At 29.5% G+C, this 72,089-nt stretch overlaps 1 protein-coding gene across 2 annotated transcripts; it reads left to right on the top strand.

Moving 5' to 3' along the window:
• The first annotated feature begins 14,267 nt into the window (after nt 1–14,267).
• On the top strand, nt 14,268–58,761 carry LOC107436259 (vascular endothelial growth factor receptor 1). 2 transcript variants are annotated; one of them, XM_043049795.3, is made up of 22 exons: nt 14,268–14,502; nt 16,057–16,181; nt 20,210–20,381; nt 22,313–22,594; nt 26,244–26,392; nt 27,127–27,301; nt 27,607–27,912; nt 31,059–31,388; nt 33,246–33,410; nt 33,511–33,654; nt 35,472–35,765; nt 37,906–38,045; nt 39,610–39,760; nt 39,958–40,062; nt 42,405–42,524; nt 44,532–44,763; nt 45,864–46,065; nt 49,919–50,041; nt 50,135–50,205; nt 50,893–51,033; nt 54,814–54,919; nt 58,323–58,761. In XM_043049795.3, exons 1-22 carry the CDS (start codon nt 14,415–14,417, stop codon nt 58,644–58,646), a joined length of 3,945 nt encoding a protein of 1,314 aa, XP_042905729.2. In that variant the 5' UTR covers nt 14,268–14,414; the 3' UTR covers nt 58,647–58,761. The 2 variants fall into 2 exon arrangements, 1 of the variants encoding a protein (XP_042905729.2); XR_006226014.3 differs by lacking the exons at nt 50,893–51,033; nt 54,814–54,919; nt 58,323–58,761 and having other exon boundaries at nt 14,275–14,502; nt 49,930–50,041.
• Nucleotides 58,762–72,089: the final 13,328 nt, after the last annotated feature.

Genomic DNA, 72,089 nt, shown 5'->3' with positions numbered 1-72,089 from the left:
AAAAAAAAATATGCAAGAAAATTTTAGCATATATTTTGAAAAGAGGGGAGGAGTGGGGGAAGGAGGGAAGGGCCCCGAAAACGGCTGTGCCTAGGGCCTACGAAAGGTATAATCCGGCTCTGGGTATTGTTTAAGTATTCGAATTCTGACGATCTCTATTGTAAACAAAAGTTCCAGTTTCACTTTCAATTCCTATCCCTTTTAGATCTCAAATTTATTTATTTATTTTCAAGAACGGTCAGATCCCGGAAGAGATGCCAGTAATTATTAAAAAAAAATTCTTTCTTGATTTAAATCCAATAACGTATTATTTAGGTAAAAGCTTACCTCTTCCTTAATTCCGCTACTTCTTCACTAAGGGTCTGGCCGTATTTTCCTGAAAGTAAATACCATCTTCTCGTTGAGACTCTAAGGATATAATAGGAAAATTTATTAAGTAATTAAGGAAATAAGGAAATAATAGGAAAATTTATTAAGTTATTTACAAATGTACAATTAAAGGGTAGAGGTATCCATTTTAAACAGAGCGGTTGATCCCTTCGTTCGAAAAACAATAACAATAATAATAAAACTCAACAGTTTAGGTTACAGCTATTCGGTTCGGTTACAGAGTTTTGGTTTTTGTCCGCCAGATGGAGGTAGCAGATTCGCAACACAGCAAGAACGTTGAACATGGAATCTAACCAAATAGTAGATATAATCCTTCAGCAGATGCAAACTTTATGTGTGAACTAAAACAGCGGTTCTTTACCTATGGGTCGCGACCCAAAATTGGGTCGCGAAGCATATTTCTTGGGTCGCGCTGAGTGGAACCAAAAAAGTTAGTAATACACCAAATAATAAGTAATACCAACACTTCCTAGAAGAAGTCATTGTGGCTTACTCAGCCTAGGCTTAATGAAGTACCTGGGTAACTCTATACCCTTAATCCTCGTTCATAACAATTAAAAAAGACACATGACTCAAAATTAGTTTAGCATATCAAAGTGCAAAATTAATATAAGAATAAAAGATGCTTAGTAGTTAATGTTTAAAAGAAAAAAGAAAAGAAAAAAGTAAAAAAGAATTAACATAAGGGCCCTCTCTAAGAGGTAGAAAAATAGTTCCACAGAAGTGGCGCTGTTTAAGTCAAGGAATAAGTTAAAATGTCAATTATTTTCAAAAAGTTATAAATATATTTTAATTTGGTCAATAAAAATTATTAAAAACACTTGATTATTAATTAAATTTTCCTTGGATCGAAAAGTACTTTTGTTTATCTTTATTATTAAAAAAATAAATAAAAAATTTGTAAGTTAAAAAAAATCATCATCGTAGAATTGAAGATTTTTTAAAAATACGATCTAAAATAAAGCAATGAAAAAATTTTGACTTTTTTTGGGGTCGCGACATGAATATATTTCTCAAATTTGGGTCGCGGCTTACAAAGGTTAAGGACCACAGAACTAAAAGACCCTCAGAAATTATTTGCCGTTAAAACTGATTTTATAGGTAAGTAATTATAAAAAAAAATTTAACCTTAAAATATAGTTTATAGGAAACTATAAAAAACAAAAGAAATCAGGTGAATTGAATATCAGTGAGTTAAATTTAATTTCCTTAATTCAAAAGGAAAGTTGGGTTCGGTGAGATTTTTGCTCTCTCATGTGCAACTCTGCTGCATTTTGCAAGATATTCTCCATTTCAGGCTTCATTTTCCACCCTCTGAAATTGAGCAGAAAAATCTTATCTTTTTATGGTGGCTAATATAATTATGAAAATAATTTTTTTTATCATGATCGTGAAAAGTCTTTAAAAATTATTTTGCTTTTTGCTAATGTATATAGAATATTTTTAATGCTTAAAACGTACTTAAAAGGTGCTTATATTTTGTTTAAAGATTTGGCTACGCACCCTGTCAATTTTTTTAACAAAATTTTTTTTCTCAATCCAATTTACTTTAGTTTTTTTATGTCTCTTGATCCTTTGTACCATACTAAAACTCACTTATTTGTCTAAATCTCATTGTCGCTGTATAAGATGGTTCTCTTATTTTTTATTCTTTTTTTTCCTATATATTAATTTTTTGATTTTCGGATAATTTATTTAAATCCCTTTTTTTATATTATTATATTCCTTAGCTTTTATTTGTAATTAAATCTCGTTCTTAATAGTAGAAAAATTAATATATAAATAGAGTTAGAAATTTGTGATACTAAATTTTATATGAATTGTTTATATTTTCTATATTAAATTTTCTACTAAAACCCTCTTTATTGTCTGCATTTTTTTCCACCTCATCTCTTAAGGTAGAGGCTAGGGAAAACTTGTAGGGTGGTGTAAGATAGTGTCCCATCTCCTTTTTTTAAGGAGATATTGAAGCCCTATGTGGAGCAGGTATGAAAGAATTTTCTTTTTTATCCTTTTTTTTCCTATTTTGTTTATATTTCCTATATTAAATTTTCTACTTAAGCCTTCTTTGTTGTTTGCATTTTCCCCACCTCATCTCTTACGGCAGAGGCTAGGGAAAACTCACAGGGTGGTGTAAGATGAAGCTGCAGGCATCCTAACAATTATACTCTCTATCATGGCGCGTAGTGTTTTAAAAATTGCTTAATGGTGCTTTTTTTTCGTTTTTTAAAAAGCCCTTAAATTAGCTTTATTTACTGGGTGTTTTTAAAAAGTGCTTAATTTTCCTTTTCGAAAATGAGATTATTTTTTCTTAGGCTATTTTCGTCACGTATTATGCAACAGCGTAGTTGTCATATTGTTGTATTCATTGTTTTATTGCTCATTCAAACACAATGCATTTCGGCTTGCCGTCGGTCCATAGCATATGAAAGGGCAAATCATTTTATATGGGGATTTATGACTTCTATGTTCAACTCCGCTCGCTTGTAATTTCGAATAGATCAAGCATTAGGAGAAATTAGGCCGTAGTAGAGGGCTTTTTGACGGAATTAACACGCATTTGCGTTTAATTCAGAGGAAAATCACGAAAGCCTATCACAGTTATTCTGTTGGAAGGGGAACCTAACCCATGGTTCGTCTGAAACTGAGGATATTTTAGGTCAGAACTGGTGGGTGCAAGTCGGATGCGGAATTTGCATCGAACAGCCATAGCTGGGATTCCAACCCGGTTTACCTCTACAGAAGGCGAATGCTCTCTTCCTTGAACCATCACGGCTCTTAATAAACCAATTAAAGAACTCATTTTTAATTTGCTTGCGTCGGTGGCTGCACAAATACTTCAGAATGTATGGCGTGAATTGCACTATCGCCTAGGTCAGTGATTCTCAACCTTTTTTTTTGTGTGCCGGCACACTTTTAACGATTTCGAAATTTGACGGCACACAATGAAAAAAACTAGTTTAAAAGTTGTTTATTTACCTATAATACACTGTGTTAAATAGTTTGTGATAATAATTTTTAATGTGAAATAAAATAATATGTACTACAAAAGCACGTTTATTAAGGGATTAATTATTTCTTTCGACTAATTTTTTATTAGTTAGTAACAGTTATTTACTTTTTTTGCTAGTTATTAATTGTTAGCTTGTTTTCTATGGTTATTAACTGTTAGTTTTTTTGCATTAATTAGTTTTTGTGATTTCTTGTTAATTAGTTTTTTTGCTGATTATTAATTGTTGGCTTGTTTTTTTTTGTTAGTTATCCTTTGTTAATTTGTTTTTATAACTATTAATTGCATAGCTTACTTTAATGGTTAGCTTTTATTTCCGTTTGAAAGTTAGTATTTAGCCCTTGTTAATTAATAATTTTAATAGTCATTAAAGTTCCTACTTATTTCAAAATATTTTAAAATTGTGTGTCAAGGAAAATTTAAACATTTCCTTCGTATTTTAACTTATTTTAAGATTGTCAGAGACAGGACAATCGGCCACAAAGATATTCATGCTGTTAAAGCGTGGAAAAATTATAAAAAGTATATATATAATGCATTAAGTACAAAATTTTAAGTTCCTTCTACATTCTATCTAAATTTTATCAATAAATTCTTTTTCATTAAATAGTTATAGCTTTTTGCAATCGCTGTATTCATTTTGAATTGCCCAGTACAACTATCCGAAAAATATGTAAGTTACTTTGATAACTTTGAACTAATTGAATGAAATATCAGCTAAGAATGAATTATAAAGTAACTTCTTTAAAAAAAAGAACATGTAGGTAGAAAAGTTTTAACTTCCATTGCAGATAACGTAAAGCAGGGGTCTGTTTGGAAGAAATTTGGGTCCGTTAACCCTTTAACGGGCCGTTTATTTCTAGTAAAAGTAAATTAAAGTATTTTTGGAATTGAAATTGTTTTAAGAACAGTAATTGATATATTAAAAAGAACTCATTTAGTTTATAAAAATGCCATTTTTTTTGGTGGTAAATATATTTAACATGACCTATTAGGAACTTACTGACTTTTATTTTTCTTTATTTATAAAATAAATTCCTTAAATGCTACAAACTTCAGTCGGAATTATGTATTTTATAAATTTTATACGTTTTTTAAAAGTGACAAATGGTTACCAATTTTATTCAAACTCACTTCAAGAAAGCTGAAGTTATTGAAAAATGGAAACCTAAATTAAAAGTGGTAAAACGTGGTGGTAAGTATACTTACCACGGCCTTCAAAAGGGTTAACGGACTCTTCACAAAATATCTTTTCATAAAAACGGACCCTTCACAAATTATTTTAACTTAAAAACGGACCCTTCACAAAATAATTTATCTTTTAATCGGAACTTTCATAAATTTGCTTATCTTCATTATTGTTAATCGAGTAAACCCTTCCCAGGAAGGGGGAGAAAGTCAAATGTAAACGAACTAAGCTTTGTCTTCCGCAGACGCTTCTTCCTTTATTCGTCCGAAATGAATATTCTGCTTTCAGCAGTATAGGTTAAATACCAAATATTTGTATGTTGCATCTCTAATTTAATAGCAGTAATTGCTGTTTATTTTTTAAGATAATTTTTTTTTTAAATTATAATTTTACAGTGTTGAGCATAATCCTGTATCTCTTTACAATTTAAAAACTCCTTGAAAAAGTTTTTTGCAATAACAGGGCCATATTTGCACAAATTCACAAAAGCCGGACCCTGGTTGAAAGAATTTGACTTAATGTTTATTTTATATTCCCAAATTACGAGTAATTTTTTCACAATTTTACAAACACGGACCTTTCGCAAAATGTCTAGACAGATCCCTGTATAGGCAAATCGCGAAAACTGAACTATTTCGAAGAATAAACATGCAAAATCACTGAATTGATATCAAAGCAAAACTGAAAAAAAAAGTATTTTCTTAAAGAAACATAGTGGATGTATTCCCGCATTCAAGAAACGAACCTTTGTGGCATTGAAATAAAACTTAATTAGGTTATGCAATATTAAACATTGAATAAAATCCATCAAAATGAATAAAAGAAAGTTTTATACATCAGCTTTTCGTTTCGATCAAGCTATTTTTAACTTAAAGGGCTTAAAACAGGAAAAATCACAGTTGCTTCAGTGAGAGCATTTATTTCTATATGATAGATTACTACACAGAATGCATTGCATGGAAAACTTATTTCTGATTGGTTCAAAATACATGTCACTGATATTCTTTTCTGGATTGATGTTTGATGATGATGATCATAGCGCCTCTACCGGTATACTCGGAAAATGGAATGTAGAGCTCCTCCAGAGTGGAAAAAGCAAATCAACGTGATGCAGGATAGATCTTGTTTATCTTGTTAATCATGATGAATCACTAAGAAAAGTTTGTGGATAACGAGAAATATCATGCTTTACCTTGCATAACTGAGGTCAATGACCTCTGCATAGGTAATTTGTTGAAAAGAATTACATTTCTAATTTAAAAATAACTTAATGTCTAAAATGAATGATCTAATATAAATAATTAAAAAAAAAAAAAAAAAACTAAAGTGCACACAAAGAATCGAAATGGAAAAAAAAACAAAATTCTAAGCCCCCAAAAGCAGAAAAATAAACTTTTTTTTTTCAAAATAGATAAAATTTCAAAATCTGATAACACCTGCTCTTATAGTTGATAAATTCTGAGTAGTTCTGCCAAGGCGTGGGGCAGAAGCCACCTTGGTGTCTGCTACCCTTATTTGGGTGTCTCAGGCGTTAATTTTTGAGGGTGACAAAATATAAGCTAAATTATACTATAGCTTTCAAAAATTTTCGTATGGAAAAAAAATCGTTCTTTAATGTTTGCAAAATAATATTTTTAATTTCCAAGCTTTTTTTCAACATAGTAATTTTAAACCGAGGATCACTATTTTTTTACTTAATTTTAAACCAATGATTCATTATTTTTTTTACTTAATTTTAAATTAATGATTTATGATTTTTTTAAAGTTAATTTTAAACATTGATTTGATGATTCATTAATTTCTTCTGAAATATCAGAGAGGATTTAAAATTTAAAATTATTGAGGATAAAATATCTTCACAACAACGATTCCATTATTTGACCACCAGACACAGGAAAGTACTGATTATTCGGATTCGGATGGTCCAGTTACCAAAAAATTCGGTTTATTGGACATTTTTGAAAAACGAATGTAATTATCTATTTTTTTTTCTTTTGTTACCTTTTATACTTTTTTTCAGGTTTAAACCTGGTAATTGTAGTACTTAATTGTTGTAGCAAATTATTTATGTATTGTAGTATAGGAAATGTATATAATTAATGTATATAGCTAATGTATATAGTAGTACGAAATGGTTATTGAGTATGTGATTTGTTAATTTTTTTATTATATATTAATAAAATATTTTAATAGATTTTTATGACCACCAGAGTTTATGAATAGGTTTGATCACCTGATACAAAAAAGTACCGATTATTCGGATTACTAGTGACGATCCAGTTACCAAATAATTTGGTTCATTGAACATTTTCAAAAAAAACGAAAAAAAAACGAATGTAATTATCTTTTCTTTTTCTTTTGTTCCCTTTTACAATTTTTTCTAGTTAGAACCTGGTAGTTGTAGTAATTCATTGTCGTATCAAATTATTTATGTCTTGTAGTTATAATAGTAGTATAAGTAATGTATATAATTAATGTACATAGCTAATGCATATAATACGAAATGGTTATTGTAGTAGTGTATAGTTTGTGATCTGTTAGTTTTTTTAATTACGTATAAATTAAATTTTATTTGAATATTTTAATAGGTTTTTATGACCACCAGGTTTTATGAATAGGTTTGATCACCTGATACAAAAAAGTACCGATTATTCGGATTACTAGTGACGGTCCAGTTACAAAGAAATTTGGTTTATTGGGCATTTTTAAAAAACTAATGTATATTTTTTTTCTTCTTTTTGTCCCCATTTGCATTTTTTTCTGGTTGGAGCCTTGTAGTACTTAATATTGTCGTATCAAATGATTTATTTATTGTAGTTATAATTGTAGTATCCTGTATTTTTGACATCGAATTTCTCCCGCATACAGTTGTAACACCAATGCCATGTTTCAGTTCTGTGTTATTTGAAATTTCGCATTTTTTTAAAACTTTTTAATAATTTCAATTTTTTGATGTAACAATAATAGAACACTTAAAATCTTTCCAACTACGTTTCAAAACATTTCCTATTATTACAAAACTTGTTAGCTGGATTTTCATTTTGTCTGAAAAAAAATCTATTACTTTCAGGACACTGGAAAAAAAAATGAAATAACTCGATGAAAGGGAAGAAACTCAAGATGAGTTAACAACAATTTTGAAGAATAGTTTTTTAAACAAATTAAATTCAAATATAGTACCCAAAATGTTACTACTGTAAAAAAAAATTATTTTCCTTGTTTTAAAGTTTTATGCAGAAGTTAAAATCTGTGGGAATCTTTAGTGGATATGCAATTTTGTGCTTTTTTTATATATTGTGATGATTAGTACTCGATGTATATAACTGTATATAGTAGTCTTATGTATAGTAGTATTATTAATGTATATAGTAGTATCATGTACGAAATGGTTATTCTTTATGTTGTATGTGATTTGCAGAATGATGTATATGTTTATGCAGAAGTTTAAATCTAGTGGAAATCTTTAGCGGATATGCAATTTTCTGCTTTCTTATATTTTGTGATGATTAGTACTCGATGTATATAACTGTATATAGTAGTCTTATGTATAGTAGTAGTATTAATGTATATAGTAGTATCATGTACGAAATGGTTATTCTTTATGTTGTATGTGATATGCAGAATGATGTATGTGTTTATGCAGAAGTTTAAATCTAGTGGAAATCTTTAGCGGATATGCAATTTTCTGCTTTCTTATATTTTGTGATGATTAGTACTCGATGTATATAACTGTATATAGTAGTCTTATGTATAGTAGTATTATTAATGTATATAGTAGTATCATGTACGAAATGGTTATTCTTTATGTTGTATGTGATTTGCAGAATGATGTATGTGTTTATGCAGAAGTTTAAATCTAGTGGAAATCTTCAGCGGATATGCAATTTTCTGCTTTCTTATATTTTGTGATGATTAGTGCTTGATGTATATAACTGTATATAGTAGTCTTATGTATAGTAGTCTTATGTATTGTAGTATTATTAATGTATATAGTAGTATCATGTACGAAATGGTTATTCTTTATGTTGTATGTAATTTTCAGAATGATGTATGTGTTTATGCGGAAGTTTAAATCTAGTGGAAATCTTTAGCGGATATGCAATTTTCTGCTTTCTTATATTTTGTGATGATTAGTGCTTGATGTATATAACTGTATTTAGTAGTCTTATGTATAGTAGTATTATTAATGTATATAGTAGTATCATGTATATAGTACGAAATGGTCTTGAGTGTGTGATTTGTTGGTTGCTTTATTACAAGTTATTGCTTGTTATAGTTTATTATTTGTTTTCTATTTTCCTTATATTAATAAAATTTTATTAGAATATTGTAATAGGTTTTTATGCTCTTTTAAATTAAGTTTGCTATATCTACACCTCAAATATGCTAATTTGTGCTGCCGATATTTTTAGTATGCGAAATTAGCCACAAAACGTAATTTCTCCTTTTATGGTCTTGATAGTGCGGTCAAGAGAGCGGTCCAAAGTCTGGACCCCCTAATTTTAATTTCTACGTATTTCGCCCCATCTCGTGAACTTTTCAAGCGAATTGAAAAAAATTTTGCATTAAGTTCAGAAATTCATTTATCTGAAGATAGTTTCATGTAAAAATTAACTTATAGCAAATATTTATTTTAATTAATAATATTCGAAAGAATTTTCAATTTTAAGGCTATAATTTTTACATCATTTTTAAGAATGTATGTTTTAACATATGTTGTGCCTAGAGAAGTTTTATTATTGTGTTTAAATTTTCACATTACTTTATACCATTCATAAATGTTCTGTTAAATATACATTATTACAGCCTAAAACATTTAAGAAAGGTACCGCAAAATGATTTTGAAAAATAATTCATATTTAATTCAATACATTTTATTAGCTTTCATATGGGATGAAGGTTTAACTAAACTATGCAATTTGAATAAAAAATGCATCTAGGGAATTCCTCAAAGATAGATTTGAAGAAAACGGGCCTAAGAAAGCAAGCTGAGGCGTTTAAATTTTTTTTAATTAAGATGAAGATTTTATGAAAATTACCGCAAAAGTTTGCAATTTCAGATGTAAAGAATAAAAGCATTTTTATTGCAATACATTTCAAAAATTGCTTTTATCGTTAAATATAAGAATTTCTGATGCGTAATTATGAAAAATATATTTATTTTTGGATTCGAACTACATATAGGAAATTCTCCACAAAGAAATCCATATTGTTACTTTTATAATGAACTGAAATAGATTCGAGGAAATGGTTCTAAGTACGCACTTGTTCATTTTTAATAAGGTTTAAAATGTTAAGAAAAATGACACTTGTTTTCCCTTTTAGATGTAAGAAATTTTATTAAATCTTCTTTTTTTGCTAAGTTAAACATTTTATACATTTAATCAGAAAAAAGTGATGATTTAGAATTTGAAATACATATACAAAATTATTCACAAAGGAATCTATACGCAAATAATTAATTAAAATCTGAAAAAAATAGACCTGAGAAAGCAATTAATACATTTTAAGTGCTTTACTTAAACCTTATTATTTTATTCATTTTCAATTAAAATGTAAATTTTAATGAAACTATTCCAATAGTTAGCAGTTTCAAAAAATAATAAAAATTAAAAGAAAAGTTTTATTTCATTATCATACGAGGCAATTTACTTAAACCTCATTATTATCCTATCCAATTTATTCATTTTCATTAAAAATTAAGATTTTAATTAATCCGATCCAATTTATTTTAGCGTTATTATTTTATTCATTTTTTATTAGAGTGAAGATTTTATTGTAACTACTTTAATAGTTTGCAATTTCAAATATGATAAGTACAAGAAACTTATTTTATAATTATACTACTTATTTTACTATATTATTTATACTATATATATTATTTATACTATTTATTTTATAATTATACAAACTCAAAACGAGAGTGCAATTTTTTTATAGCTTTACTATATTAGATATTATATAGAAGTAAAAGAAAATAATAATAGGATTCAAAATAAATAATTAGTAATTCTTCAGAAAATTCGACATTTTTTCACAAATAATAATTAATTTGGGAATATCTTAGGAAATGGGTCTAACAAAACAAAAAGTTTAAAATAATTTATCCTTGAAAGACAACAGAGAACTAATTCGTTAAAACGAAATATATTTTTAGATGTTTTTGTAGGTAGTTTTAAACATTTATATAAACATCAGTTATAAAATTAGTTACGGTGCCTTTACATAAGTAACTTAAAAACTATTGTTTTTTTTACATAAATACCAAAAATCATTACTATCTCTGATACAATTTTTTCTTTTTTTCTGAAACGCTATTATGGGTATCCTCCTCGCATATTTGTAATAAGATCATGTGTGAAAGGCAACGAGTGTTATACGTTACACCACGTCTGATAAAAACAAATGAACTTTTTTTCATTAATATAAAAAGTCATTTTTGAAGCATCTTGTTTCATTAAAAATATTTTAACAAAATAAATTAGTCTCTCACTTTTGTTCGACATATTTCAGTGATCAAAAACTTCAAAGAATAACATTTAAAAGAAATTCTAACCTTTTCTTAGAGAGACTGGTTTCTAAAACATTTCATTCACTTTTCTTACTTTTTAAAACTCTTTCTGACATAAAATTTTTTTAAAGAAAATGTTGAGATTTTTTTTTCTTTAAATAAAACATCTTTATGATCAGTTGCTATTGCATAATATGGAGGAGGAGCATTTTTCTCATTATTAAACAATGATATGGGGGAGAGAAGAAGGTAAGTTTATTTATTTTTAGAGAAATTTGTTTATTATGATTGGAGTTTACGGCGACCCATATTCAGGACCGTAGCCTTGTAATTTTTAACCCAATTCCGAAGACAAGAAAACTTCAGGATTTAGTATGGGGAGAAATTTTGCCTTCGTGGAAATTTTGCCTAACGGAACTAACCCGCGTTTGCGTTACACGGAGAGGTAAACCTCCCACGATTAGCCTGACAGCAAGGGGACTCTAACCCATGATGTGGTGGACTGCTCGTTAAGACACAGTTCCCTGCAGATCACCGATGGCAAGCATCACTGGCTGCGGTCAGTGTGCGGGTGGGTGACCACTCGGATCAGTCTGCGTAGGGACCGAGGGTGTGCGTTATTGGTCCTCGTTAAACTGTTCTACCGTAAAGTGCTCGACTTCGCGTGCTGGTCGTCGGGTATCCGAAGCGGGGGTGCCATCCCCTCTGCAGAGGATCAAATTTGTGATGGCATGTCTTCGGATCATCCTCAGGGATGTCTCCCAGACCGTTGCCAATAGCCCATTGTGCAGCTCTACTGCGACGTAAATGAATTACTACTACTACCGTCTACCCCAGTAGATATTTTACGCCAGCAATGTGGTCGGTGCGAGCCGGGTGCGGAATTAGCATCAACCAGCCTTAGCATGGATTTGAACCCGGTTCACCTGAGCGATCCCCTGAGCGACAACGGCTCGATAATTGATATTAATAATTTTTATGCTCAATGTGTTTATTCTCTCAGCATGCTCTCCAGCGAATGATATATGCATCAAGTGCTGCTGCTAAAAATAAAAATTATTAATAATTTAATTCTCGACAATGTAGTGAATGACGTTTTCGATATCCTTTTATTGTACTTTTTTTAATCTGCTTTTTCACATTTTTCGAAAAAATAAACTTTAACTAGACGGTTCTAAACGTAAGCTTATAAAAATTCATAATTAATAACACCCTAACTTGTAGATATTTTGATTATTTATACTATCGTAGAGGAAAAATGGAAATTGGTTGAATAGTTTCTGATGTATCGAAGGATCGAGGATATATAAAAATATTTTTTCCCGGCACATGCGAATTAGTCTGACATTTCGTATCCGTAACGTGTTATATAACTCCATAACTAAGCATTATTCACTGTAGCGTGTAATTTAAAAACATCCAATGTCAAAAATCAATATAATTCATTACTTTACGCATAAGCTTTCCAAATAAAGGGGATAAAAAATCTGAGAAAACTGTGTTGTACTTTCCTAAAAATCAGACAAATTTTAATTCACAAAGAGACGTCCGATTATATTCGTAAACCAAGAAATTCATACAAGAATGAGTCTTTTTAATATTTATGGCTTAATAACTTCAATAACACTGCTAGCGTTAAATGTTTTGTAATTCGTCTCAAACCACTAAGTCAAAAATCTGAAGGAATGTTTATTAAGAAAAAGAGAATGTTTTTGCGTTTGAAATCGTGTATTAAATTATGATTTGCACCTGCACGAATTAAATTTAATATCTTAACTGTGCCCTTCAACTCTGGACATTATGGTATCAATGTCAGTGATTTTAGATTCTTAGGAACACGCTTGAAAAAAATGATGTGAGAAAAACATTTAAAGTATAAAATTCGTTTTAATTTAAATATTTTGAATTAATTTATTTGAGCCCCCTGTCGGGGGAGACTTGACCCTTTGTCGGGCAAAATCTGGCGCCATCCTTGCCTCCTAAATAAATTTACAATATTTCAATTATAAAATATTTATATCTTCTTATAAGCAGAAATGTCAAGAAGATTTTCAACTTTAATGGAACATTCACGGAAAGTTTTTTTTTTCGTTTTCCTTTTCTCTCCTTTATTTTTATCCCGTTTCACTAGATCGAACTCTAGAATTCCCTAACTGGATATACATCACAGACACTTTTGTTGAAATTAAACAATTGTTCACTAGATCGAAGTACCTAAACAGCAAATCTCCAGACAACTTTAAAATCCACCACTAGAGGACAGCACGACTCAGCTCACTTTTTCTAACAAAAGAATACTTTTGATGATTTATAAAACTTTTTTTGAGCTCTCTAGAGAGAAATATTTATTAATGTTTAATAATATTTATAAATCTATCTCTTTTAACAAGATGATATAAAGTTTAATTGTCTAATCGCAAAGTTTTTTATCATGTAAATAATCCCCTGTAAAAAATGACCCTCATTTATATCATCATGTAAATATGCGCAATTCATCTGTTTCTGTTATCATTTCATGTAAATACCTATATCATCCCTGTATATATTTTCCTTCAATTGTAAATAAACTTGTGCGTAAGTCAGGAACTGACCTCCAAAGCCATGAAACAAATTTTATCGACAACTTTATGACTTAACGAAAGTCAGACATCGCAACTAGGATCTTGGATCTCACCCCCCCCCCCTTTTTTTTTCTCTTCTTCTTCTTTTTAATTTTTTTTTTCTTTCCTTTTTTTCTCCTTTTTTTATCGTATACTTAAGAGAATATATTTAACTTATTAAAAATTTATTTTTCGCCAAAATAATGTAAATAGATTATTTTAAGAAATTTATCCCTTTGTCAATAACAACTTTCATACAAGGGATAAACACTTCGGTGTATAGGTTTCCTGCTAAATTATTGTAGTTCCAGTTCCAGATTTGAAATCAGCGACACGCAAATATCTCAGCTCGATTAAAAAATAAATTATGAAACAGAAAAAAGGAATGAATTGTTCCCCAGTGAAATTAATTGATAAGTTTTTATATTTTCCTTTCATTTAATGATCAGCATTTTTTTTTCTTTTTTTTTTACTCCGGAACAAAATTATCTATTTTACCCGTTTAACTATTTGCAGGATGTATTTCCGTTGAAAAGGTACATCCTGAGTCAAAATTTCGTGAAACGCAGAAGGTGAAAAGCTACAAGAAGATATGTGTTTAAAGCAAATAATATGCTTATGGAATTATGAAAATACATTATTTATTTATGTTCAAATTCAAAGATTAATTCTTTGTTAAAAAAAACTTCGAAATTACTAAAACAATATGACATTATGATATCTTTATCCATAAAAAAAGCTGGAGTGAAGTTATTTTTATTCATTTGCATAAGCAACGTGAATGAAATTGTAATTTCATCAGGTAAGTTTTTATAGCTTATGCTTTGTAATTTGTCACAGAGAACAACTATGTTAGAAAATTACTAATTTTATTTATTTTTCTGAATTACTTAACATAGCCATTATCAAATTTTGATAAACAAAGAAAACGTCTACTAGCTATATGTAGAAAGTGAATAATAATAAAGCAAATTCTATGCAAACTATTTAGAAACGGCAAGCAAATTTAATGCAAACTATATGCAAACTGCAAGTAAATTTAATGCAAACTATATGCAGACTGCAAGAAAATTTAATAATACAAACTATTTTTAAATTTAATAATGCAAACTATATAAAACTATAATTAAAAATAATGCAAACAATTAGATTCACTTTTTAGTTTTTTAAATAACATAAAATGGTCATTATGCATAAAGTTTTGATAATAAAAAAAATCGTCTTGATACATTTCGAAAGATAAAAGTTCAAACTTAAAATTTTTCAAACAAAATGTAAACTTAATGCAAAGTATGTGCTAAATGAATATAGCAAACTATTTGAAAGCTTAATAATGCGAATAATAATTAAAATAACACAAACAATATGATTTAGTTTTTTAAATTACTATAAATGGTTATTGCTAAGTTTTGATGAACAAAAAAATAAATAAATAAAAACGTCTTGCTACATTCCGAAAATTAATAACTCATCCTAATAATTCAAACTTAATAATGCAAACATATTTTAAACTTAATGCAAACCATGTGTAAACTTATTAATGCCAACTGTAAGCAAATTGAACATTAACTATTTTCAAACTTAATAATGCAAACTATAATGAAAAATTACGTAGAAAATCAGATTTATTTTTTAAATTGTTAAAATGATCATTACGAAGTTTTGATGAATAAAGACTGTCTTGCTACATTTCGAAAGTTAATAATACAAATTTAATAATGTAAACTGTAAGCAAACTTGATATTATGAACTATTTGTAAACTTAATAATGCAAACTGTAATTAAAAGTAATACAAACAATGAGATTTTAGAAAGCATTTGTTATCGCAGGGACAGTTAATTTTAATGTGCACATCATACTTCGCCATTTATTAATTTTAATGCACTTTTTAATTCAATATTCAATACAATATTCATGCAGCTGCCGCTTTCAAAATTGCTTCTATTTATTCGGTTAACAGTTGGGGTCAATGTTTCGAATAAAGGCCTTCTTCCATAGTGATTCCTCCGAATTCGGTGGCGTTTTTAGTTTTGTCCTAGCTTAAACATTATATTGCAATCCAGATTAGAACTCTTTTGGTTCCATTTTTGATAAAGATTTTAAAATATATAGATTAAAGATGGTCACAAAATACCCTCTATAATCCTTCACTCATATTGTTTAATTTCTCATTTTTACATTAAAAACTGCACATTTTAAAATGCTCGGAGAGAAAATTTTATTACTTTTAGAGTAACCACTTTTCCTCTGTGAATTTGAATTTTTTTCTATTAAAAAACCAAATAAATTTTGAATTTCCAACTGATTTCTAATCTGGAAAAATCTATGATTAATTCCAATTTTTTTAAATTTCAGCTGATCCGAAAATGGAAATTAAACTTAATGTTACAGAGCCTTTTATTGACATTAAAGTAAACTCAACGATCGTTATAAAGTGTGAAGGACCGCAATATCTGTCATGGGGTTATATTGATCCAATGGTGAGTTATGTTCCATAAAAAGAAGCAAAGTTATATTATTTGCCTGCTTCTGATATGCATGTTTTTAATCTTTATTAGTTCTGATATTTTTGCATATTACTCTTGCCTAAAATATCAAACGAATAGTATTTTTATTAAAAAATATACACCGAAGAGCCATTACATTATGACCACCCTCCATCTATAACAATGGGCTCGTCCAGGTTTTCATGGTTTCTCGCCCAGGAACTATGTTTTCATGGGGCACATTAGGACCCATAATCCTCATAGAACAATCCCTGACTTCTGTAAGCTACTTGAACATAGTTACAGACCAGGTTCACCCATTCATGGCAACAGTTTTTCCTGCTGGGGATGGTGTTTACCAACAGGATAGTGCACCATGTCATAAGGGTCGAATTGTCGAAGAACATTCCAGTGACTTTCAAGTCATGTCTTGGCCCCCAAATTCACCTGACCTTAATCCAATAGAGCATTTGTGGTCCTACTTGGAAAACCAAATTCGCGCTGCCACGCTACCCCCTCGCAATGTGAGGGAATTGCAGGACCAGTTGGTGAGAGCTTGGTACCAGATACCTCAGAATATCTATCAGCACCTTGTGGAGTCAATGCCATGGCGGGTGCTAGCAGTTTTGAGGACTAAAGGTGGTTCTACATGTTATTAGCAGTGTGGTCATAATGTAATGGCTCTTCGGTGTATGTATCGTAAATTAGGCTAAGGAAAAAAAAACATGATCTGCATGCGTTTCGATCTAATATAGTAAAATACAAATCTAAATCTTGAAATGGGTTGACCTTGAATTTTTTAATTAATTGACCTACTTTCGGCCAAAGATGCGTAAACGAATCATTTCTATTAATATTCTATGATATTCTGATCATAATAGATTTGTAATGCGTTTTTGGAGTCCGATTTTAATAACGCAGGGTATGTGTAATCAAAGTTGTTCAAATAATGCTAATTTCGCTTGTTGTATTTCGAGTTACATCTAAAACTATTTAGTTAAAAAAAAAAAAAGAAAAAAAAAAAAAGGGAGGGGATTTTTTATATTTTTTTTTATTTGCAAATAATTATAAAACTATCTCCCAAAGATATGACTATGAAAATTAATATCTTATAATTATTTATTATTTGATTGAAAAAAATTGTAAGAGCTGTAGAGTTTTACTCACTTTTAAGTATATAAGTAAAAAACAAATGGTATTTTTAAATTTCCGTTTCCCCAAAATCAATTTTAGAGAGATGGCGAAATAATATGCGAAATTTATTATTAAAATTAGCTTTTGATTGCTGCATTAGTAGTCATAAACCGTAAAAATCCGGTCAGCTGTTCAATGACGGTAATAAAATCATAAAATAATATCCCATACATTGTGCTGTGGTGGCTTAGGGGATAGAGCGTTCGTCTTCGAATGATTCAAACCGGGTTTGAATCCCAGCTATGACTGATCGATACGAATTCCGCACCCGGCTCGTACCGACCGTAGTGTTGACATAAAATATCCACAGTGGTAGAAGGATCATGGGTTATACTCCGCTTTTCATCAGGCTAACCATAGGAGATTTTTGTGGTTTTCCTCTCCATGTTCCTTCAAAAAGTCCTCCACGAAGACAAATTTCTCCCAATACTTGATCCAGAAGTTCCCTTGTTTTCTGGATTGGGTTCAAAATTACAAGGCTACGGAGCTGAATATTAGTAGTCGTAAACTCAAAATTATGTCGGCTGTTCAACAACTGTTATAAAATATGAAATACCATATATTGATTGTAAGAAATTCAAAATCAGTGAAAAGGTACGCATATTTAGAAAAAATGAGTTGTCTGATTTAGATACTCAAAATATCGTTTTCATTAGGTACACGTGTGTTGTTGAATTTATACAAATACTTAATCTTGTTTAATTTTCGGGTGTAAGGATTTCAAATCTGAAATTAATTTTGTTCCTAAATCTGCAGATTTTTTTTTTCAACAAAAGAAATTTTTTATCTATATTTTGTCGAATTGTACAAGTTTAAAACATTATACATAGCAGAGGGCTGAGTAAATATTGCGAAAAACTTCTAGGAGAGTAAAGTTACATAATCAGGATTAAAATTGTAAAGGAACCCATGCCCAGAAATGCCATCCTACGCGGCTAAAGGTTATTTCCTATTAAGAACTGTTCAGAAGCATGCGAAGAAAAAGTTCATTATAGGAAAGCGCTCCTAGCGGCGTACGATGACATTTCAGGGCATGAGTTCCAATTCAGTTTTAATTCTGATGATAAATCCTAGGTCCTCTAGAAGTTTGTCGCAATATTTATACGGCCTCCTGTTGTTTATAATGTTTTTAAGCTTGCGCATTTCAACACAAAATAGACAAAAAATGTCATTTAGAAAGAAATTGCAACTTGCAAAGAGAAACTGATGGCAGATTTGAAATCTGCCATTCGAAGCTTTCTAAAACCTATTAAAAATCTATTGCAATAGAAAAGAAAATCCTCAGTTTAATTTAACATATTCAAGGTTTATTATTGGATCCATAGCTTTTCCTCCTTACTTACTTATCCTCTTTGTGCCGAACTGACACATAAGGCCTCGAGTCTTTTTCTCCACGCACTCCTGTCTTTGGCCAAGCAACGCTCTTCTTCCATCCAAATAATCCAGCTCTACTAAGATCTCCCTCAATGCATCATTGCCACATTAGTCTCGGTCTCCCTCTTTTTCTCTTTCCGTCAAGTGCCCATGAGCTTGCAACATTTACAGGATTGTTTCGATCTGTTCTTTGTATATGACCTAGCCATCTTCGTTTTAAAATTTTTTCATTAGCAGATGGGATTTTGTTAAAAGTTCTTCTACTTTGAAAGATCGATTTTGAAAAGTGTCAAGTTTTTCTTTTTCGGAATTCCGGGGACTCCAGCATCCGGCACCATACAGAAGAATGGAACGCACGATTGCCTTGTAGGCATTTATTTTTGTTTTTAATTTTATATTTGAGGCTCTCCAAAAATTGTACAGAACTCTAAAACCAGATCAAGCTTTTCTGAGGATGATTCCAGAGGTTGATTTTCTTCTTACAAAGTGAAAATTTAGACTTGAATTCAAAAGCAAATCAGATTGTTAATTCTTTTCCCTTTTTCTGTACACTATGCAATAATTTTTATAATCTATATAGTAATTTTTTTATTGTATGCATATTGTACGAAATACGATCAACAATCCACAAGAAAAGGATTTATATATTTTTTTCGTATTCTTGTTTTAATAAATGTTTATAGCATTTTCCTATTAGTTCAGGGGGAAACTCAAGGGCAATTTCATGACGCATATGAGGAAATCTGATACTATAATTTTTTTATACAGTTGAAATGATGAAAAAAGAATCGAAATATAAATAAATCATTTTTATGCATTAACTTTTTTTCTTAGATATTTCAGACAAAGATAGACGTTTCGACAAAAAGTAATAATCTTCAAGAATCTCGTGCGTGACTGTTAGGAATGACTTGACTTAGGAATGACTAAATGATAAAAATTCAGCTTAACGGATGTTACAAACTTAATCAACGATTTAAAATTTATTTGAAGAAAAACGAAAGGCGATGTAAATAGGTCACCTGCATTCTGTTTTGGAAACCAGAGATCTCCCCCCCCCCGGTTTTCAAAGTTAATCAAAGTTAATTTCAAAGTTGTTATCATAAGTATTTTTCTTTTCATAATGTAGAATTAAACAATGCAAGGATAATAAAAAGAGTTGGGCAATTACAAAAAAAGACTTAAATCCACTTGATGTGCGATTTAATTATCAAGATAATTAAACCACTGTAAGAAATAAAATTAAATTACATTACGCAGCAAAATTAATTAAAATCGCATAAAAACGTTTCACAAACTTCCGATAGCAATGTATTGAAATTAACACTTTATAATTAGAGTAGAAATTGGCCAAAGTGACGTTATTGACGTCAATTGGTCATTTAATAACTAATTTTTGTGATAGTTTTTTCTCTCCATAATTTCAAAGTATGATTTTCAATCTTTTTTATTAGTCTGATGATAAAGAGTATGAAAATATTAGTGCTCCAGCCACATGGAACAGCAATGCAGTTGAAGATGGCTACGAGAGCATTATTAGTTTACATTTTACTTCTTTTTATGATACTGGGAGATATGTATGTTACCATGAAAATGACAGAGCTTCCATTTACATTTTTGTTGATGGTAAGTAAATATTTAGTAAAACTATGACTTAAGGACAAACTGCGGACGACACAATCTCAACGCACAGAGTAGCAAATAAGATAAAACCGCATATGCCGAAATTATGTTACGCTTTGCTGTTAGATTGTGAATAATGACGGATTATTGTAATAAATTCTCGCAAATTTAACTGACTTTTTCCGTTTTCTCAGGGTTTTGACGATAATAATCAAATTACTACACTTAGGTTACTACACTGTTAATGTTCTTTTGAGAAAGTTCTACATCCCGTGCTTAGGCATCGAAATTCTTAAAAACAAATCAATATAGGGAACACTTATTAATGCCCCTAAAAAGCATATTAATAAGAATAATATAGGACAATTGGCTAACAACTGAATCTGCATTCATTGTGATCAATCAGTTACTAATGCCATGGGTACACAGGGATCTGGATAAAATTTCTTTGTCCTTCTTATCTATGTCTAAAATGAAGAAGTAATCTCATGAATGAGTGGTGCTGCCATCTATTCGTGAGGTTCTGAATTAAGATGGATTTTCACCTTGCAATTCTTGCAAACGAAAGGCGCATATTAGTGACGGCCAGTATCTGACGTGCTTGACTATGATTTTAGTGATTAGAACAATGATTTTAATGATTTTGTTTCATGATTATAAATACATATTCAATTGAAAATGTAGACCTATATGAAATAATTGCGTGATTTATGTTAAACGAGATTCATATATTTAGGATTTTTATAACAATTATTGTAAATTCCATAAAATGATTATTAAGTATCATAGTAGGCTATAATGAATTAAAAAGCTTATTGGAAAAACATGAGGAGTGGTATTTTGAAAACATTCAAATTTGAGGCTTTAGTAAACTTTAAATATGCAATATTAATGTATTTTTCAAGTCCAAGTATTTACGCGTATTAGCCTATAAAATAATTTCGTGATTTATTTATAACCAGACTCATATATTTAGGAATTTTACTGCAATTTCAGTAAATTCAATAAAATGAATGGATAATATTATAAAATCTATAATAAACTGAAAAAACGTGCTAGAAAAATGTGTTGAGTGACGTAAAATTTCGATGCACAAATATGATTTCCATAGCAATTTCTTGATATTACAATAAATTTGAAATGATTTTTCGAACATTTAAAACTGCCACCTAATATTTCTTCTATTCCTACCTAATATTTAATGAGCTTTTCAATGCAAAATATTAAATTTTGAATAGGAATTTGTTTATTATCTTTGAAATTCAAAAGCACACTTTCTTGGTTTTTATATGCCTTGAAATATGGACTTAACAGTAAAAAACAATCAAATTCTATAGCTGTTTTATGTTGATAAACTAATCTCATGTTGACAAAAATATATATAGTGTTTTTTTTTCCATTTTTGAATCTTATTTAAATGTGTGAATTTTAAAAGCCCACATATGTTTTGCAAATAAAATTCTTGATATTTTAACACGATTTAAATAATTTTCTAAAATTTAAAGTTACCACCTAATATTTCCTTTGACTGCCAAATTGTGAATGGGAATTAATTTAATTTAATTTGTTTTCTAGCTTTGAAACTTAGATTATTTATTAATTTTTATGGGCATTGAAATATGGTTTTAACAGTAAAAATTAATTTACTTCTAGTAATTTAATCACATTTTTTAAGAGTTTAGAGTGAGTTGCAAAAAAAAAAAATTAAATTAATTTTTTAATAAATAAATAAATAAAAATAAATAAATTTGCTGAAAATTGAATTTAAATTGCTAAAATTTATAAATATCGATGGAAGATTGTTGTTTTCAAATACTTTTTTCAGTATTTATCAGTAGTATTTAAACTATTCATAAATTTCGCATCAAGGCTCTTTTGAAATTGTATTTTCTAATTAAAAAAATGTTGTTTATAATAAAATGTGATTTTTGTAGATAATTCTCATCTTTTGATACCACTGTATGAGGAATATTTTCACATTATGACACTTCATCAAGGTGTATCAGCGACAATACCATGTCTTCCCACAGTTTCAAACACCAAAGTCAGTCTTTGGAAGCTAAAAGATCTTGTTCCAACCAATAAAAATTTAAAGTACGATCCGACGGTCGGATTTGTTTTAAAGAATCCTAGCAACTATTTCCAAGGAAGTTTTCATTGCAGTGCAGAATATGAAGACCGTTCTGCTATGTTTAGCTTAGAAATAGATATATTGCGTAAGTTGAATTTAGATATAATTCAATTTTTGTTTAAAATACATATATAGATGCATTTTCTTAAAAAAGAACAGCCTTACTTTTGCGAAAGAGCTCATATATAATTTTAATATTCTTCAATTAAAATAATAAATTGAGCTTATAGAGCTGTAGCATTGAAATATTTTTAAAGTAAGAAACTTTCTTATGATTTTTTAATTATTAAAAATTTATAATAGATAATAGTATTTTTGTGTCCAAGTCTACTTACGTTTGAGACTTGCATCGAAATAAGTTGGGATGACAAATGATGTTTTTAATAAACGCCTTTCAACTTTTTTTCTATTTTTATTACGAAATTAAATAGCTTTCAATGTTTTAAAGACTGCCTCATTTGTGATTGGACAGATTTTGAGAGCGTTTTTGTTTTTTCGCTTAATGTGTGTACTTTTCTGTCTGTATTTTTTACGAGGATTCCAAAAACATTTATCAAGGATAATGATTACAAAACATCCTGCATTACAAACATAGACAAGTAAATAAAAGAAGGATACAAGTAGAATTTACTAGAAGTTTAACATTATTTAAGTATTTATATATGTCTGTTAATTTTGTGAACATATTTGGAAACAACCTAGACTAAAATTTGTTTTTACTAACTCTGTGAACAAATATGTTAACATAAAAGATCAGGTTAAACTTTAAATCAGAGAAAAGCTGAAGAAAATATACCAATTGATGTGAGGACATCAATTGGTAATAGATTGATAATTTCATATGCTAAGTGGCGCGAAAGCCCATAGAGGGCCAAGGCCTACTGTATCCATCTCAGTTTTCTTGACCTTGGGCTCTGGGGTGCAGAAGCAGATGTTCCGGTCAGGTGGTCAGCCGAACGCGAAACTCCCAGTGTTTAGTTCCCAAGCATGCTTGGTACTCATTTATCGACCCACTTAAGGGATGAAAGGCTAAGTCAACCTTGCTCGACCCGAGGATCGAACTCAGGACCTGTGGCACGGGAACGCGAAGAGCTACCACTCAGCCAACTTCCTAATCATTTATTTGAAATCTATTATTAAATCTATGATCGTTTCATCAATTTGTAAAGAATTTTGTAACTTCTTTTAAAACTTTGTAACTTTTGTAAAAGAGAAAGAAAAACTATTTTTTCCCCAACTTTTTGACGTGGAATTTTTATTAAAAATATTTTTTAACCTTTTTTCATAATTTAGGCTAAAATAAGTGAAAAATATTATATATTAGGCATTTAAATAATTTACGGTGATGAAATACAGCTTGAAACACCGGTGTCTTTTGCTGCGTTATTGGTAAAGTCTTCCAAACTCGGCTCACTGCTGTGCAATAACTTTTCATATTGGCACTTAATTGTAGTTATTTATGTAAGTTATTATTATGAAGTTATTATTATGAAGTTATTATGAATGTAGTTATTATGAATTGTAGTTATTTATGTAGTTATTAATGAAAAAGAATCAGACAACTTTTTAGGATTTTATATTTTAGTAGGGGAGAGTGGGGTCAATTGTAACATTTTTTACTTAACTATATTTAACTAACAAAAAATCCAATATATTATTAGTATTAATTGACAGACGAGTAAAGCAGACTATCCTCTACTAGAAAAAATAAATAAATACCTTATTTTAAATGTTATTATATTAGTTATTAACAATTTTTGACAGTCGTGCACTTGTTACAATTGTCCCCACTTACGGGGTCAATTGTAACAGTTCATAAATTCAACTAAAACATAGTTAATTATACATATTATCATAGTTGTGATATATTTTTTTATTAATCAAAATAGTAGTGATATTTTGGCAGTAAAAATAATAATGAGCAGAGACCTAAAGGGTTAAACTTTTAACTTTAAGGGGTTAAAAATTTTAATTTATGCTGCGAAAGGTGACAAATAAAATAATGCTATAGGAAACTGATAAAATAATAAATGATATAGGAAACTATTGGTGGTTCTTAAAGAGTTAAGTAATAGTTTGTAAACATAAGATTATTTATTTTCAGCTGTTACAATCGTCCCTTTATTTATTGTTACAATCGTCCCCAAGACGCCATTTCAGCTTCATTTGTTAAAAACAATGCTAGTCAATTAGCAAAACTAATCTTTTTTTCTTTAAATGTTAATTAAGGTGTCCACTTACATATTCGGTTAATAATCTTTATTTGTTTAAACAAAATTACTTTGTTACAATATAATATTCTAATACCAAAAAAAGTACTTACGTAGCGTGAAAATATCTTTTGTAATGTAACTCCTTCAAAAGTATATAAAAATGGTTGCCATCAGGGGTGTACATGTAGATTTATTAAATACACCTTGTGTGCCACCTAGGAACCAAATCTAGAACCAGACTCTCGAAATTTTTGCTCTGTTACAATCGTACCCTGTTACAATTGACCCCACTCTCCCCTACAAATATAATAACAATAATCTATTAGATTTTTTTAGTTAAAAAATTCCAAAATATATATTTGTTTTTAATATAAGCATCAAAACAATATATATAAAAGGGCCACCCGTGTTTCATCTGCGTCAAAGGGTGAATAAATTTTTAATATTAGTTTCAGATCAATAATTTGCAAGCACGAACTAGTTATTAGCGTAAACAATAATTCGTAACTAACGTAAACATTAACTAGACTTACAGTCCGTGACCAAATTATTGGACGCACTGTAAGATTCTATGTAAAATGTAAAATCTCAGTTATCAGGAGATATTACACAGCTTTATTTTTTAATGCGACTGGAACAGGTTTGCACTTGTTTACTTTCGTGTATTAATTGGTTAAATTAGGCGATATATAATATAAATTTGACGATTGGATAAATTAGACGATATAGTATTATATAAATATAGAATATTTCAGGTATTATATTAGTATATGTAGCGTATCTACCACTACAAAATTACAACTACAATTCACTAGTATATAAGACATGTTAACTCGACTCTATGTCGGGGTACCTTTTCATAGATGAAGGTTGACATGGTCTGTAACTACTCTCCCCACATTGGTGACCTTCGGACGTGATGTGAACACGCCTACCTTGGCAAAACGCCCACTTTGATCTGGATACGCCTACATCGGCAGTAACGCCTACTTCGTTGGATGGTCCACATTGAACAGTTGACTTGCTACTTGTGATTGCATCATTATCCACCTCCTCACGCTGTTGCTACTCAGTCTCATCTCGATCACACACAACGTTGGCTTGCATACACTCGACTGCTAACGGCAACACAGGAGCGACTACAACCGTGAAGTTAATACACCTCTCACATTCAGCACTAAAAAAAAATACGGTGATCTTAATACAGCTCTCCCGGCTTCGCACAAAACAGCAATGAATCAACTAGTGGCATTCATTCATCGAATTCTATCATAGCTATAATTCTGGTGGGTGAATACTGTAGTGTATCTACCACTACAAAAATATAATTCAAGAAAACAAATTTCTAAGATTTACGAAAGTAAAATCAGTTAAGAGAAATATCATGTCATGAAGAAACAATAAAGCTATATAGTCTCACCTGATAATTAAGATTTTACATAGAGTCTTTAGTGCGTCTAATAATTAGGCCAGGTACTGTAGACTTATTCGTAATCATTAACTAGACTTATTTCTTTTTAGCTGAAACTCATTCTGTTCCTGAAATTGAAATTGATGATAGTAATGCAAAATATGTATTAGTAAATTCAAATTTTAGCCTGAAATGTAATGTAAAAGTCGACTTGGGTACTACTTTGGTTGAAATGAAGTGGATTTATCCAGTAAAAGATGTAAGTTGTCTTTCAGTGGCTTATAATTTTCTTAAATTTGCTGATATTAAAACATACAACAAGAATCTGTTGGTTCAAAACTTTAAACATTATCAAACAAATTTCTCTGCTTAAATACGTGTCAAAATTTTTTATTTTTACAAAGGTTTTAAACTGTGTTTTCAAATTAGAGCATTTAAATAAAATAAAAATATCTCCGGTGGTATTTTTTTACCAATCAGGCTAAGGCATACAATCTAAAATTATTTTTCAGTTATTTTATTATTTTTTTCCTAGACTGAGCGAATTATTCTCAGAAATATAACTTATGGAAATAACTTGAGAGACAAATTTACAACTGAAGCTTTAAAATCAATGCAGAAAAAGCAAGTGAAGGAACTTATGTAATGTAACAGATCATTCGGGAAAAACAAAATATCAGAAAGTTAAAATGTCTTTTCATAACATAAATCTCATATGGTATACACCTATTTTTTATTTACGTATTAATAATTTTCCTAAATTAGATGAATTATCTCAGTAATATTACCCATACGAAAAATATGCCAGACGGATTTACAACTGAGAATTTAATAGTAATTAATATAAAGAAAGCGGATGAACTAACTTATCATAGTAATGTAACAGATTATTCAGGGAAAACAAACTCTCAGCAAGCTAATATCTCTATTTATGGTATGTATCCATATTGTATGAAAATATTTTTTCATCTATATTATAAATAATTTTCCTAGCCTGAACGAATAATTCTCAGCAATATTACCCATTCAAGAAATATGAGAGACAGATTTACAACTGAGACTTTAACAGTAATCAATGTAGAAAAAGCAGATGAAGGAACTTATCAATGTAATGTAACGGATCATTCGGGAAAAACAAACTATCATGAAGTTAATATCTCTGTTTTTGGTATGTATATGGTTTGTCTTTGTTTTTTATTTCTTTAAGAAGTAGTAAATTAAGTTAAAATTAGTAAACTCTAGTAAACACGTTAAGCCAATTATATTATATTATATTATATTCAGCTATAGTGCCCGAAACTATAGCATACTATATTGTAGTTATTCTTATTGCAATTTTAACATTAAAAATGTGTATTTGTTTTTAACAACAAGCTCTTTATAGCTATAATTCCATCTGATATTGTGAATTGTGATTATAACCGATATTTACTGTGTATTTAAATGATTTTTAGTGTTTTTAATGATTTTCAGAACTTCCAAAACAATCCACTGTCAATTTTAGCGTTGGAGTAAATACCGTAATTAAGAGAGTTGGAGAAAATGTGCAATTGAGAGCAAATTACAATGTTTTTCCATACACAAAAGACATTCGAATTTTGTGGACAAAAAAAGGTCAACAGCTACCTTTAGTTATTGGAAAATACATAACCAAGTCTACGGATTTTGAATTTGTTCTAGAAGTATTCAACCTCACTAAACATGATTCAGATGATTATATGGTAACAGCATATGCTCCAGGAGGTTCTAGCAACAAAATATTTCATTTATTAGTTAAAGGTTAGTACATTTTTAAATACATTTGCCAGATAATAGTAAAGACTTATTTGTTGAAATGTTTAAATGGCTTTTTAAATTTGTTTAAATGGCTTTTTATCATTCGAATAAATATCTTAACGTAAAATAATTTATCAGAAATGAATGCCGCAGTTTAATTTGAGTCCAAGTTTCATTTGACTTTTTTTTTATATATTTATTTTTTTTAGTAACTCATGTATTATATAAATATAATTCTTTTGCTTAGTTTCATAGCCATTTGACGCAGAATTTTTATAAAAGATATTTTTCAAACTTTTTTGATTATTTTGTATTAATTAAAGCCAAAATAAGTGAAAAATATTTTATTTAGTATTTCAATAATGTATGGTTATGAAATATTGCCTAAAGCACCCATGTCTTTTTCTGCGTTATCGGTAAAATCTTCCAAACACAGCTCACTTCCATGGATTAATTTTTCAAATTTTTATTTATTTGTAGCTATTTAGATCTAAGAGAAAAAGTTATTTATTATTAAATATTTTTTTTTAATTTACAGAGTCAATTATTGATAAATTTTTGAACATGAATATGAATGAAATTTTTTTTTTCAAGCTACTTTTTTGGGATTTTATATTTTTGGACAAACATAATTACGATAATTTAACAGATGTAACTATTTGACTATTTTTTATTATTAAAAAATACGAAACATACTTTTGCTTCTAACTAGAGCATCAGAACATATAAGAAGGACACCCTTGTCTCATCTACGTCAAAGGGTTAACTATGTTAAATATGATTTTAAGAACAATTTGCATCTTAATTAAAAATCAAACACTAACGTTTTAGTTTCTAATACACAACTTGATATAGTTAGAATAATGTTGTGTGAATTTCGCTAACATCAAATAATAGATTTTGCACCTTTTTACGATATTGTGTTCAATCTTTAACATTGTGATTGATTTTGGATTAATGAACAGTAGAGAACCAGCAAATCTGTAAGTTCATTCTATTTCCTTTATTTACTTATTTTTTCTTTCATTACTCATATTGTCTGTTTTGTTTTCTAATAAATTTTTGTAGTAAAGATTTAAATCATCCGGGTATTGTCCGGTACGAGTTCTTGGCTGTCTTACATAATTATTGTCTTTTCTCATATAATTAATAAATTAGTCTCTCACGTTAATTTCTATTATTATAATTATTCTTAAAAGTTCCGAAAGCTCTCTGTAATTCAATATCACTCTTGTTTATTATTGTCTATGTATAAATTTCCCTATGTATAGTTGTATGATAAACTTCCATACGTTTGTGAAGAAATGTTAACATAGCCTATGGAAAAATTTAATTACAGACTATAGCTCACCATAATTCTATGCAAAAATTTGCTATATAAACAATACCATAGGATATACCAGTGTAGTTTTACCGATGATAAATTTTCCTCATATACTTCTTCATATACCGACCTATAGCAAAAGCGTACCATACGTGTATGGTAAAGATTTGCCATACGCTTATGGCAAAATTTTGACATACGTTTATGGCAAAAGTGTATAACAAAATTTTGCCATAGGCAAAACTCTCTAGGAATAACCTATGGCACTTTTTATGGCAAACTTATGGCAAATTTTCCTAAGGGAAAGTTTTATTAATTTCTAAGCTTTTATCTGTTACAACATTTGTGGTAGTTTAAGACAAAACATTTATTTACCCAGTTAATTTGTCTTTTGAGTTGAATTTAAAATTAAAAATTCACTGAGACTAAGAATAAGAGTCATAAATCTGCTTGGTTGACCAATTTGTCTATGCATATGATAAAAGAAGATAAATAAAAGATTCTATTTAATTACCTATAAAGATGCATGCAGTTTTCGGTTTGCATTTTTCATATCATTAACAAAACACTATTAACACAAAACACTATAATAGAAAGATTATGATTCGAGATCATGGTTTCATGAAAAGTATTTGTTGATTTCTTTGCCAAGTAACGCTAATAGTGAATTCTGCAAACAGCATAGCAAATTCTGCAAACAGCATAGCAAATTCTGCAAACAGCATAGCAAATTCTGCAAAACTTGCTAAAAAGTTGAGACATCGACGCCTTTGAAGGCTTTCTGAAAGGTAGTTATGCGTTTTTTCTTCGTGAACTACAGTGTAAAAATTTCCGAATCAAATCACGATATAAAATTACATTATCCGTAAAATCCATTTTATCGTAAAAACCTTTTGTACCGTAAAACATTATACCCTTATTTTTACAGCAATATTTATTTAAATAGAGTGATTCAGGGATTCTACAGTAATTATTACTGTAAATATTAAGGTTTATCACATTTTTTGTTCCATAACATTTTACTGTAAAAAGTATCGGCATTTTGAGTGCCGATACTTTTATCGTAATTTCTCTCTTTATCGTAATTTGATCCCGAAAATTTTACAATGTACGTTAAATTGATTCCTAAACCCAAAAAAATAAGCCTCAAGAGTTAAGATCAAAAATAGTAATAGAGAAGCTAGCTTGTCGATATACACTGCTTGGCAATTTCTAAGGAAAAGTCGCATTTTTCGGAATAATTAATAATAGACCTTGATTAATAAAATAAAACTAAGTACATATTTATCGAGGCAATGAGGATTTATTATTATACAAACTAGTTCAGATATCTACAAATTGAAATATAATAAAATTTTGAGAAAAAATGCTCATTGGACGATTTCTAAAACGCAACTTGGCATAAATCACAATCCGATGCTTGACAATTGTTTCTTAGCGGTCAAGCACCGTATAAGCAAGGAAATAGTTCTAGTTTAGATCACGAAAATTGAGATATATCTTGATGTATGCTTGATATTACACTATTTTTCACTATACGCTTGATATAACACTATTACATTATTTTACACTATATGCTTAATATTGCACTATTTATATTTATTAACTCAGAAACATTTAATAACAATAAGAGTGCGCATGATATAATCAAGTGATAAATAAATATATCCGAATTCATGCATTAAATATAAACGGAATCTCGCTAACAGCTCAACAGTTATTCAGGTTTTTGTTTCCATAGACCTCAGAAATTGTCACCCTGATGATTCAAACATGATTAAATAATAAACTTTTTACTAAATTTGCCATTTTTGTAATCTTACAGATAAACCATCTGTTAAAATCCACAATATCACTTCCAACTGTTTTGTGCCTGGTCAAAAAAAGCAATTTCTATGCCATGCTGATGCATATCCTCCTCCAGATGACATTTTCTGGAGTTGGAAACCATTCAGCTTCGAAGACAAATGGAACAATTGGACGCATCTTGATGATGGCAATTCGTTGGTTAATAATGATTATGTTTGGATGATGAATGAGAATGATAAAGCTGCTTCGTCGCTGTTTGTTACAGCTCATAAATCGGGATATTATAGGTGCAACGGAAAGAATGAAATAGGAGATGCTTATGATCAAATGCTATTCATTGTAACAGGTTTGCTTCAATATTTTCTTACCCTTCTTATTTCTTGAAAATTGAGACCTGAAACAGCCTCATCTAAAAAAAAAAAAAAGAAAGAATGAGTAATGAAAGTCAAGATTTATATTCATTCCTAGAATGCACAAACAAAATTACATTGTCTTATGCACTGTTAGAAATTTCTGGGAGGAAATGGTGTAATAACAATTTATTTAATTGTTATTTTACCATATTCACCCATAACAGTCAAATAATCTCAAAAAAGATGGTATTCAAACTGTTAATTTTGAGAATATTCTCTTATTGACTGTTTTCATCTTGAACGGTTAGAAACCAGAAATTTACCCACGCCAACCTTATGGAGCGACGATGTAAATCTTTGAAGCAGAGTACCATACTGTAGCCCAGAAAGCTAATCTATCATTTTCATGACAGGTTGTACCGGGGTTCACATTCCAGCGTTGATACACCCAATATTTGTTCCGATCTTTTCATGTATGAAATGGTTCCAGTGTCCTGAAATCCTCAACTGTTACACGGTTCATTTTAAAAATACAACTCAACCTAACTTCAATGTTGTTTGCCTAACTAAAGGCTAAATATAACTTAGCTACAATTGTTTGTTACAGTAGTCATGCTCGTTCTAAATGGTTACAAAACTATATAATTTTGCATTCATGGTTTCTTAAACATGCCAGATGTAAACGGTTTCAAAATTATAAAAGAAGGGGATTGTTCTTAAACTGTAGGGGAGAGTGGGGTCAATTGTAACAGGGTACGATTGTAACAGAGCAAAAATTTCGAGTGTCGGGTTCTAGATTTGGTTCCTAGGTGGCGCACAAGGTGTATTTAATAAATCTACACGTACAACCCTGCTGTCAACCATTTTTATGTACTTGTGAAAGAGTTACATCACAAAAGATATTTTCACGATACGTAAGTACTTTTTTTGGTATTAGAATATTATATTGTAACAAAGTAATTTTGTTTAAACAAATAAAAACTATTAACCGAATATGTAAATGGACACCTTAATTAACATTTCACAAAAAAAGATTAGTTTTGTCAATTAACTAGCATTTTTTTAAACAAATGAAGCTGAAATGGCGTCTTGGGGACAATTGTAACAATAAGTAAAGGGACGATTGTAACAGCTGAAAATAAATAATCTTATGTTTACAAACCATTACTTAACTATTTAAGAACCACCAATAGTTTCCTATATCATTTATATTATGTTGCATGTGCATTATTTTATTTGTCACCTTTCACAGCATAAATTAAAATTTTTAACCCCTTAAAATTAAAAGTTTAACCCTTTAGGCTCATTATTATTTTTACTCCTAAAATATCACTACTATTTTGATCAATAAAAAAATATATCACAACTATGATAATATGTATAATTAACAGTGGTTTAGTTGAATTTATTAATTGTTGCAATTGACCCCGTAAGTGGGGACAATTGTAACAAGTGCACGACTGTCAAAAATTGTTAATAACTAATATAATAACATTTAAAATAAGGTATTTATTTTTTTTCTAGTAGAGGATAGTCTACTTTACTCGTCTGTCAAATAATACTAAAAAGATATTGGATTTTTTGTTAATTGAAAATAGTTAAGTAAAAAATGTTACAATTGACCCCACTCTCCCCTACTGTTAATTAGATGGACAAACTGCTACCGGTAATTTTGTTGTGATTTCAGAATGAAAATTCCGACAGTGTACCGTATACTTTAAAAATATCTGCGTGTAGGCATTTCAAAAAATAAAACTAAATACGCTTACCAAATAATGTGTTAAATGATAAGTTCACATTTGTTTTTAGATTTACTATAGATGTAGTTTTGAAATAAATTTAATTTTCAGATGTGAATGACTGCTTTGATTTGCATGTTAGCGAAGAATCACCTTTAGAAATGGATTCGTTTTCCCTGACTTGTGCAGCAAGCTCTGATCTATTTGAAATGTTAACACTGACATGGATATCATTTAATTATAATCAATCTAGAGTTATATCAAAAGAAGAATTAAGCAAGTATAAATTATTCTCTATTGCAATTTTTCATATTCCAATAATTTTTGATGTCTTATCGTTTTCTGATTACTTTTCAAATGTTGATTTTCTTTTCAGATATCTTCAATACCTCCAATTCTATTTCAATAGAATTGCAGATTGATTTTATTACAAAAAATGAAACTGGAGAATATAAATGCACCGGCTATAAGAGATTGCATAATGATACTGAAGAAAGATCTGCTCTAGTATTTGTTCGAGGTAAAAACAAAATATATATTTTTAGGTACATAAAATTTAGATTAAATATATTTTTATGGCACATAAAATTTTTTTAAAATATATTGAATCGGGAAAGCTAATATCGGGTATTTCAAAATTGACCGGTGATTTGAAAAATTAGTTGAAGAAAAACAATTCTGATGATGAAACTCAAATTATTAATACCTCTGGGGGAACCGATCCAGGAGTTTCCTTGTCTTCTGGATTGGTTCAAAATTACAAGGCTACGGCGTTGAACATTAGTAGTCGTAAACCCAAAAATTGGGTCGACTGTTCAACGGCGGTCATAAAATAAAATAAAATATCCCTTACCGTTTTTTCAGTTTCAAAGTTCATCTGTAGATGGCGCTGCTGACTAGAAAACAATAGAACTCTCAGCTGCATATCATTCCAAATGTAACCACGTTTCAAATTCTGATTACTTTGAAAACATCGTGTTATAATTTTTTCGTTTTATATTATATTATATATATATATATATATATATAGATATATATATATGAATAAATAAAATCTTCAACCACATATTTACATAAAAATAATGCTTTTTTTTTCCTGAAAATTTTGCTAATGACCTTTCAATATACACAGTAGAAATTCTAGAACTTGTTCATCATAATATCGTTCAATTTCTTAGCAATTTGTACTAAGTAGAATAGTATTAGCAAATTTCTTAAACATCATAACACGCTATAATATTTAAACTTGAACAGAGCATAGTTGAATTTAAGGTTACACATGCGCACCGTACTATCTTTTAATGTACTGATAATATGGTTCAGTCTTGAACTGATTATTCTAAAAGAGTATATCTTAACAGTTCAGAAATTATTTTTTCCACGAAATTGTGGCGAAGGAACTAACTTTTAGGACTCATTGTGCACTAAATATATCCAGAAAATTACTAACAATCCTGGTGCCAATACTTTTTAATGTAAATTCAATAACCTGGTTATATAGTTTGTTTAAATACATGTATGTATTTAAACAAATATGTATTATACATGTATGTTTAAATATAAAAGTATTGCATATAAACTCGTGCAAATCATGGAATTATTAAAAAACTACAATGCGTCGAATAGTTTGATCTAATTATTATAATTTACTTATATATTGCTTGATACAATAAATATTCTATATTTATACAATATATCGTCTAATTTATCTTATGGTCAAATTTATATTATATATCGTCTAATTTAACCAACTGATGCACTAACGTAAACAAATGCAAACCTGTTCCAGTCACATAAAAACAATAAAGCTGTATAGTCTGGAAATAGTCTGGTATCACCTGGTTATATAGTTTGTTTAAATACATGTATGTATTTAAACAAATATGTATTATACATGTATGTTTAAATATAAAAGTATTGCATATAAACTCGTGCAAATCATGGAATTATTAAAAAACTACAATGCGTCGAATAGTTTGATCTAATTATTATAATTTACTTATATATTGCTTGATACAATAAATATTCTATATTTATACAATATATCGTCTAATTTATCTTATGGTCAAATTTATATTATATATCGTCTAATTTAACCAACTGATGCACTAACGTAAACAAATGCAAACCTGTTCCAGTCACATAAAAACAATAAAGCTGTATAGTCTGGAAATAGTCTGGTATCACCTGGTTATATAGTTTTTACATAAAATCTTTTAGTGCGTCTAATAATTTGGCCAATGACTGTATATATTAGATTACTAAAAACAATAAAAAATGTTTTAGATTTAACAAATAGTTAAACTGAACTGTAAATGAATCGTTTTTATTTTCCAGAAATAAAGAGACCTTCATTTGTTAACTCTAATTGGAGTTCCGAGGAGCTTCTATTAGCATCAAATTCATTTCTAGAATTGGAATGTCATGTTGATGGTACTCCTTTTCCTACAGTTGTTTGGTACAGAGATGGAAGTATTATAGATGCTAATATTACCGGAGGGAAATTCGAGGACCAGTTTCAGAAACTCATTATCTCACGTCTGGTTAAAGAAGACAGTGGATTCTATCAATGTAAAGCGCAAAATGTCGCTGGAACTGTTACTAAAAATATTTCCCTCTCGGTACTTTCAGGTGACTTTTCAATTACTATTTTATACATGATTTAGGTTCAGCCATTAAAGAGCTCAGAAGATAAGCGATATTTTGATGAATTTTAGTCAATTAGCTTTAGATGCTGACAATGGGAAACTAAAGATTATGCTTTGCTTTTATTTCTTTTTTACAATTTTCGATTCCCACAAGTTATAACGTCCTTTACACGAATTTAAATTGTTCACATCTTTGCATTTGAAATTCGGTGTGTTTTAACTTTTAGCCGAGTTTACAAATCGAATGTCAAAAGCACAAGGAACCTAATTTCACCCCGAAGTCGTTTAATGATAGTCAGTTAGTTAATATATACTCTTAGATTTGTGAAATTTGAAGGCTTGGTTAAATGGATTCGTGTTGTGTAATAAGACTAAAATAGTATACATACTGAAAATTTTTTTCTTCAAAACTGCTAGATAAACTAACGTTCCGCTAGCCTTGTCAATCGTATTGTTATTCAAATAATCACATTTTGCTCCTTATTGAAATCATTTAAATAATTTTTAAAAGTAATTTTGGCTTCTAAAACAAAAGGCTATAGTTAAATTAGTGCTGCAGTTCTAAATCAAAATTCTGCGATTAAAGCAATACTATATCAGTAAGTGTTAATTTATTTACCTATACTTAAGCGATTGGTGCGTTGTCTTTCACACTATAAGACTTCAAATTTTTAAATTTTAAATTTTTTTATTAACGTTATAATATCCTTTTGTGTTGAAAATATTTAAATTGATGTAGATTTCGATACAATAAGATGGAATAGAAGATAAGAAAAATAATAATGTGAAATAACTAAACGTTTATGGAAGTAAACTGGGATTAGTTTTCAATTAATGACATTAACACCTTCCTGTTTTTATGTGTCTGCTGTATCAGCTTTATTTAAGCATTTTTAAATTAATCTCACAATTAATTTTTTAAAAATTATGAAGATTGGCCCAGGCTAGAAGTGGGTCAAAACGAGTTAAGTTTAGCAGCCTTAGTGTTAGAGTGTAATTTTTGTTTCTAAACTTATTTAGATAATCAAAACTTTGGAATATTTGCTTCATTCTGCAACATATTTAAAAAAAATCTAAACTCTTTGAATTCCTGCCTACTCAACTCATACGCTAATCTACAATAAGAAAAATGACAGAATGGGAAAAAGTATTATTGTAATTATTTCATGGTGCAATTCTGATGAAATCGCATATTTCGAAAGTACTGCACTGTGCACTGTGAAAAATAAAAATAAAATAAAGGTTTTGAAATGTTTATAGAAATCCTCAAAATAAGTAATTTTTATTGTCTGAAAATAGCGGTAAAAATTATTCAAGCTATATATATATATATATATATATATATATATATATACAAATTAACATGAAAAACATGAATAAAATAAAAAACTAAATTGTAGAGAAACAAGAATGGTAAAAGCAAATAGTCGTTATCAAGACACATCTATTGCTATAAATGCGATATTTCTGAATAAAGAATAATTATCCTAAGATAAAAATTATTGTTTATATGTGTCGATATCGCAAAAAACCTTATGTGGTAAAAAATCATGAAATAAAAGAAACATGTAAAAAGGAATCAAACTTACCGGCGTGAATAAAATAATGCAGTTTTTTGTTTTTATATATTTTTGAAATTTAGGTAAAATCACAACTTTTGGCGAAGTTTACAAAAAAAAAAAAGTCTTGCAAGCGCTTGTGTTTATCTGAGAGACATATATCTTTGCTTACATAATTAGAAGGTAAATTAAAATAAGCTACGGAACCTTGTGTATTTATCTGAAATGAATTTTGAAACTTTCAGTTATTTTTAGCGTATTGTAAAAAAAATTCAAATCAAATTCAAGCTACATAAACGGATGTAAGTATAATTCCCCTGTTCGAAATTAGTGATTAATAAACGAATATTCACCTATTCCTATATCTTAATTTTTGGCTACTTAATCTGCAATCCGCCCCACTGTGCGTCGTATAGGCACTTTGAGAAGTATTGTTTTCGCATGGCATAATCTTTTTTATTTTATTAGTATTATCATTACTGCATATTTATTATTTATATTTAAAAAATTATTACTTTTTTTTTAATAATTTGCTTTATAATTTTTCTTAAATTCATTTTGCAGAAGATGGAATTTTGCAAGTATTTGAGCAGAGAGGAAATTATGAGTCCGCAAAGAATTCGATAATCATGTTAGCAGGAGTGGCTGCTGCTTTAATTATAGTATTTATTTTAATTTTCGGAAGATGGTTTTATAGAAAAAAGGTGTGTACAACTAGGTCCTGCTGATATAAATTTTCTTTAATTATTTATTTAATAATTATTAATAGAATTTGGATTTAGAAAAAAAAATATTTCGTTAACTTCGTTCAGAATTTTTTTTTACTTAACAACGAACATGAAGTCTTATAAAATCCACGTTTAAATTTTAAGTCAGAACTTCAGGATTTCTCATGATTAATTATTAAATAATTTATGCAGAATTTAATTTCTTGCAAAGTATAAAAAATTGCGTATCTAAATGAGTCTGTCAATTAATAAAGCAATAGAAAAATAAATTATTTTTGGTTTGACACTTGAGGCATTGTTGCTAATCGAATCTAATATATAATATGACATCGCATAAAAATCCATTAAAAAGTAATTAAAACGAACAAAACAAAAAATAACGATTGTCAACTTCTAAACATTTAAACTTATCTTAAGTATTTTACTTTACTTCTCCACATTCAAATAAAGTAGGATTAATTTTTCGAGTGAATATATTTATAATTACGTAATAAAAGTAAAAATGTTATTTAAGCAGATATACGATCTATTCAGAAATTACGTAAACTCAATTCTATTATTAGAAGACAGAACTTTTGTTAAGAGATGCGTGATTTCTTCCTCTAAATTCTTTTACTGACCTAGATTTCTGAGAATCATTTCACATTCCGAAAAATTCTAATAAATTACAAATATCCTTTCTTACATTTCAATTTTATTAAATGTTTGAAAATCCATTTTCTTCCAGTTTTTGTATCTGTAATATCTTGGGTTCTCAACCTACCTTCGACGTTTCTGTCTGCTTATGTGAAATTATTTGTTTTTTTTTTACATTGCTTAAACTTCATTCGTATCTCTATTCATTTTGAGTTTCTAAATTGTCCCTTATATAAAATAAATTATCCTAAAATTCATTCGAGTCTATTGTTATCACTGCTTGACAATGCTTACTCTAACTTAAAAACTCCACTTTTAAGAGTAATCGACTTCTTTCTCTAACTTAAAAACTCCACGTTTAAGAGCAATCAACTCTTTTCTCTAACTTAAAAACTCCACTTTTAAGAGCAATTAACTCCTTTTTTTAACTTAAAAACTTTGGTTTCAAAAAGTAAGAGCTGTTCTAGTTTTGTGCATTAAAGGTTTTCTTTTTATTTAATGTTTTCAAATACACATATTAGTTTAAAGTATTTACTCAAAGTGTGATAAAAATGAAATTTATATTCATTAGAATGAATGGAAAATCTTATCAGTTTATCTCAATTTCTTTCAATTCTTTTTTATATTATATTATTTCCTTTCTTTAACTTAACATTGCTTTAAGAGTTAGATTAAATTTTAGTTTTTCATGATTAGCGGTTTTCTCGAATTACTTCGGAAAAAAAAATGTTTAAGTTATTTTTTTAAGGAGTGATTAAAATGAATTAGACATCTTTTAAAATGGATGGAAGGTTTGAACTGGTTATTACAGATATTTGCTTCTTACCTTATTTTATTTTTAACAGTTGATTACTATTACTGGTGATGAAATATTAAAAAATTTTCAAAAATATTTTTTATTTAGTATACAATGCGAAAACTTCAAGGATTTGATCATCAATTATTCAGAGAAGGTCGATTGAGTTATTATGATCCCAATGTAGCGTTAGATGACCAAGCTGACCTTTTACCATATGATGAAAATTGGGAATTTCCGAAAGATAATCTCAAACTTGGTAAAATAATACTTACTTATTTTTGTTATTTATGCCAAATTATTTTTATTCAATACATGATATAAATTTTCATATGATGAATTTACTATTTTATGTATTCTTGCATTATGATTTATCTAATTTGGATGGTATTCAATTTAGTTGGGCATTTTATCCATATTTTACGATTACAATGAAATTTTCTTCTTCTTATAAAGGTCGCACTCTTGGTCAAGGAGCTTTCGGAAGAGTTGTCAAAGCGGAAGCATTTGGTTTGAATGACTACGAAGTTTCAACAACGGTTGCTGTTAAAATGTTGAAAAGTAAGTACATTGACAGATTTTTCATTCTAAAATTATGGAAAAATAATCGGCAGCAGCCTGCCTATCAAATTAACCGTAAAGTTTACTATAAAGAACATTTTAGACATTTACGGTTTTGAAACCGTTTGCAACTAGTATTGTTATACTACTATAAATGCAAAATTATACTGTTTTTTAACCATTTCCTACTAGCATGGTTTCAAAACCGTAAAAACAAACGAATATAACTGGACTTTAGAGCTTGGCTTTTCGTTAAGTAATGGGTATTGGAGAGTGCAGGGCACTGGAAACTCTTCAAGCGTTGGAGGGAATGGAGGAAATACTATATTGTCAAAGCTGGGACTCGAATCCCAGTTCATGTGACTGACTGATTACCTCTCTCCATTACAATGTGTACTTAGCTGCAAGGAACTAAGGGGCTTCATAAGGCGGGCTTAGTTGGTTCGATAAAATTCTGGTTTAGCCGTATTAGATGAGAGCAATTAATAAAATTTTTTTATCGCAGTTAACAGTTTGAATACCATCTTATTTATGGCTATTTGACGGTTTTGTTTGAATATGGTAAAGTAAAAATTAAATGAATTGTTATTTAATCATTTTTTCCGAGAAATTCTTAACAGTGTATGCTTCATACTCTACTCCGAACAAATCTAACTATTGAGTATTACCAAGGTTCTGATAGTCTGTTTACACCATTTTGTAATTACTTTACCAAATAAAGCATTTCATTGCTAATTTTGACGATTTTCCAAAATAAGAAAAATAATTCCTATTGAATATACATCATTTGACTACAACACTTTTACTATATAATTATCAAATATAAACTAAAATTCATAAACATTCATTAGATTCAATTGAAGCTGCATTTTTATATTCTTTTTAGGTGTATGAATAGTTGATTCATGAGAAGCTTTAGAAATTAAGCTAAATTTACTGTGTAATTCATTATAAAAGGAATAAAATCATGTCAATATGATTCAGTTGATCTTTGTTCTGAAAAAGTACTGAAAATAGCTTGTGATAAAGTTTTAAGTCTCAAGAAAGAAAAATTTTTCCACGGGAACGCATACTTATTCAATCATTTAAATACAAAGCTGAGTTTGTAATATTAAACTTCGACAAATTTAATGTTACAAGTTTATACAAATTTTACTCAATTTAAAGGAAAATTAAAATAAATGTCTAAAATTCTATAACTTTTTTCGTCAAAGATTATCGTAGTACATAGCTTTGTGAACTGAAACTGAAAACTTTGTTGGAAAATGAACTCCTTTAAAGGGTAGGATAATACTAGTGGCAGTTAAGAAGCATTTTTTGGGGATTTTTTATCAGAGGCACAACAGAAATCAAAACTAAAAAAAATATTATGTTAAAAATTCAAAGTAAAAAATAATTTACAGCTAAACCAGCTGTACTTAGAATTTTTAAGTTAGGATGAAATATTTTTTTTTTTAGATTATACTTACAAATATTTAAAAAAAAATGAAGAAAAATTTTATAACATGCAGATTTTTGAAAAAAGAAGACCCATATTTGTTTAAAAATATTCAACTATCCTTAAAAAAATCAGCAATAGTTGTTTATAAAGAACGATGCAGTGGAATGAATTAAAAGAATTTAATTTTAAGTATGCAGTTAAAATTTTAAGACGATTAGTAAAAATTTGTTCGGTCAATGAGTTTAGCGGATATGAAACTTGTAGCTTTGAGAAAAACGAGTTTGAAGTCTTCAAGACGCATGCGTGAATAGACCAAAATTTCAGCACAGCGCAAAAAGCAGAATTCGACTATATTTTCTTACCTCATGAAGCGTTCATTTTAAATACACCTTTTAACCCCCCCGGTTAGAATTTAAACAAAAAACATTTTTTTTTTAAAAATTCTACAATTGACTAGCCTCTAGCTTATATTGATCACTAAATAGTATATACATATATATGTCTGTAATATTTTCTCAAACTATGAAAGAAACAATGTCTTATCCAACCGCTTTAAAAATAAATTATATACTATTATTTGAAACGTTAAGGTATGCGGTATGCTAACTTTGTCTTTGTTGAGGATGTAAATACAAATTAGCGTTTGAGAACAATGTATTTCGACCGTTTACGTCTGCAAACAACGTCAGGTTAAGTTGACGCATAAATGTTTTAGTTATGCAATATTTTATTTTAATAAAATATTTTAATTTTGCGAATTGCTTATTGGTAGTTAAATAACTAGTTTGAAAAATACAAATGAATTTGGCATGAAAATATTTTTAAAAAAGTGTGTGCGAATATTTACTAGCTTATTCTTTTTACTTAATTTAAATTAACCTATTTTTTATTGATTTTTCAGAGCAAGCTGATTTGAATCAGCAAAAAGCGTTGATAGCTGAGTTAAAGATTCTTATTCATTTGGGTCACCATATTAATATTGTTAATTTAATGGGAGCAGTGACAAGAAATATTCCACAAGGTAAATTTTCGTTCACAGAGTTTATTTACAATTATGTACAATTGAGCGTTTATGTGCAATTTTGTAATTTCTGGAATATTAAAATTTTAACCGATAGCTTAGAGCAGGGGTGGCGAACCTTTCTGCACCAACGTGCCATTTTTTTCAAAAAATTGTTCAATGAGGTCATAGACGTGCCGTCAAATAGTTTTGACTTTCTGATTATTGGGAAAATAATAATACTAAATACTATCAAATCAAAACTATTTACTATAAAGAAAATTTTTTTTGCAGGGTCTCAGTTATAAGTGTAATTCAACTTAAAGTAACATCAGTGTGAATTCTGTTGTTGCAGATTAGATGACAAATAATTTATATTAGGTTGTAAGATGTTAGTTTAAGCAGAACTGTTAAATCTCTTTTTGCTGGTTATTTATTGTTAGCTTGTTTTTTATGGTTACTAATTTTTTTTGGCATTAATTATAAATTTTTTTGTTAATAATTTTTAATTTTTTTTGTTTGTTTTTGAGAATTTTAATTTAATTGTTAATATGCTTTGTAGTGAACTTTCTGATCAGTGGCGTGCGCAGAATAGTGTGTCGCGTGCCATAAATGGCACGCGTGCCATTGGTTCGCCATCCCTGGCTCAGAGAAATGAAATTTTTTAAATGCAAGTTTTGAAAATTTTTGTCACTCAAAAACTTGTATTCAGCTAATTTTGTCCACATTTTGAATTTTGTCATTCGTTCCGGAACTGAATTGGGAAATTACCGAAATAGTAACGGAAGCGAAACTACGGGACCAAAACGTCATGGACCGTCTACTTTCTTTCTTAAACGTAAAATAATGAGTACGGCATATTACGATAAGTCCGCTATCATGTATAAAAATTGTTTTAAAGAAATAAAAATTACTAGTTTTCCACAATATATTAATGTTTCTAAATATATTATGACAATTGTCTTAGAGAAATGGAATTTTTGTCTGAATAAAGGAGCAATATTATGTTAAAAATATTTAAATGGAAGCATTTTTATTTATTTCTGGTATCAATACAGGAAAATGAAAAAAAAAAAAATCGTTTTCTTCTCAGAATTGGAGCCTCTTATTTTTATATAGCAATGTGTGGGCGACCCTCAACCAAGTTATCTTTTTCCGCTTCTATTAGAAATCCTGCCAAACAATTTTGTTGACCACATATCTATCAGTATTTTCCATCTTGACAACTTGAGCCGGGATGGCCCAGGGGATGGAACGTTCGCCTTCCAATGAGGCGAACCGGGTTCGAATCAATACGAACTCCACATCCGGCTTGTACCGACCACAGTGCTGACGTGAAATATCCTCAGTGGTAGACGGATCATGGGTTAGAGTCCCCTTGCCGTCAGGCTAACCGTGGGAGGTTCTCGTGGCCTTCCTCTCCACGTAACGCAAATGCGGGTTGGTTCCATCAAAAAAAGTCCTCCACGAAGGCAAATTTTTCCAAATACTCGATACAGGAGTTCCCTTGTCTTCTGGATTGGGTTCAAAATTACAAAGCCATGGAGTTGAGCATTAGTTGTCGTAAATCCATAAAATTGGGTCAGCTGTTCAACGACTGTTATAATATAATTATAATATCTCGACAACTTAACTTAAAAATCAACATTCACTGTTATGAAGGAAATCGACTTTATTTTATCTCCATCTTGCAAAAACTTGCTACGATATGGACAATTGTTCAAATTGTTCTCGTTAATTACATTTTTACTTTTCACAAAGTACAAAGTTGCTTAATTATGTCTACAATCTGTAGGCAAAAACAGTGTATTCCAGTTGCGTATTTCAAATCTAAATAGTTGTTCAAAATGAGAGAAGTAAATATGTTTCCATTTTTTAGTCTTTTCATTAACATTAAATAAGTGTATTTGCTTATAAAGATAAGATCTCTGTAACAATAATTTTCTCTGATATTATGAATTAACTTTTTAGCGGACTTTTTCTTTACTTACATTATGTGGTTTTTTTTCTTCCTGACTTTTTTTTCAGGAGAACTTTTGGTAATGGTGGAATACTGTCGCTATGGAAATATTCGTGAATTTCTTCTGAGATATCGGGATAACTTTGTAAATGATACGGAATCAGGGTTTAAAGAAATATTTCGTACTCCGGAAGTTTCACGCATGGATAGCTTAAAGTCTTTTCGGGTAAAAGGTGAATCAATCACATCTTCACAAGGTTCTACGTCAACTGGAATGGCCTTAGACAATCCAAGTTATAGGTATAAGTTATTAAAAAATATTTGTTTTTACAATATTTTAATGAAATATATTGTGTTGCTATAATAATATATTAGTGATTAATTTAAAAATTGACTTGTTGTTTTGTATGTAACTAGCTAGATCATGATGAAATTAAACATAGCGAAATGTGCATATCTTTTAAATAATGAAAACTATGTTAAAAATGGCAGGTTATAAAAATTGTTGGCGCTATGGGTAACTTTCAAACATGTAGTGATAAAAGCTGAAATTTCTTAAATTATTTTTATAAGTTTTTTTTTGTCTTTGCTATGTTGAAAATTAAGAAAATTAGATTAGATTAACATGCAAATGAGGTATCTGACTAATATTTCATTAAATAGGAATGCTCTGTAAAAAATTCTGGCATAAAATACCGGTACTTTTGCTACATTATCCGTAAAATACATTTTTACGGTAAAATTCCTTCTTACCGTAAAAGAGTATATCGTAATTTTAAAATAATATTTATTTAATTAGACTGATTGAGAGATTCTATGGCAATTACTACTGTAAAAATTACGGTACATCTGATTTTTTGTTTTGCAATATGATTTGGTAAAAATGGATTTAGCTGCAAAAGGGAATTTCACCGTAAAAATGAATTTTACGGTAAAAAGTATTGGCGGTGTAAAAAGTATGGCCGGTAATTTTCACTGTTATTTCATCCGGAATTTTTTTTAGTGTATAACATAATATCCAACAAATTATAATTTAAAATTTAAGCTTTTCGGTGCACAGTATTATTTTTTTGCTCATAACCTACATTTAGTTTATAAACAAGAAGTGTGTTATTCAATAATTATTTAACATTATTACATTGTTTGAGATTTATTTTAGCACTTGTTTTTCAAATTTAGCTCTATTTATTTGGCATCTATGATTTGTAAATTTTTTTTTGATTAAAATTAATTTGGAAAAAATAATTCAGGAAAGGTTTAAGACCTATATTTTCTGAACCACTGTAAGTGTAACGCAACTTTTATGTAGCAGAAATGTAAGAATTTGAAACAGAATATTAAGTAGATTTTCAAGTGAATTAGTAGTTGTTTTTTACTTAAAACTGATTTATTTTAATTAGGGAACAACTTCAAAACGTAGAAGCAAAACCATCTACAACGATATCAACTACAGGTCGTTCAATGAGTTGTTCATCTGAATCTAGCAGCGTTTTTAGAAATTATCATCGAGTTGACAGCCATGAACATGTAATTTATACATCTGATTTGATTTGTTATGCATTTCAGTGCGCGTGTGGCATGGATTATTTATCATCGAAAAAGGTATTCAACTTACTTTGCCTACAAATAACATTAATTTTCATTTAATTTAGAAATTCAGAAATACAATTCTAGCAGAAAACAACAAAAATGTTAAGATATGTGTGTTAGCAGGACTTCATCAGGGGACACACTGCCTGCTACCTGCTAACACACAGGAGCCTTTCTGTTGTCAGTGGTAAAACTCCAAAACTGACAGCTCCCCGAGGCCCCATAGTGTAAAAACAAATAAGAAAAAGCAATTAAAAAAATGAAATGTAAATGCAAAAAAAAATTAATGGCGAACAATCACAATTTAAAAGCACTCAGAGTAAGTCTTAATAATGATTTAAAAGTACACAGAGTAAGACCTAAATAAGAGACGCCCACCTATAGGAAAAATAAATAAAGATAAAGTTACAGTTAGAATAACTACATCAAAATAAAATATAAATTTCCAAATTCTTAAGGAAACATGGGAAATAAATCAAATGCTGACTCCTTTTTTGAAAATCTTGAAAAATAAAACAAAAAAAAAAAATGAGTAAAAATTTAAAAAAAGTTTTGCCATCTATATGCATCAGGAATATAAAATCCTAAATTTCACAGCATAGGCCTATTAATGGCCTTCAATATCAGTCGAATTATTTGAACGTCTTTAAAATATTTTGAATCAAAATATCATAATTACAGTAATTAGAAGGAAAAATATTATTCTCGAATGTAATCTTGAAATTTCCGATAGCTGAAACACATATCTTAAAATTTTTGTTGTTTTTTGCTAGAATTGTATTTCCGAATTTCTAAATTAAAATAAAACAAATTTGGATTTAACTGCCTTAAGCGCTTTTCTATTATGATTTATTATTTTAAATGTTACTTACTTATTTTGCCTTTTTCTGAATTTGTAAATTAGTTTCATTTGTTTGATTAAATTAATTTTTATTTTTCATACAATGCTAAATGTATAGGTAATTCAGCAAAATGAAACATTTTTTCTTCATGAAATTAACAAGTTTCAATTGTACATGAGACAAAAAATTTGGTAGGTGCCTTTATTTGCTTTGTTGGGCCACTTACAACTTCATAATGAAAATGTTATCTGATTTTTATGAATTAGTGATTTTTGATTAGCTAATTAAATGTTAGAAGAAAAAAAAATGACCATCGTCGAATAAGCATTAAATGATAGGGTTCTTCGAATTTATTCGATGCCGTCATCATATAAAATTATGTTTTTCTTGAGAAAAATATGCTGTTTTCATAAGTGTTGTATTTGCAACTATTTCTCATGATTGTTAGATCAAGTTTAGCCGATAGCCACTGCTCTCTATGCTTATTCTGAAAACGGCTCAGAACGTCAATATAGAGAAAGGCCATAGTTTTGCGAAGATGAAAAGAGTTTGTGGTTTAGTTTTTAGTTTTCTAAAATTTACTTCACTGCGTAACAATTTGATTTGTTATGCATTTTTGGCCTTAGCCCACTTACAACTTTATATAGAAAATAATATTTGATTTTGATAAATTGGTGGCTTTTGACAAGTTCATTAATCGTTAGTTAATTAAACGTCTAAGTTCGCGACCGTAATGTGGAATTAAGCCTATCTATTGCCTGCGTTCTCTATGCTTGTACTGTAAATTTCGCAAAATTTCAATATGCAGAAAAGCCACAGCTTTATTAAAATTAAAAGCGTTTGCGGTTTAATTTTATGATTAGAGACGTTCCCCAATGCTGCATTATCTGAGCTCTTAGAAATTTTCTGAAACCAAGAATAAGACAGTGATTTTGATAAATTCCTTCTATGTGGAAAAATGCCGCCAAATTGAGGATATTTTAAAAAGTTTAATAACTTTTAAATTTTAAAGTTATTTGTCCGTTCAAAAGCCTAGATAATTCTTCACGGTAAGATGGCATAGAAAATTAAAATTATAGTTTTGCTTTAATTGCAAAGCACTTAAACTGTGGCTATTCTTTTTATTTTCCTTGGCGAAAGAGCGTAGAAAAACCATGTTATGGTGATCTGTTCTAGCCATGTTGAGAGAATCTGAAAAGGAAAATGATGCTATGATATTGCCAACACAAAACCCGCACCAAACCATTAATACAACAGTTCTGCTTTCATTGGGACGAATGACTTATAAGTTTCGTGACATTTCTAAGCATATTTGAATCATAAATTATGAAAACAATTTTTCCGGCAAATTCAATAGCTTACAGTCGATTCTAAATTTTCGTAATACATATTTCTTTATTTGTGGTGAATACCTGAATTACTCTTGGTCACCTTTCAGTTTTGTTTCCGAACGTTTAAACGGTATTTATTGGTATATCAATGACAGTATCAATGGTATATAATGGAAAAGTTAACTCATTACGAGGGACAATTACAATTACTTTATTACAGACAATAATCACAAAATATGTTGTACAGTGTAATTCACATTTATAAGAAATCATAGTCAAGTTAATACTGAGTTTTCATGTAGTCAGTTGAAATTAAATGTCAGTTGAAATTAAGTCTTAGAAGTTCTTATTGCATAGTATTCAGTGAGATATTTCTAGGAAAGAAGTTTCTTCTAATATTAGAAAAGTTTGGGCAGGTTGTTAGGACTCGATCTTCAGTGGCGTTACACATTGGACGTTAAGGTTATTTCTTGAAAAATGTGCGATAATTAAAATATTAACAAACCATAAGGCAAATTAAACATATTTATCCATGATATATCTTTTAAGAAACATGTTTAAGGATTTTTAATTTTGTACAACGTAAAGAATTCGACTTTTAAATAGTTAATTGAAACAAAATGTATTTTGCCATGTCTTTGCTTGTTCAAAAACATTAAAAATATGTTCATTTCTCAGTTTAAAGCATTTTTTTTCGTAAATTAAGATTTATCAAAACAAATTTTGAGTTGTAAATATTTTTTCATTGATACATTATAAATTGTTTAAAATTAGTATTTGTATAATTTTAAAATAGTTTTTTATAATTTATGAATTTCCTGTTTTCATAAATTATTGGGGAATTGTAGTGTTTAGTTGCATTTTCGGTTTTGAGGTAAAGTAAATGCATTTTTAACAACAGAAATATGGTTATCATACAAACAATTACATAAAATTAGCAAAATAACAATTGTTCAAAAGAATTCGACCGAATATATTAAAAAATTTTTTTTTGCTTTTTTGACGAAATATTTTTTCAGAGAAGCCAAAAATTGATTCTAATGCACATTGAAAATACGTATTGTCACTAAACAAAATGGAAGAAAAAATGAATAAATAAATAAATAAACTATAACTGTGAAAAAGTAAATAAAAATGTGACTGCATGCACTGTAAAATACTTTAGTTTTCTGAAACCCCAAAAATAGTGGCAAACATGTACAAAAATTTTTTACAGTGTTCACTTTAGTATTTTATTATAATAGTCTAAATTTTTTGTTAAACTGACAAAATTTAACCGAACCATTAATTTGTTATTTCACACCTATAAGTAAGTTATATTAATATGCAGTCAATCAGAAATAAGTATGCACATGTATTGTATCTGTATATAAATAATGCACGTTTAAACTTATATATATATCTATAAAAAAAGATTATGTAGTTAAATCTTTTTCCTGTAAAATTATTTAGAAGTAGGTTTTTTATTTTAATAACTGCTCAAGATTGATCGTAAGTAATGCTTAAAGTATAAATTTCAATGTGTACTCTTGAAATTTTTTCCTTTTATTTATGCATTGCAATTTTCACACATTTAGGTTGTAAAATATATAGTTTATAACTTTTTTAAGAATTTATTGTTATTGGGTTAAATAGAGTTTAATTTACAATTTCTGATCGAATTGTTTCTAAGAAAAATATTTATTTATCAAGTTAATCCATAGAGACTTGGCAGCAAGAAATGTTCTCTTGGCAGATGATAAGGTGGTGAAAATATGTGACTTTGGATTGGCTAAAGATTGTTACAAATATGAAAATTATGTAAAACAAGGCGACGTAAGAAAATATTTTTCCTTCTTTTTTTTTAAAAAAGTAATATTTGATTTTTTTTAACAATCAAAAAAGATGATTTTATATTTTTATTTTTAGGGTCCACTTCCAATCAAATGGATGGCTATAGAATCAATACGAGATCATGTATTTACAACAAAGAGTGACGTGTAAGCTAGTTATGATTTTTTTTTGATTGATTTGTTTTCAGTTGAAGAAATACCACTATTCGCTTACTTGGCATTGGCTTTATCCCTTAGATTTCGTATTTCTTTTATTTCCTCAATATTTAATGCTTATATTTTTATTAAATGCTATATAAAATATCACTTCTGACCTCACAACTCTGGATCAAGACTTAATAGTTGTCTGGATCAAGACATGAAAATAGAATGGAAAGATAAATCTAACCCACGCACGAAGCGGAATTCGAATCCGGAATCTTCCTGGTACGGGGTCAACTAAATGCCCACCATATAAACCAGTCGGCTTATTTCGTTTCTTTTCGATTACCTATATAGTCTTAGTTAACAATCTCCCACAATGCATTACGATAAGGTTTCGAGTTGAGGAAACATTTTCGTCATATATTTGTGAGTTCCCGCTGTCGTCACTTGATTTCATGGGTAAATAATTCTCAAAATTAACGAAATATAGCTCAAGTATTGCTGAATCGTCAAAAGTGAGAGTTTTATTTCTGAGAAAGAGGGAATTAAATCTTCAAAAAATAAAATAAACTCACGCTTGACTTTCATGAAATTCTCCCTTACATAAATTTCAAAATCTTATTCTTATCACATAATTTTATTGATCTGTTTTTATATTTCAAAAATATTAATGGCTTTATTTTTTTTCAGATGGTCCTTCGCAATTTTGATGTGGGAATTTTTTGCTTTGGGGAGTAATCCCTATCCAGGAATTGAAGTAGATGAAGACTTCTACAAGAGATTAAGTTCTGGTTATAGAATGGAAAAACCCCAAAACTGCCCTGATGCTATGTAAGAGAATATCTGTAATCTTACCAATTCCTAATAAAACCCCAAAACTGCCCTGATGCTATGTAAGAGAATATCAGTTATCTTACCAATTCCTAATAAAACCCCAAAACTGCCTTGATGCTATGTAAGAGAATATCAGTAATCTTACCAATTCCTAATAAAACCCCAAAACTGCCTTGATGCTATGTAAGAGAATATCTGTAATCTTACCAATTCCTAATGAAACCCCAAAACTGCCCTGATGCTATATAAGAGAATATCAGTTATCTTACCAATTCCTAATAAAACCCCAAAACTGCCTTGATGCTATGTAAGAGAATATCAGTAATCTTACCAATTCCTAATAAAACCCCAAAACTGCCTTGATGCTATGTAAGAGAATATCTGTAATCTTACCAATTCCTAATGAAACCCCAAAACTGCCCTGATGCTATATAAGAGAATATCAGTTATCTTACCAATTCCTAATAAAACCCCAAAACTGCCTTGATGCTATGTAAGAGAATATCAGTAATCTTACCAATTCCTAATAAAACCACAAAACTGCCCTGATGCTATGTAAGAGAATATCAGTAATCTTACCAATTCCTAATAAAACCCCAAAACTGCCTTGATGCTATGTAAGAGAATATCAGTAATCTTACCAATTCCTAGTAAAATTTACTATTTTAATTGTATAAACTTAATTTCGAAATTGATATAGAGTGAAGTTTTTTTATTTTTATAATTAAGTTTTCACACGTTTACAATACTTATATCTTTATCAGACAAAGGACGCTTTTCTGAATTGATAATCCCCTTTACTTGAAATTGTCAAAAGTTCAAAGGGTCTGTTGGTTTCATTCCTTTAATAAGTAAGGTAACCCTGTTGTCATTTGATGATCGTATTGACCTATTGTAAAGTGCGCAAAATAAAAATTGAACCACTGAATAACTTTTTATATAATGATCAGATCTTTATGTTTTAGGACTCATTCTTAACACTTAAATAGCCTAATTAATGGTGCAGATGATATTTTAAGTTCGAAAACCAGCTACTAAAGCGTACTTTTTCTGAATAAACATACCTTTTTTTTGATGGATTCGGATTTCTGACCCCTAAAATATAGGGGGGGGTGGCAATCTGGAAATATAGTCCAAATAGTTTGATCAGGAGAGGGGTCCAAATTCTGTACCCCTTAATGTTATTTTTTCTTTTTGCGTATTTTGCAATATTTCGAGAACTTTTAAGCGATTTGAACATTTTTGCACACAATTATAAAATTTGTTTATTCAAAGAGAATTCCATGCAAAAATTGACTTTCAGTAAATATTGATTTCTTTTTATTTTTTCATTCAATAACAGTCGGAAAAAGTTTGAATTGTAAAGTATACAGTTTTTTACATCATTTTAAAGAATACAACTTTTGCAAAGCGAAATTCGAAGTTTGAACGAAATAGGTTGAATTGTTTCTGAGAAACTGAATTTAAAAAAATTGTATTTTAAAAGCTCGATTTCTCGGCAACTATTCGACTGATTTCGCTCAAATTTTATTGCTAATTATTCGCTAAATTAGATTTTTTATATTTTTGATTTCTGTTATAAATTTTCGTATTAACACTTATAATGCATAAAAAAATTAGCTTCAAAATATGGAAACAAGGAAAAAAATATAAGGACATGTTTTAAAATATTTAAAATTTTCTTTAATTATTAAGAAAACTACTTTTTTTTTCAATCACTTGAGTAAACTGAGAAGTTATTGATTCGGAAAGATCCTTTGAAGTATAAATAGATTTCTTGTCTTAGCTTCTTTGTCAACGAAGACAAGAACCTGTGTGCATTGATATTGTGTGCCATTTTTATAAATTTCTTGGGTTAGTTTTCGATTAGATTAAGATCTGGCCTTTCCATGGCTAGTTAAGAAAATTAGTTTCAAACCGGAGTTTTGCGCTCTTAGAAACCTGTATCGAAGCATTATTCAGTTAAAAAATTTAGTCCTGTGAAGAAATCAGTGGCCCTTCTGGTAACAAACTTTTTTCTAACATAGCATAATAGTCCGTATTTATTTTGCTATCTATAAACAGTATTGAAGTGGTTTTATTTGCGACAAAATGGCCCCTAACCATCACTGAGCCAACACCATGTTGACGTTTGCAAAACACTTCGTTGGTCTTTCACAGATCATACCAAAAATAACAAAAATCATGAGGTCCATCAAAGTTTGACTTTTTTTCGTCAAAAAAATCACATCAGTTCATTTTTGACAGAGAGAAATTCATTTTTTTGGCAAAATTAACTCTTTTTCTCCTATGATGATTTGTAAGAGGTGGACGTGAACACAAGTTTTCTATAAAAAAAGATGAGATTGTTTATTTAAAATATTTTGATCAGTCCTTGATGAACATTGAAAATTCAAAATTTTATTCTAACTTCATTTGCAGCTTTTTTTTTCTGGTAAGCTCTCTTTGCAATAATTTTTTTCTGTTAACGAGTGCGAATTTCAAACACGTTTTTTTCATTCCTATAAATTCTAGAATTTCTTCTATTCTAGAATTTCTTGGAAAATTAAAACTTACCATTTAATATGTCCTGATTCTATTTGAAATTTCCTGTTCATTTAATCTACATTCTCGAAAAAGAACAATTTTCTTTCTTTCAAAGTAAGAAAGATGAATTCCTTTGGACAATGTCACGACGCAAGATGTTAAATATGATGCACGATGTATAATGCACGATATATGCACGATGTCGATGTTATGCAATGCCAAATGTCACGATTAAGGCTCCTATACTATCAGAGCTAACCTATAAAGCAATATTGGAGCAAACAAGTTCGCAAGTTAACGTTATTTTAGTATTCGTTATGTTATTCCAGAGATGCCAACTGCTGCGGACACACCAAAATAATTTAAAAAACGGTAAATAACTACAAAGTAAATTTTGAAAATAGTTGACAATATTTGCTTGCTTTTAAAAATGTAAAGCATGTAATAAGTACTATAAAGTGGTGAATTATATAAGCCTACGCATTGCTTAGAAATAGTGGTGGATTAAAATCTACTAAATCGAACTTATGAAACCAAGAATTGCAATTAATAAACTACCAATTGAAAATATTTATTCGCTGTGCTTATTTTAGCTCCTTGCTCCAACAATAAATGATAAGTCGGCCTGTCTAATTCAGGTGCTCTAGTCACGATGAAAGTCAACCAGTGTGAAATTTTTTTTCACAAGCCAATCTCGTAACCCGGGATTGTCATTTTTGTTTAGTTTTCAAATATGCAAATTTTTCAATAATTAGGAAAGAAAAAATAATGTCCTTATACTTTTTCCACTATCACTTGAATTTAAAAATCAAAAAGTAAACAGATAAATATTTGGAAATTTTTTATTAGTTTACTCAAAAAATAGTCCCGCACTAAAAGACATGGTCCCAGTAGAACACCGAAGTCAAGCATCATTGGCTTTCTGGGTGCGCGAAATCGGTCCTCATTAAACTGTTCTACCGTAAAGTGCTACCAAAGCAGAGGAGCTAATCCCTCTGCAGAGGATAAAAATTGTGATGGTATGTCTTCGGATCATCCTCGGGGATTTTTCACAGACCTTCGCCAATAGCCCATTGGGCAGCTCTAGTGCGATGTAAATAAATTACCTACCAACTCAAGAAATTCTTTAATTTTACTCCCAATTTTAATTCAAAAATTGCCCACGATTCTCTAAATAAGACTTATAGAATTTCCGATTTTTTCGCTCACTTTACAAGTTAACCATGCTTATATCTTCTTTTTTTGCCACAGTTATCGAATCATGCAAGACTGCTGGCAAGCCACTCCAGAAGCAAGACCAGATTTTAATGAACTCTCAATTATTCTTGAAGGTTTTGTGGACTCGGGAGTAAAACAGGTGAATGATGATTAATATCAGTTTAGGTTGATAATATTGATATTTTTATTTTTAAGTCAGAACTGAAAGCATTTTATTTTTACAATTTGCTGGAGAAAGTGTTAAATTTGATTTACTTTTAATTAATTTATTTTATTCATTGAATATTTTAGAACTTACTCAAAGAAACAGGTAAGTGATATTTTATTGAATTTCGATAAATGAGCTTTTGTTACTTCGCTTAATCTTGATATATTTAGTTTGTTTGTAAAGTTATAACTCATAAAAGTTTTAGGTGGATATTTATTTGACACTAACTCTTTTATAAAGGAGGATTTTTAATTAGTTTTGTGCATAGCATCTGCTTGTTTTCATGGGAGATTTTTAATTTTTTATTTACCAAAAATAATTTTGTTTAAAAAGCTAAAACAAATATGTATATTAAGTTTCATATTCACAAAATAAAACTTTAGTAACCTCAATTTGAGACAAAGTGACATCAAGTTTTATCTAGCCTTGTTGTTTATCTAGTTTCTCCGAAAACCGTCCAAAAATAATTTAGAGATAGCGCGAGCCTCAGCATTTGCGATTTTTTGCCGGTATTTATCGCTTAAAGAGGCGAAAATTCGGTAAGTATTGATTTAAATTCTTTTCCTTAAATAGTGCTGATTATAGTCAAACTATTATGTTATTTTGTTACATCTAAAGGTAGGTCTAAGATTCAATAAAAGTATTTTTATTAATTTTTAGGCAAAAAAATAGATATATATCCATAGCTATTGTAACACATTTTTAAAACAATTTGCTTTATTTAAAATTAGTAGTTTCATGCAAAAAAGTATGTTTGTTTTAATTATAAAAATGCTTACAAGACTGTTTTGGGCATTTTTTCTATCGTGGTAAACTAAGCTAAGTTATGATACTCTCGATTTTGTTCATAATTTAGGTTACCACTTCACAAATTTCTGGCGTCGAACATCAGTACATTTAGTGAATATGCAATTTTTTCTTTTCTTTTCATTTTCAACTTCTTAGTGCCTGGAATCTATAGGACAAAAGAGCATCAATTTAAAGAGCCAGTCACATTCGCCTTCGAGAAGAATTTTTGTAAGCGAAACTAATCAGCATTTTAGTAAATGGGAGGTTAAGACCAAGATGTTTCATGGTTAGCTCAAAGAAATATAAGCTCTGTCGTTTATTTCTACTAAAGTATAATTTGCATCAGTGATTTAATCTCTGAAGACAGAGAACAAAATAAAACTTAACCTATCTCCATGATTCATTCATACGTAAACTTGATATGTCTTCACTGAGCCATGCTGATATTTACGAATAAATTGTCGTTAGTTTTGTCAATTGCTGTGTCTGTTAAGGCAGTAGGGTTCGATTGTTCTTGTTTTCCTGTGGCGCCATCTATGGTCAAGAATTCGAGTTCTGTCACCCTCATACGTCACACCCGTTTTATAGGGTGGACCCATTCATCCACAGATCGTAATTTTGACCTAAACCAGAGTATGATCAATCTCCAATTCAGTAACCCCAGAGGTATTGATTTGTTATGGGAACATGGAGGACTTTGCGACTCGATAGATTTAACGTGTTCAGTCACCATTTACTACCAGGGGAGTCTTCGGTCTGCGTAGTTCGAACCCACGAACATGGGTCCAGCGCCCTACTGACCAGGTTATCCCGGCCCTTTGTCAATTATATAAGATATGTGCTTAATATTTTAAGTGAGTGCTCACATCATAAAGATTGCTGATGAACCCCTTTTTATTTTCAAACCAAAAATAATAATCCGAAAAAAGAACATTTTACTGTAATATATACTAACAATATTGTGTTAATCGATACTGTTTTAATATACACTATATATACTAACATAGTACCATAATATAGGTACGGTGGTTGCTTACGACCCAGTGATTGGGTTAAGTATAGGAGAAAATTGTTTATTATGGTAGTTTTTGATAATCAGAAATCTGTCTCGAGCTATAGCATTATACCAAATGATACTGAATATTGTTAATCTTTATTTTGATAGGCTGAACTTCTAAAAACCTATTTTGCTTAATCTAATAACGTGAAACCTTCAGAACGACCATCAAATAATAATGAATAGAAAGAGACTTGAATTTTTTCAACTTAATTAACTGTGCCAGTTTTTTAAGTTTTCAGTTTTGAGATGATGTCATAGTGTTGGTCATTTATTTATTATCTTGTTTTTATTTCAACCCCTTAAGAGGAATGAGTATTCAGCTAGTAACAGTAAAAATTCACGAAGAAAGCTGCAGAATGCATTTAATAATATTTATTTTCCACGCGAGTTTGCTCAGAAAAAATGAATTTATAAACAGGGCAATGTGTCTAAAACAACAAGGATTGCCAACCAGAAGGAATAAAATTATATGTCGAAGACTTTCAGAATAACTTCGAACACCTTCCAGAAGAGAGAAAGCCTCAGAACGGGTTTATTTAGTAGTCAGACATAACGAACATAAACTGAGCAATGGAGAAAAAATCACTTTCACAAGAAAGATTCACTTTCGCTTCTAAGCTGCGCAGTGGGGGAAATACGAAGATGTCATTACGTTTGGACAACTAAAGGGTTAAATTCTTAGTCTATGTTAACCCGTGATGAGAACTTCTTTCTTCTAGGAGGTATTGGCCGAACTCCTCGCATCTTAGCGTCTGATGCCATTGAGTGATTTTTTTAAGGTTCTTTCTTGACTATTTGTTGTTTAGCTCATTTACCTTGCTCTTTCATCCAAAAGATACTCAAATAGTGTCACTTACCTACTTCTTCCACTGAGCACATTTGGAATTAATACATTTCGCAATTTAAATGAGTGATTTGCATTTAAATAAAACTACAATAAGATCTTTCTGTGAGAAATCTCAAGTTTTGTAAAAATGTCACTTACCTGCTTCTCCCGTTATACTCGTCAATTGTAAGGATACATCCATTAAAAACAGTTTTAAAGCAGCAAAATTTGTAATTATTTTTTGATTTCAAGGCATCTAATAATATTATACCTAATTTAATAAAAGACTGGGTGACTTTGGCATTATAAGTTAATCAATCAACGTCAAATTTTGTAAGGTAGTTAAAAATCCCTTTTTCTACCAAAATTCGTCGAATTTATTTATAAATCAAAATTCTTTTTACTTAAATTTAACGTTACTTAATTATCAGCGTTTTTTTTTTATTTAGAATAGTCTAAAAGTTCTTTGCTTCCTTGCACTTTGTAAGGATCAAACAAATATTTTTTGATAATTTTATTTCTACTAAGGTGACTTTTTGATGTGATACATTAATATCATGATAAAATCAGCAAAATAATAATATTTCTTTTACAAATAATTCATACAAAATAATTTATTACAAAATAATAGTACAAAATAATTTATATTTCTTTTATAGCACTTTGCTGATTTGAATGCCCCATACATGGAAATGAATCGCCAAAAAGAGAAGCATGATTATTTGAACCTGTCAGAGGATCAGCCTAACAAGAATTCCTCCTATATAAATGCCAATGTTAATCCAGCAATGTTTTATGATCAAGTACCACGTGTAAACAGATCAGTATCAGATTCATCAGTAGTAAAGGAAGATATGGAAGTTCCAATGATTCAGTTGGAAACTATAAATGAAGATACAGTAGAATATAATCCAGCGCATTTTGAATCAAATGCTGTTGTTCAATTATCTAACTATTTAAAAATGGACGATAATAGAGTCTAAAGTTTCAAGAGCGAGTTATTTAAAATCTAAACATTTTGTTAATCCTATTATTTTTGAATGTATAATCCAATTTGTAATTGCAAATTAGGAGTGATAATAAATAATTTGTGTAAAATATGAGACATAGTTACGATTCATTTTTTTACACAACTATGAAAGTTTATTACCTTATTCAGTAAGTTTGTTTTGCGGAGAGATACATGTAAATGAATAGTCAAAAGCAGAAACACGATTATTTAAACCTGTCAGAAGACCAACCGAACATGAATTTACTCTTATATAATTGCCAATGTTAATCCAGCAATGTTTTATGATGTAAATAGAGGGATATCAGATTCATCAGTAACTGTTTTGGCCCTCGATATCTCTCTATTTTAAATACTCCTCAAATTATAACACCACAAATGAACTGTAATTTTTCTCACATTTTTAATTGCGCTCTCTACTCCTTCACAATTAACATTCTCGTTTTCCTGTTACATAGGTTTCTAGATGGCGCTACAATCGTACACTACATACCGCCGGGTGTTGCATTGTTTAACAATCAACAAATCTTTCATAATTAACAAATCACATACAAATCACTATTACACAATGAAATATTCACAAAAATATGAAAAAATAATATGCAGTTGAAAAAAAAAAGAATAATATTCATTCCTTTGGCAATAAACAATTCTTAGAAATTGGCCGCTTGAAGATTCGTTTATTTGTTTTGTTACTACAAGCACGAACTCTGCCATCCTTTCTCGGAAAGACCTCCACAATTCTACCAATTCGAAAATTACATATAGCTAAATTGTCTTCTTTTATCACCACCATATCTCCAGTTTTCATGTTTTGTTTATCAATGTACCATTTCGACCTTTATTGCAAGGTTGACAAATAATCTTTGTGCCACTTTTTCCATATCAGTTGCACGAATATAGTGATTTTGTGCTAAAAACTCAACCTATAATCAGTTACATTGGTTACATCTGGTTCAACAATTGTTGTAAATGATCTTCCGATCAGGAAATGGCTTGGAGTGAGAACGCTCAAATCATCTGAAGATAACGGCGTAAGAGGTTTTGAATTTAAAACGTACTCAATTTCCGTAGTCACTGTCAAAAATTCTTCATAAATTAATTTCTTATCACACACTTCTCTCTTCAGATGATATTTGAAGAATCTCACACCAGCTTCCCTGAGTCTTTCAAAATTCGGACTCCTCGGTTGTCACTGTCAAAAATTCTTCATAAATTAATTTCTTATCACCCACTTCTCTCTTCAGATGATATTTGAAGAATCTCACACCAGCTTCCCTGAGTCTTTCAAAATTCGGACTCCTCGCGTGTCATTGTCAAAAATTTTTCATAAATTAATTTCTTATCACCCACTTCTCTCTTCAGATGATATTTGAAGAATCTCACACCAGCTTCCCTGAGTCTTTCAAAATTTGGACTCCTCGGTTGTCACTGTCAAAAATTCTTCATAAATTAATTTCTTATCACCCACTTCTCTCTTCAGATGATATTTGAAGAATCTCACACCAGCTTCCCTGAGTCTTTCAAAATTCGGACTCCTCGGTTGTCACTGTCAAAAATTCTTCATAAATTAATTTCTTATCACCCACTTCTCTCTTCAGATGATATTTGAAGAATCTCACACCAGCTTCCCTGAGTCTTTCAAAATTCGGACTCCTCGGTTGTCACTGTCGAAAATTCTACATAAATTAATTTCTTATCACCCACTTCTCTCTTTAGATGATATTTGAAGAATCTCACACCAGCTTTCCTGAGTCTTTCAAAATTCGGACTCCTCGGTTGTCACTGTCAAAAATTCTTCATAAATTAATTTCTTATCACCCACTTCTCTCTTCAGATGATATTTGAAGAATCTCACACCAGCTTTCCTGAGTCTTTCAAAATTTGGACTCCTCGGTGGCAAAATTTCCATTTGATATTTTCATAACTCATATAATTACATAAACTCTCTTGGGGACATTTAACTAAGCTAAATAATCGTTGTAACTCATTATTACTTCCAACGAAATTAGTCGCATTAAATAAGGACGGGATATTTTTTATTTTATGACCGCTTTTGAACAGCCGACCTAATTTTTGAGTTTACGACTACTAATGTTCAACGATGTAGCCTTGTAATTTTGAACCAATCCAGAAGACAAGGAAACTCCTGGATCGGTACCCCCAGAGATATTGATTTGTAATGGGAACATGGAGGACTTTGAGACTCGACAAATTTAACTTGCATCAGTCACCATTTACTACACGGGGAGTCTTCGACCGGAGGGGACCGAACCCACGAACTCTTGGACATGGGCCCGGCACCCCACTAACCAGGCTATCCCGGCCTAGTAGCGACATTTTCATTTTACATTGATTAACTATCAGTGTTACATTACAGACTCAAAGGATGGACATCGACAATAACAGTACAATATAAAATAGCTAGTCACGTCACAGGTAATTTTTTTTTTAATTTTTCATTTTTTAAAATTTTTTTATTTATTATTCTTATTTTTTTCTTACATTTAACATAAATGGCCATCACGGGTAGCTGAAAAGCTCCGGACTCACTGTCTGTCCCCAGGGACTGGGGGCAGGGTCAGTGGTGAGGAGTGTGTGGTGATCAATCACGTTGGCTGCTATTGTGAGCCAGTCCGTGGTCGATTGTGGGGTATGTATATTTTGTTTATGCTGTATTGTGTGTTTTACCTATTTTTATTATGAGTAGTAGTTGAGGCAGTGTTTTGGCGGATAGTGAAGAATAAAACTTACCAAAATCATAAATGGTGGTAACTTATTAGAAATTAGTAATTAAGTTGGCTGACTCATCCCCCACCATTTTAATTTTTTTTGAATTTACATGAATAGCCATCACGGGTAGCTGAAAAGCTCCTGGCACACTGCTTGCCCCCAGTGTCTAGGAGCAGGGTCAGTGGTGAGGCGTGTGTGGTGATCATCCACGTTGATTGCCATTGTGAGCCAGTCCGTGGTTGATTGTGGGATATGCGTGTTTTGTGTGTGTTATGTTTTGAGACTATGTATCAGTGTTAGTCATAGAGATTTTGGGAGTTTTGGGAGACATAGAGATATCAGTTAGCGGTAAAAATATCGGCCAAATATAACCTAAGGACGGGATATTGCATTTTCCTCTATGCGAAAAAAATATCTTTGAATTAGCTATAAATGCTTAAGAACTCACCTCTGTCACAAGCTCCAAATGAACCGCCTTTGTGACAAAGCATACAAAAACCGCGACATCAATTTTTTGAAAAATACCTTTCCGTTGGTTCTTGTATTTAATTGTAAATGGACCGCAAAAGTCCACTTTTGAAGTGGCAAATGGAAAGTTTTGTCTCACGCGACTTTTAGGTAGGTCACCCATAAGTTCATCACAACAAAAAAAGATCGTTCTAGATGACTTCACTATTATACTGAATGAAGTTGAGAGATTTTCCACTAGTAGTTAAGATCGAAGCATTGAATGCTATTCGAAGTTTTGTTGTGCTCTTTTGCAGCTTATAAGTGCCATGATGGGGCATATAATATGAAACCTCGGGTTCAATACACTCGTTTACTTCAGTCATATGTCCTAATTTTTCATATTCCTTCAAAAAATCTCTATACAGTTTTAGGTAGTTTTGGTCACGAGACTAACTAACACACAGCGATTCAAGTTTCCTAAGAGCTATGTGCCTCGAATCTCCCTAATCTGAATAATGCTCCTTAAATGGCATGTAAACTATATATTTTTCGGTCTCATCTCTCTTATGAGTTAACACATAATGTTCTTCGCATATGGAATTTTCCTTACTTTTATGTAATTCGTTTCCTATCTCTTCGATCTCCCAAAACTTTTTCAAATTCGAATTTAATTCATCTGACTCGCACATTAAACCAAAATAACTAGAATTAAGTTAATCTAATCTGGAAACACTACCTCCCACTATGTAACCAAACACTGAGTCTTGTAATGTTATGTTTTTTACTTTTAGCTTCTATTTTTCCCGGTTTTATGACGTCATAAAAATATTCTCCTGAAAGAATAATGTCGACTGTTCCTGGGATATTGAAATTAGGATCCGCAAGATTAAATGACGCTGGAATTCGCACTCGCGTATTTATAATTTTATGTGGAATTAAATCCGCTATTTTTTGCTCGACTAACACGGAAATACTCCTTTCGAAACTTTTATTTTTTTTCGCAACAGTAGCGTAACTCTACTATTAGTTATTAACTCGGCATTATTAATGCAAGAAATAGACTATATTTTTCACTTTTCGATTGTAATCTCTTTAACACTAAATATACCAACATTTAATAAATACAGTAGGAAACCGATTATCCGGAACGGTCGGGACCATCGCTATTCCGGATAACTGATTTTTCCGGTTTTCTGAATCGCTACAAAAAGCCGTTTTTTTTTATTGTTAAACCCAACTAAATAAAAAATATTTGGAAATAATCTAAAACAGAAGAAAAAAAGATGAAGTAATACACTAATGATTATTTCCAAAATGATGGTAAGGTAAACATCTTTTAAAAAAGAAAGAAAAATCGTAAAATCTTATGAGGAAATTTTTTTTTTAAATGGCGAGAAAATTTATCGAATTTCTTTCCGGTTTTTTGGTATTCCGGTTTTCTGATTTCCGGATAATGGGTTCTGTACTGTACCTATTTCTACCATAGCCGGTCAAATGTTTCTTAATTGAATGAATGAAACATTGATGTTAGGAAGGAAATAAACAAAGTAACTTTTTCATAATTAAACAAATTGTAGCTTGTCAATTTTTATGTATTACAAACACAAAGAATCAGAATTTTTAATTCATTGCTCAACGCATTTTTTACATATACATGGTGTTTCCATTGTACATTTTCCGCAAGCATGTTTTTCACATTTAGAACAAATTTTGATGTTTTTATTTCTGTTACAATATCCTGTTTGGCATGTCATACGTTGATAAGAATCTTGCTACTCACCAAAACTTTTAGCTTTTGTCACTTTTTCTTACACAAAAATGCCAATCTAAAATTTTAGGTACTGCTTGAAATTTGAATCACAGTTATTCTGTTTGAACTAATTACGCAACAGTTTTTGCAGAAATGTGCAACTAATCGAATGCAATACGTTGAACACTCATTACATTGTAATTTCTGATCCAATAACTTCATAAAGCAATAAATTGTTCTCTCGGTCAAATGACTGGTTGCGGTAGAAATAGGTATACGACAAGTTTTATTCGAAACAAACAAAATACGAAAAAATAATAATAATGGAATATTAACTGTATATAATGGTTAGAAAAAGTCATGAAGTCAAATGTGCAAAAGCGATAAGTTGATATGCGCATTTTCGATGTATAAGTTCTTAAACGGTCATCTGACCGCTTATGGTATGTTTAGTGTTAAACACTTAAGATTCATTACTAGAGCCCGGATTTTGATGACCTAAAAAATCTCAACTAATGCCCTTAAAAAGTGCAAAAAATGCCCTTAAAAAAGGCAAAAAATGCCCTTAAAAAGGGCAAAAAATGCCCTTAAAAATGCAAAAATTGCGCAAAAAATGCCTTAAATAAAGTAAAAATATTGAATTAAAAAATGTTTTGCTCTTTAAAATTATTATGAGTCATTTTTAAAAAAAACAAACAATGCAATACTTGTTCTATGTTCATTAAAGTTTGAAAAATATGTTTTATATCCTAAAATAACAAAAAAAGGAAAATATATTGACATCAAAATATTTTTATTTTGTATAGAAACTTTAATGGATATAACAACTTTCATCTCATAATATTACTAAATATCAGAATTACATTGGATTATTAAATGTTGTTTGATAATTTGAAATGTAAACGAGCGTCTCTTGTCTGAAAGTAAATTTTCATTCCTGCAGAAGCTTCTTTCAACGTCTACTGATGTTATAGGTGCGTACTTGAAAAAGACGGTCTCACTTACTGACAATTCTTGAATTTGAAAAAATTTTTGCTACACCTGTTAATATCCTATGGATTTTCTTCATTATTTGGAAGCCAGTGTAATAATGAAAATTGATAAAAAATTATAAAAATTGGAAAAAATTAGCAAAAACTTTAAAAAATGCATTAAAATGCAAAATACGCCCCAAAATTTAAAGAAAAATGCCCTATAAATCTAAAAAATTGCTCTACAAGACTAAAAATGTCCAAAAATGCAAATGTCATCAAAATCCGGACCTTGCTCATTACACAGATTTCAGAACCAGAATTAATTAGAATACGAGCTTTATGCCATTGCGAATATTTATCTTTTATTATACCTATTACAGTAGGTAAAATAACACTAATAGTGTTTTGACTAAGATTTGTAGCGACAAAAGGCTGAGTACGCCATTCGGTTATCCTGTGGCAATAAAGAAGAATTAAGTTAATTTTTTCCCCTCCTCGATACTGACTTATTTACAATTTCATCGACTGGTTTACATTTTGTTTCTTTTGTAGACGCAATGTTTTTCATTTCTCTCACGAAGTGAATTAATTTGTTGTGAGCTTTTCCGCAGATACAATTTTTAAATGAACACTTTTTTACATTGCAATTAGGGGATAAACATTTATTAAAGCATACTTTTTTTTATCTTTGACCACGTCGACCACGAGACGATTTTGACCACGAGAGAGATAATGCATGTTTTTTATTGCCCAAACACAAATCACGATTATTATTTTTCTCATATCTTGCACAGTTTTTACCGATTTTTTTTTTTGGTTTTGAAAACAATAATTTTGTACTTAATTTTAAGTTGTTCCGAAAATTATATTTAATATTACTGAATATTTTCAAAGTTATAGCAAAAAATAAATAAATAAAACGCGAGACAAAAATATGCTTAGAAAAATGTCCATGTATTCATACATATTTAGGCAAATTTTATGAAATTTTACGTAGTTATTGCAAATAACAATCTAAGTAATACATCAATATAATTAAGTAATATAAAATCACTACAAGATACAGATTTATTGCTTTATTTTCTGGCATCGCTCGTTTAAAGATACTTGTTTTCTTTCGTAATGAAATGCAAACCTTCAAAAGTTTTGAACCTTATAAGCAAACTATAAAAAATCGCATGATCTAAGCACTTATAAAGCTATAAACTAGTTCTCGAAGTATTTCTTGAGAAATTCCAAAAATCTCTATATTTTATTCAAAAACTGAAAGTGTCTCATCTATTATTGTAGGGTAGTGTATATAGGTCTGAAGTTAATAATAGTGAGTCAGATTTATTTATAAAGAAAGTGATTAACACTGTGCACATATAATTAAATTCTAAAAAATATGCTACTATTTTTTTTCATGGATTTGCTGAGAGTAACTAATCACATTATTCTCCCTTCTCGAAAACTTATTAATTTTCACGCGAACATTATCTCAGTTTTTCAAGTCATTTAAAAGAGTAAAAGCAAATATATTGGTTTATTGTGAAATCTGCTAATGCATCTCAAAGTTAACACTTAATCTTGAATTATATTCTTTGTGTTTTAAAATTATTGAGCATTAATATTCCGTAAGTCAAGATTCAAAGATTTATTCTCAACTTTTTTCAGGGACAAAGAAAAAAATCTAACTAAGAATAAAAACCGAATTAAGCTGTTTGCTTTCAGTGATTAATGATCGAGAAATATTTACTTTGGGTTTTTTTTATGATCATTTATATGCTTTAAGCTTACCCAGCAGAATAAAAAGATAACTAAAGAAACTTCAAGAATTTTAAAGGAAGATACTTCGGACAAATATTGGTTGTTCGTTTTTCGTAATTTTTTGTAATATTCAGATAAAAATGATTAAAGTGTCCCGTTTTTTATAGTTATCTTCGTTACCTTAACCAATCTTTCCTTTTATTATTACTTATTATGAATGTATCATTAGAATTTAAACCTTCCGTAATAACAGCTTATTGAAAAAATCTGAGCTTAATAACTTTGGCGTCATTTTTATTTAGTGTGAAAAATTTGAATTAAAATAGAATACATTGAAAAGAGTATTATGTAACTCCCGTTTATTCATCAAGTAAATTTTTCTTGACTCAGTTTATTAAAAATTAACTGAATTTTTAATGAAATATGAAATTTAAGGATTTTCATCTACTAATATATTTTACTCTGCGTTCATTAATTAACAAATAGTATAGTACCTTTGTTTTTAATTTCCTTACATTTACAAAAAATTGCCTATCATCTGCCATCAAAAATATATAAATAAATAAATAAAAACAAATAAATAGAATAAGAAACTAAGAAAACTAAATAATTTAATTAAAATAAATAAAAACAACATTTATGAATTGAAATGAGTTTTTGGAAGGATTAAAACTGAAACGATTACTAATAAATGAACTAATTTAAGATTATAGTTTGAAATGCTTTTTGAATATTTTATATGTAAAGATAATAGAATAATAAAAGGACGCAAGTATCTTTTTACAAAGAGATTTTTTTAATTAATGTTATGATTTAAGAATATGCTGCTTGATTTCGCACAGGGTCTATAGGCTGGAAAGGGCACACCATATGGATTGAGAATTGCATAGCAGCCTACGACAGGAATGGATGTGCCTACTTGTTATCGGCTGGCTGTTCATGCGCATTTGAATCGAAACTTCTGTTCAGGCAAATTATTTAAATTTAATGTTTTATAATATGCATTTTATAACTGTCGTTGAACAGCCAATCCAGTTTGAGGTTTACGACTAATTATGTTCAACTCAGTAGCCTTGTAATTTTAAACCTAAGCCAGAAGACAAGGGAACCTTTGGTTACAGTTTTGGGAGAAATTTGCCTTTTCAAAGAACTTTTTGATAGAACTACGCTAGAACATTTGTGTTACATGGAGAGGAAAACCACGAAAACATCCCGCGGGTAGCCTGACGACAAAGGGTCTCTAACCCATGATCCATCTACTACTGAGGATGTTTTACGTCACCACTGTGACCTTCGAGACTAGGAGGCCTGCTTACCGAAGAAAACCAGTAGCATTAGTCATCACTAGCAGGGAGTTGGTTTGGAGGGAGAAAGAGCGTTTACGTTAATGTGAGCGATTCAAAGGTTGTCCAATTTTTTTTTAGATTTATTTATTTAAAGAAGATTAGGAAGGAATCCTTTCTGGATTATAACTACAAGGAACATCTCTATCAAAGGTGAGTCGAAAAATTTCTATACTACACACTTTAAATTTGCTTTAAACATGAACTGTTTGCTGTTTTATTCTCTAAGCCTAACATATGAATTCTATTGGCAATATTCCTAGTTATTTGAATCTAGTTATTCTAAAATTATTCCTAAATTTTCTGTCCGCAAATAAAAGAATAATTTATTTTACAAATTCTTGATTCCTTAAATAAACTTCATTCCATATCTATAGTTGACTATTTTTTCAGAAACAAAGTTATGTTACATAAACAACTAAGTTAATAGTCTTGTTTAGACTATTAACTTAGATTGCTAAGAAAGATCGCTTTATTTATAAATTTTAAATGCATTCTGTGTTTCAGAGCCTCAATTTTAGTTTCCAGCTAAATTTTTATTGATATAAGTGAAAGCAGAACATTTTATTAGGAATGTTTTCGTTTAGTATTGTTATATAACATTGTTCGTATCTAATATTTTAACACCGAATGTGAACTTTATTTTGATATTTTAAGCTTTTGGTTAAATTAATTCTTTATTAATAATATTTCCTTTTAAATTTTTTGGCTTCTTTGTATGATTAGGACTTACCCTCTTTAATTTTTGCATGTTAAGCAAAAAATCTTTCAAAACATGTTGTTTTAATTTATTAATTTTATTATTAATTAAGAAGGTACATCCTATTTTATAAGTTATACAATGAGGAAAAATTTATATTGCTATCATAAACTGTAATTATGATTGTCATGTCAAGTTTTTAAATATATTTTCTTTACAGATGCCGAAAACATGCTGTGTTACCAAATGCAATGGTAACTATAATTCACAAAGTAAAGTACATATATTCAGTTTCCCTAAATGTGAGGAGTTACTAAAAAAATGGGTTAAAGCGATACCGAGAACTAACCTAATTGTGACTAAAAATACTAAGGTTAATTACTTTTTATAATTTTTACTTAAATTAAAAATCTATTCATATTTTTTACTAGCTTTACTCATGCAAATAATTAAATATATATAGTCTGGCTTCTAAGTTAGATTATTCACTAACATTTGCCCATTAATTTTATATGCAGTGTTACAAATGTATGTCATATTAAATTTAATTATGGAGTAGACAAAGAAAAATACTATAACAATTTTTTTTCTTTGGAAAAATGTACATAGTTACCTAGGCATATATTGATATCAATGAAAGTTTTTAAAAATGCTCCACTTTGCACTTTTTTTTAAATTAAGTGTGGTTGGGCAAATAGGTTAACAATCAGGCTATTTTTGATGATTTATTTCTATATAATTGATGTTACTTACGATTTTTCTGAATATTGCATAGTTATTTCGAATTTAAAATTGAGGTAAGAAAATAAAGAATAATTTTGTTCCGAAAGAGAGAACAAAAAACGAAAGAAAACATTTTAAGCTGTCTAACAATAAGTTATGTTGATGTATAGGTAAAGAATCTGAATATATTTTACCTATAATATAATCAGAAAATAAGAAATGAAATTTTTTTACCATAATACATTAATAATTTTTTTTAAAGAATGAGAAAAATTAAAGGAATTATGAAAGATATAAATAAATTTAGTTAGTTTAAAATAATTTGTTTGTATATATACTCAGTGATACAAATGATTTGATAGATAATTTTTTCCTTAAAGAATATTGTATATCAAAAGAAAATAAAAAATTGCATGCATAATTAAATAATCTAACAATTCATTATATCAAGATGTGTATAGTAGAAAAAATATTATTTTCATCATTTTAGTAAGTTTTTAAGCATACTTTGTTTATTTATGAAAATAATTACACAATGTAATAGTATATTTTTTTCAATAAGTTATTAGAGATTAGATGAATATGAATTAGTGTTACCTGAAATATTACTGTCTTATTGTGAATGTCTATATAAAAATCGTCAGTGTAATTTTCGAATAAAATATTCTATTTCAGGTCTGTGAAAGACTCTTTCAATCAGACGATATTGAGTTTGAAGATAGTTAAAGATATCTTATTGTTAAAAGAAATATGGGATTTCTCAGTGTGCAGCTGTGGGTTTAATTTTGATTAAAATTTAAAATTTGTATTAAAATAATGAGGTCAGCAACAAATACTTTACTTAACAATTACTGTAAACTTAAAAATGATGTACAACAAGCAAAAAAATCCAAAGCCAGTACCAAAAAGACAGACAAGGCGGAAGGAAAAGGAAAATTAAAAACTTTAACTAGTGATACTTCTGCTAATTCTTCTAAGAAAACTATAATGTTCAGACGAAGAAATAAATAAAAATTTTAATAAATTTCATTTTTTAAGTTCAATGGTTTTCTGAAGAAAAAAAATTTTTTTGTACTAAATTTAAAAGGTTTTAAAAATTAAATTGTATATTTAATGCATGCAATTTAAATTTTTTAAAATGCATACAATTTAAATTTATGAAATCTGCTAAATTTTGCAAATTCTGCTAAATAAAATTTTTTTCAAGCTTCGTTTTTTTTTCTTTTTCTATGCAGTGTCAGATTTATTAGTGATTACTACATCAGTAGGATTTTATTTATTAGCCATTTATTATTTTTTTAAAAAAGAGTATTTTTCACCCAATTTTTTAATTTTAGAAAATATTTTTTATAAGTTTTCCATTTCGTGTATTTCTTGAATGTGAACAAAAGTTTTTATGTACGCTTATATTCAATTCCTTTATTAAAAAAAAAGAGATTTATGGAAAAAAATTATTTTTCAAAATTTTTTATGTAGATAAAACTAAATCCTAAATATTCCATTTATTGCATTATTGTCAGTGACAACACTAAATAATAATCGTAAACCGAAACTTTGATTAAATCAACTGCTTGTTTTTTTTTTTTTTGCTTGTTTGAAATGTTTTTCTAAAAGTATTACAAAAACATTTGTTTAAAGTATTTATTAAATGTGGGCTCAAATCTTTTTTACTTGTTTTGTATGTTGTGGTTGACCAATAAAATTGTTTTGCAAAAAAATGTTTTAGCTCCTTTTTTATTATGTTTAGATAAATTTATCAATTTATAATTGAACAATTTTGTTCCATACAATATGGTTCTATTTAACGGACGAAAAAAATATAAAAGGTTTAACTAAATCTAAAAACTTTTTTCTTGATAATTATTCTGAATTTGATTACAAAAGTTGAAAACAGTTCTGCTAGCTAACGCGTGACTTCGTTTTTTAAGAGTAATGTTTTGTTTCTAATAAAAGTTATGGTGTTAAAAGAATGCCAGAAAGATAGTCATATTTTTAATAAAACCCAGCAATAGAAAGATTAATTAATCAAAGTAATTTCTTGTTATTTCTATATTTATTATTCGTGATAACTATTATGAAACACAAAATTAGGCTCTACTTTTGTCTCGAACATAATTTGCAAAATAAAGAATATTACAAAAATTTGAAGAATCGCCTATATTATTATTTTTTTACTACCACTGTATAATATAGTTGCTGAAATGATAACATGAAAAGAATCTTGTTTTGCGAAAAATCGCCGACTAGAGAAGCTCTTCATTCCCCGTGATGACTCATTGCACGAGTAAGCTGGCCTCTAGTCTCGAAGGTCACGGAACAGCTGACCGAATTTTCAGTTTGCGACTACTAATGTTCAACTCCAATTTTGAACCCAATCTAGAAGATAAGGAAGCTCCTAGATCAAATAGTGGGTTAAATTTGCCTTCTGTTCTAACGCATGATCCGTCTACCACTGAGGGTATTTTACGTCAGCACTGTGGTTGGTGTGAGCCGTGTGCGGAATTCAAATTAACTAGCCATTGCCGGGATTCAAACCCGGTTCGAACCATTTGGAGGTGGGCACCCAATCCTCTGGGCCACCGCAGCTTCTCCATAATGCATGGTCAAAAAATGCGCGTAAATCGACCCAGATATATCATACCTACCTTGGGTCCGAGTTTGAAAATTGTAACTTAATATTAAAGGGAGCTAGGAGGTCTCGAAGCCTTAACCTTATTCTCGACATTTTACTTTTTTTTTAAAATTTATTATTATTCCATTATGTGTTTAACAAAGAAAGATGCTCGATTTTACACACAGAACACCTTATGCATTATTGACTACCTAAAATGTTGCAAAAGGAACCGAAAAATAGCAAATAAGCTGATTTTCCTGGATTTTTCCAGTTTTTTTTCCCATTTTTCGAATAAAAGAAAGTTATTTTCTATATATAGGACCCTCTAAAATATCAAAAAACACATTTAAAAAATAATATAATGTAAAGTAAACAAAAGAA

Source organism: Parasteatoda tepidariorum, chromosome 12 (assembly GCF_982258835.1).
Source record: "Parasteatoda tepidariorum strain Cologne lab strain chromosome 12, Ptep-v5.0, whole genome shotgun sequence".
Lineage (NCBI taxonomy): Eukaryota > Metazoa > Arthropoda > Arachnida > Araneae > Theridiidae > Parasteatoda > Parasteatoda tepidariorum.
The sequence above is the reverse complement of the archived record's forward strand: the minus strand, read 5'-3'. Positions and strand labels throughout refer to the sequence as shown.

Bases quoted from the DNA above. Each gene is read 5' to 3' on its own strand.
- LOC107436259 (XM_043049795.3), top strand. From the start codon at position 14,415: ATGATATCTTTATCCATAAAAAAAGCTGGAGTGAAGTTATTTTTATTC. The intron at 27,913-31,058 runs GTTAGTACATTT...GTAATCTTACAG, and splicing joins ATTTCATTTATTAGTTAAAG to ATAAACCATCTGTTAAAATC. The intron at 42,525-44,531 runs GTAAATTTTCGT...CTTTTTTTTCAG, and splicing joins GACAAGAAATATTCCACAAG to GAGAACTTTTGGTAATGGTG.